The sequence below is a fragment of the Camellia sinensis genome, chromosome 14 (genome assembly GCF_055761805.1).
Source record: "Camellia sinensis isolate YWXY chromosome 14, ASM5576180v1, whole genome shotgun sequence".
NCBI classification, from domain to species: Eukaryota; Viridiplantae; Streptophyta; class Magnoliopsida; order Ericales; family Theaceae; genus Camellia; species Camellia sinensis.
The window spans coordinates 96660450-96732538 of NC_138974.1; the positions used below are offsets into that span (position 1 = coordinate 96660450).

Here is a 72089-nt window from a genome sequence, read left to right on the forward strand (position 1 = left end):
GAACATGAACATGAATAACATGAAGAACATGAACATGAAGAACATGAATGCAAAAATCATAACTTCTTATTTAAAATCTGAGATTTCATGATATAAGTTTGAAATCATGGACCTGGGTACCCATACTTGAAGATTTCAAGGAAACAAACACAAAAACATGGGACTTGATGCAAACTTTTGGATCAAAACATGGTTTTCTTTCAAGAACACAAGAACATTACTTTCTCTTTCTAAAACAAAACTTCAAATCAATGCATGGCTCATGAATCATGCTAGATCATGCAATGTGATCAAATAAACATAAAGAATAACAAGGGTAGATCAAGAATCTAACCTCCAAACACGGATCTAACAGTTCAAGGTATGAAGATCAAACTTGGAATTTAGCTCTCTCACTCTAAGAACTTCTTTTCCTCTTCCTAGAGCTTCTCTCTCTTCAATAGGAAAAGATATGGTAATGATATGGTTTCTCTACTGCCAGCTGACTTAACCCTCTGCTGGGACACGTGGCAACGCCGGATTGGATAACCTCAAAAAGGTACCAGAGTGAAAAGACAAGAGTATGACAAAGTGTGTATAATAAGTAAGGTGGCATGGGCATTAACAAGGCAATGATCTCAGATTAAGACATAGGCTTCGGCAAGTAAGGTCTCTCTAATCTCGGTTAGGAAGGATAACACTTGACCTAGCTGTGCCACACCTTGGCCTAGATGTGCCACACCTCGGTCTAGGCCATACTAGTCCCGGAACAAGATCGTTAGGTGCAGGGATCAAAGATGTTGGATGCCTAGATGATAACATCTCGGCCTAGGTGATGCACACCTCGGCCTAGATGATGCACATCTCGGTCAATATGCCTAGGTGACGGGGGAGGTCAACCAAGGTGATTCCAAGATGGTCCTAGGTGTTGGCGCTCAATGGCCTAGGTGTAAGAGGTTCAAAGGTGTGACCTAGGCATGAGGTAACAAAGGTAGGCAGCCTATGTTCAATACACAACGCAAGGAACAAAGCATGCATGTAACACTTAGGCAAAACACATAAGCACGAAACAAGACAGGGACCGTCACTTAGGCAAAACAAGTCAAAGTCTACAATGCAAGCTTAACAAGACAAAATCATGCAAATGCACATGAACGTGACTAAGACAAGAATGAGGGTTATTACAAAATAGTTATAAAATTCAAAGTAAATTACTTAGCAAATTACACAGTAAATTCTCAGTAAATTTTCTTTAAATTCTCAGTAAATTCCCAGTAAATTCTAAGTTAATTCCTAGTAAATTCCCAAAAAATTACTCAGTAAATTACTCGGTAAATTACACGGAAAATTACTCACTAAACTATCAGTCAATTACCCAGTAAATTCCGAGTAAATTCTTAGTAAATAACTTAGTCAATTCTCAATAAATTCCTAGTAAATTATCAGTAAATTCTCATTAAATCATTAAGTAAATTCTTAGTAAATTATCCTGTAAATTCTAAGTAAATTTTCAGTAAATTACGTAGTAAATTCCACGTAAATTCTCAGTAAATTTTTAACAAATTCTCAGTAAATTACTCAATAAATTTCCAGTAAATTACACAGTAAATTCTCATTAAATTCCTAGTAAATTCACAATAAATTACTTAGTAAATTCTCAGTAAATTACTCAGTAAATTTGCAAAAAATTCACTGTAAATTACATAGTAAATCACTCAGTAAATTCGCAGTAAATTCTCACAAAATTATTGACTAACTTACTCAGTACATTCCCAGTAAATTACTCGGTAAATTCTCTGGAAATTCTCAGTAAATTCCCTTTAAATACTTTGTAAATTACTCAGTAAATTCCAAAAAAATTCTCAGTAAATTAATTAGTAAATTCTGAGTAAATTCCTAGCAATTTTTCAGAAAATTTCCATTAAATTCTCAGTAAATTACTCAAGAAATTCCCAGTAAATTCTCAGTAAATTACTCAGTAAATTTCCTGTAAACTACTGAGTAAATTCTAAGTAAATTATGCAGTAAATTCTCAATAAATTTTTTGTAAAGTCCCAGTAAATTACATAGTAAATTCTCAATAAATTCTCAGTAAATTAGTCAGTAAATTCCCAGTAAATTACTGAGTAAATTACTCAGTTCATTGCTAGTAAATTACCAGTAAATTCTAAGTAAATTAAACAGTAAATTCCAAGCAAATTCTCAGTAAATTTCTAGTAAATTACTTTCTAAATTCCCAGTAAATTCTCATTAAATTAGTTAGTAAATAACCTGTAAATTCCCAGTATGTTCTCAGTAAATTCTCGGTAAATTTTCACTAAATTACACAGTAAATTCTTAATAAATTACTCTGTAAATTCGCAGTAAATTACTAAGTAAATTAAGTAGTAAATTCCCCACAAATTCTCATTAAATTCTCAATAAATTATTTGTAAAGTCCTAGTAAATTACATAGTAAATTCCCAGCAAATTCTCAATAAATTCTCAGTAAATTAGTCAGTAAATTTCCAGTAAATTACTGAGTAAATTACTCAATACATTCCACGTAAATTACCAGCAAATTCTAAGTAAATTAAACAGTAAATTCTAAGCAAATTCTCAGCAAATTACTTAGTAAATTCTCAATAAATTCCCAGTCAATTACTCAATAAATTACTCAGTAAATTCTCAATAAGTCACTCAGTAAATTCTCATTAAATTTCCAGTAAATTCCCAATAAATTACTTAGCAAATTCTTAGTAAATTCTCAATAAATTACTAAGTATATTACTCAGCAAGTTACTGAGTAAATTCCAAGTAAATTACTAGTAAATTCTTAGAAAATTACTCAGTAAATTACCCTAATAAATTCCCATTAAATTACTCAGTAAATTACTCAGGAAATTTTCTATAACTTACTCAAAAAATTATTCAGTAAATTCCTAGTAAATTCTCAGAAAATTACTCAATAAATTCTTAGTAAATTGCTCAGTAAATTCTCTGTAAATTACTCTGTAAATTCCCAATAAATTACTTAGTAAATTCCCATTAATTTCACAATAAATTCTCGGTAAATTACTCTGTAAATTCCCATTAAATCACTTTGTAAATTCTCAATAAATTACTTAATAAATTCCTAGTAAATTCCAAGTAAATTACTCAGAAAATGTTCAGTAAATTCCTAGTAATTCTCAGTAAATTACAAATATATTACTCATTAAATTCTCAGTAAATTACCCAATTAGTTCCTAGTAAATTCTAAATAAATTACTCAGTAAATTCTCGGTAACTCACCAAGTAAATACCTCGTAAATTCTCAGTAAATTACTAAGTAAATTCTCTATAAATTAGTTAGTAAATTCCCAATAAATTCTCAATAAATTCCCGGTAAATTCTCAGTAAATTACTCAATAAATTCTCAGTAAATTCTCAGTAAATTTGCAATAAATTCTCTGTAAATTACTCCGTAAATTCCCAGTAAATTTTTCATAAATTACTCAGTAAATTTCCAATAAATTCTCAATAGATTACTAGTAAATTCTCCGTAAATTACTCTGTAAATTCTCTGTAAATTACTCAGTAAATTCTCATTAAATTTTCAGTAAATCACACAGTAAATTTTTAGTAAACTACTTAATAAATTCTCAGTAAATTACTCAGAAAATTAGTTTGAAATTCCCATTAAATTCCCAGTTAATTACTCAGAAAATTACTTAGTAAATTCCTAATAAATTCTCAGTAAATTACTTAGTAAATTCTCATTAAATTACACAGTAAATTCCCAATAAATTCTCAATAATTACTCAGTAAATTAGTTAGCAAATTCTCATTAAATTCTCAACAAGTTCTCAGTAAATTACTCAGTAAATTCCCAGTAAATTCTAAAAAAATTCTCAGTAAATTACTCAATAAATTCCTGAAAAATTACTCAGTAAAATCCCAATAAATTCTCTATAAATTACTTAGAAAATTCTCAATAAATTCCAAATAAATTCTTAGTAAATTACTCAGTAAATTCCCAGTAAATTATCAATATATTATTCAGTAAATTCTCAGTAAATTACTTAGTAAATTTCCAGTAAATTCTCACAAATTACTTAGTAAATTCTCAGTAAATTCCCTGTAAATTACTCAGTAAATTCTCAGTAAATTACTAAGTAAATTCCTAGTAAATTCTCCATAAATTACTCAGCAATATCTTACAAAAATTATTCAATAGATTCCCAGTAAATTACTCTTAAAATTCTCGGTAGATTCTTTGTAAATTGCTTAGTAAATTCCCTGAAAATTCTCAGTAAGTTATCCAGTAAATTCTTAGTAAATTAAACAGTAAATTCCCAGTAAAGTCTCAGCAAATTACCTAATAAATTCTCAATAAGGTACTCACCAAATACTCAGTAAATTACTCAGTAAATTTCCAGTAAATTACTCAGTTAAATCCCCCTAAATTCCCTGTAAATTACTCAGTAAATTCTCAGTAATTACTCAGCAAACTCTCAGAAAATTTACTCCGTCGATTCTTTGTAAATTCCCAGTAAATTACACAATAAATTATCCGTAAATTACTCAGTAAATTCCTAGTAAATTTCAAATAAATTACCTAATCAATTTTTAGTAAATTCCCAGTAAATTGTCAGTAAATTACTCAGTATATTTCGCATTAAATTCTCAGTAAATTACTCAGTCAATTCCAAGTGACTTCTCATTAGATTACTAAGTAACTTCCTAGTAAATTAATCAGTAAATTACTCAGTAAATTCTCATTTAATTACTCAGTAATTACGCAATAAATTAGTCAATAAACTTTCAGTAAATTACTCAATAAATTCTTAGTAAATTTTCAGTAAATTCTCTGTAAATTAATTTTTAAATTCGCAATAAATTCTCAGTAAAGTATCCTGTAAATTCCCAGTCAATTCTCATTAAATTCCAAATAAATTACCCAGTAAATTCTTAGTAAATTCGCAGTAAGTTGTCAGCAAATTACTCAGTGAATTCTTAGTAAATTTTCAGTAAATTACTGAGTAAAGTCCCAATAAATTCTCAGTAAATTACTCTTTAAATTTTCAGTAACTTAGTCCATAAATTACCCGTAAATTTTTAGAAAATTAATCTGTAAATTACACAGTAAATTACTCAGTGAATTCCCATTAAATTCTCAGAAAATCACTCAAAAAATTCTTAGTAAAGTTTTTTTGTAAATTCCCAGTAAATTACTCAGTAAATTCTTAGTAAATTCCATATAGGATCCTAGTAAATTTTCAGTAAATTACCCTTTGAGTTCTCAGAAAATTCTCTGTAAATTTCTTAAAAAATTACACAGTAAATTACACAATAAATTCTCAATAAATTACTCAGCAAATTCCCAGTAAATTCTCGGTAAATTACTAAGTACATTAGTCAGTAAGTTATTCCGTAAATTCTCAGTAAATTACTCAGTAAATTCCCAGTAAATTCTCAATAAATTACTCAGTAAATTCTCTATAAATTATTTAGTAAATTACCAGTAAATTCTTAGAAAATTACTCAATAAATTCTTAGTAAATTCTCAGTAAATTACTCAGTAAATTCCAGAAAAATTACTTAGTAAATTCCCATTAAATTACTCAAAAAATTCAAGTAAATTCTCAGTAAATTACTTAGTAAATTCTCAGTAAAATACTCATTGAATTCTAAGTAAATTTCTGAGTAAATTCTCAGTGAATTACTAGGTACATTACTCAGTAAATTCTCAATAAATTTTTTAGTAAATTCTCAGTAAATTCCCAGTAAAATACTCAATATTTTACTCAGTAAATTCTCAATAAATACTAAGTAATATAGTCAGTAAATTCTAAGTACATTCTCAATAAATTACGCAACAAATTCCGAGTAAATTCTCAAAAAATAATTCCGTAAATTCCCAGTAAATTACTCAACAAATTCCCTTAAATTCAAAATAAATTCTCAGTAAATTACTCAGCAAATTCTCAGTAAATTCTAAGTAAAGTACTCAGTAAATTCCCATTAAATTTTCAGAAAATTACTCAGTAAATTCCCAGCAAATTCTCAGTAAATCACTCAGTAAATTCCCAATAAAGTCTTTATAAATTAGTTTGTAAATTCTTAGTAAATTCTCTGTAAATTAGTCAGGAAATTACTTGGTAAATTCCAAGTAAATTATCAGTAAATTCTCTATAAATTACTCAGAAAATTAGTTAGTAAATTCCCAGTAAATTTTCAGTAAATTGCTCTGTAAATTCTAAGTAAATTCCTAGTAAATTAGTCAATAAATTAGTCAATAAATTCTCAGTAAATTCTCAAAAAATTAATCAGTAAATTCCTAGTAAATTATTCATTAAATTCCCAGTAACTTCTCAATAAATTACTTAGCAAATTCTCAGTAAATTTCCAATAAATCCTCAGTAAGTTACTCATTAAATTGTCAGTAAATTACTCAGAACATTACTCAGTAAATTCTCAGTAAATTAATCAGTAAATTCCTAATAAATTCTCAATAAATTAGTCTTTAAATTCCAAGTAAATTATTAGTAATTACTCAGTAAATTTCTTATAAATTCTCAGTAAATTACACAGTAAATTCTCAATAAATACTCAAAAAATTATTTAGAAAATTTCAATAAATTCTTTGTAAATTATTCCGTAAATTCTTAGTGAATTACTCAGTAAATTATACAGTGAATTTCTAGTAAATTCTCAATAAATTCTTAGTAAATTACTCAGTAAATTTTCAATAAATTCTCAGCAAATTGCCAGCAAATTCTTAGTAAATTACATAGCAAATTCCCAGTAAATTCTTGGCAAATTAATCAGCAAAATACTTAGTAAATTTCTAGTAAATTCGCAATAAATTCAAAGTAAATTACTCATTAAATTGCAAGTAAATTACTCAGTAAATTTTCAGTAAATTACTTAGTAAATTCTCGGTAAACTACTCCAAAAATTCTCAGTAAATTACTCAATAAATTCTTAGTAAATTTCTTAGTAAATTACATAGTAAATTCTCTGTAAATTACTAGGTAAATTCTCAGTAAATTTCCTATAAAATTACTCAAAAAATTACTCTGTAAGTTCTTTGTAAATTACATAGCAAATTCTCAGTAAATTCTCAAAAAATTACTCAGTAAATTACACAACAAATTACTCGCTAAACTGTTAGTAAATTACCCAGCAAATTATCAGTAAATTCTCATTAAATTATTCAGTAAATTACTCAGTAAATTCCACGTAAATTCTCAATAAATATTCAGTAAATTATTTTGTAAATTCCAAGTAAATTCTCAGTAAATTATTGGGTAAATTCTCAGAAAATTACGCAGTAAATTTTTAACAAATTCTTAGTAAATTCTCAATAAATTTTCAGTAAATTAGTTAGTAAATTCCTAGTAAATTACTCTGTAAATTCCCACAAAATTTTCAGTAAATTCTCACACAATTACATAGTAAATTCTCATTAAATTCCCAGTAAATTCACAATAAATTACTCAGTAAATTCTCCGTAAATTACTCAGTAAATTGGTAGAAAATTCTCTGCAAATTTCATAGTAAATTCGTAGTAAATTCTCACAAAATTACTGACTAACTTACTCAGTATATTCCGAGTAAATTACTCAGTAAATTCTCTGGAAATTCCCAGTAAATTCCCTCTAAATACTTTGTAGATTACTTAGTAAATTACTCAGTAAATTCCTAGAAAATTCTCAGTAAATTAATTAGTAAATTCTGAGTAAATTCCCAATAATTTTTCAGAAAATTTTCATTAAATTCTTAGTAAATTACTCAAGAAATTCCCAATAAATTCTCAATAAATTACTCTGTAAATTCCTATTAAATTCTCAATAGATTACTCAGGAAATTACTCATGAAATTCTCAATAAATTTCTATAAAATTCTCAGTAAATTATCTAGTAAATTGTCTGATGGGTCGTTGAACACACCAAAATTAAATACTAAACTATACCAAATTCAATCAGAATAATGGCAAGTCCAGGTATCAATCCACAGGGACTATTGTGAAATTAAACTAATTTAATTGTCAAATTCCTAAATTAATTTTGATAAAAAGATTGGTTGTTTATAACCTAATTTAATAACGAATAAATTAAACTAAGGAATTAAATTATCAATAATAAATGAAATTGGGTTTACTGAATTGGGAAAAAATCCTAGGGTAGAGAATTCACCACTAACCACATAATTAGGGTTTCCAATTGAAATCAATTATGATATGGTTTGAACGGATTAATGCTTCGCAACTACAAGCTCAAAGCATTTAACAAGAAGATCATCACATTCAATGTACAAGCACGAACCATCTCAAGTAATACGAACCGTTCACTCTAAACTAAGGTAGTGATACGACTCGTTCCTCGCAGTATGGTTCGTCTCATACCTTGAATGTGAAAGAACAAAAAACAATTGTATGGATAACATTTAACAATCACAGAAAGTCAAATATTCGAAAGAATAATGAAAATTATATAAAACAAACTTCCAAATCACCATACAAATGTTCAAACCTTTACATAATTAAAAATCAAAAAGAAAACTACATAATTACATGGCTAGGGTTTCATCAAAACCCAAAAAAAGAAGACTAGCCACTCATGGAGGAGTGGAAGGAGGTAGAAAGAGAAGGAACCACCATGGGAGACATCTTGGAGCTTTTGTTTCTCTTCTTTTCCAAACCCTAGCCTCTCCCTTTAGGTCAAAACAACTTCCGAACCCTAATCCAGCCTTTTACTTGCCTTTTTATACTTCAAATCTCGTCCAAACAGGTTTAAAACGTCGGTTTGACTTTCCTAGAAAAAGTCAACACACGTGCGGAAAAGTCAACGCACGTGCGAAAAAGTCAACGCACATGCGGGAAAGTCAACTCTGTCCAAATTCTGTCTTTTTGCCCATTTTATGCTCCGACGATGTACAACCTGATTGACACTCAACACACATAAAGTATACAGTTTGACCAACAAGTGAAATTAAGAGATTCTAATTAACGGTCTCAATGATGTACATTTCGGCCTTAATCACATCCCCCAACTTACCACTTGCTAGTCCTCAAGCAAGTAAAATAAAATAAAATTAAACAAAATCTATCTATCTTCTCTTTCGTAGGAAAACGGTTGCATTTAGCATGTAACGCCCTCAAAATAACTACATTAAACCCATCAAATAAATATGCATTGATATATAAAAGTCCCACAACCTTACATTCATCAGAGTTTCATTACAAAAGTATTACATGTTAACAACAAAAGCAAAATGCCCTACGGGCTTACAGCTTTCCAAGTTAACACTTGGTTACAACAAAAGAGTACTAACTCATTTACATATTTAGCCCTTGGCTTGAATTTACATGTAATACATCAAAAATAAAACGACAAAAGTATGTCCGCCTCTAGCCTCCCAAGCTATGTCCTTGGAGGTGGCATGCTACCTGTACCTGAAAATGATATTCCCATATAGGGTGAGCCACAGCCCAGTAGAAATACACTAAACCAACCATGAACAATGACTAAAAGATTAGCAATTGATAGATGACCAACACTGATACATTCACATAAATCACATATTTATGTCATACGACTCATGAGTCCAAGTTACCTTTCATCTTCCCTTTTTCAACAGATAAGCATGTTAGCTCTATCATCATCTCAACAGATATGTATAACAACAATATCCCACATTCACAGATAAGCATATAAGCTATATCCACATTCTCAACAGATATGTATAACAACAATATCCCACATTCACAGATAAGCATATTAGCTATATCTATACTTCACAAAGATAAGCATATGAGCTTTATCTTCACTTCTCTAGACAAGCATATGAGCTGTATCTACGGAGTTCATCCCATATCTTCTCCCAACACTATCCGGTTTAGAGGTACATCCCCTATCTTCCCCTAAACCGCGGAGTACATCCCCCATCTCCTCCTCTACGCATAACGTATACAAACAAATTGGTTCTATATGCAATCACTCAATACATACAGTTAATGTATTCTATCAACCGTCAAATTCCATGACACATTCCATTGATTAGTTTCCGTTTGCCTAATCATCATGCATTGTCTACAACAATCACGACTATCCTCCACCGATAGCCCAAAGCAGTTATCTCTATACAGAAAATAAATGCACAATGGATATTCAATCAACATTTCAATTTGGTGAGTGATAAATAGTTCAACTACACCCCTTTTTCCCATACATTCCCAATCTCGACAATTCTATTTCATTTCCTCAATTCTCACAATTAATTACCCCAATTAATCAATCAATGTAATTAGGTCATTTTTCATAATTAACATCACAACCCTTGGGCCCCATTTTCATCAATGATTCAACATTTATTCCATTCCTCTATACCAAACATGCATCTAGGTTTATTATAAATAAAACCCCAACCTTTGTAAAATAACACAAAAGCCCCAAACTTTCACCAAATTTACCAAACCAACCCCAACATCTCAAAATACCAAAATTTAAAGACAAAATCCATAGAGAGGAGTAGGATATCCCTACCTCAAATTCGGAGCTCCAAGGGAGAAGAAGACAAAACCCAACGTGCTCCAAATCTCGAAATTTTCAGATTAAAATGTAGCCCTCGACGATCAACAACTTTTTTATAAAGGCCAAAGGTGAGCAAATCACTCCTACTAGATCAAAACCTAGAGAGAAGGTAGAGTTCTAGAGTGAGAGGCTCAACAATGGTGTTTTTGGAAAAGTAGGAGAGAGAAGAGAAAGTGAAAAAGTGATTTGAAAAGTCAAAACACGGAACTTAAACCCAGTCGACCCGCTCGAGCGTCAAACACCCCGCTCGAGCGTCACTCACAGACTCCCGCTCGAGCGCCAACAAACCCGCTCGAGCGACGAATACACACTCCCAGAACTTTTACAGAACCAGGCCATCGCTCGAGCTTCCAACTCCCCGCTCGAGCGGCACTCACACAACCCTGCTCGAGCGGCCAATACCACGCTCGAGCGTCCAACACTGCACAGAAAATACTGGATGGGTGCAATTCCCGCTCGAGCGCCAAAACCCCCGCTCGAGCGGACAGGTCAAAATCTAGGCAACTAGTTTTGGTTTCTAAACTCAACCAACCTGTAACAAACCTGCCCAACACATCCTATAACTCAAATACGAAGTAAAAGGATGTAAACAAGATAATAATCAACTATCAACATCCACAGACACATGTCCGGATCACTGTACAACAAGGGTAAATCTGGGATCGCTATATAGCATATGCAACAAGCCTTTAAACCACAAGGTTACCCCAAGTGGACGAGTAAAGTTTCGTGAGGGTTTCCAGAAATGATACCCACAAACATTAATATATTCATATATACTCAATAACAAATGACCACACTACTCCACCTAACAATCAACTTATGTGCCACTACAGTGTGATATTGCGACATCATGAGTCATTAAAGGCACAGTGGACAAGCATGAAGGAACCTATTGAGTCAAAACCACAATTCAGTTAATACAAAAGTAAAGTTCTCTGTACTTGTGCATGCTAGTAGACAAGTCATGAATACCCTCGGTGTAAAGTGCAATCTCCATATTAGTTAACTGTCCACTATAATAGCCCAGTGTAACTCATAATAACACCCAACATATACAGAAAAACTAACTTGTTGCAGCCAAGATTCTCAAAAATTTTTTTTTTTTTTTTTTTTGACTGTGCAATGTCCTGATCCATTAAGCTTTCTAATCAACCCATGTAGCAAGTTTTGGGCCAATGACTCCCAAACCAGACGGTTTTAGGGCATTAGGTGTAAAGACACCCCTACGGGCTTAATAACTCGAGTTGAAAAGGCTACGAATCCAAACTAGTCATTCTTCTTATTTTTCCTTAACTGTGCAATGTCCAAGTCCCTTAAGCTTTCTAATTAACCCATGTAGCAAGTTTTGGGCCAATGACTCCCAAACCAGACGGTTTTAGGGCATTAGGTGTAGAGACACCCCCACGGGCTTAATAACTCGAGTTAAAAAGGCTATGAACCCAAACTAGTCAAGTGGTTTTTTTTTTAAATAAGAATCTTGGCTCCTCATTTATTCTTTTCTGCAAGTCTAGCTATTATCAATGATGTACACCAGGGATTATAATAAAAAGATCACCGCTATGATAGTGTGTTCATGTGAATTAAGGCATACTCATGACAAGTGTACTAAAACCACAAACATAGACAACTCTCCTCGTGCAAACATGGCATGCAAGTATCTACCCAATAAACCCTTTTCATACAAGTCTACTATGCTCTCTAATTAACATATGCAAATATCATCACTCTACTAGCAAGAAGTCACATCAAGTAAAGTAATGCAATCAAGTGAAACATGTATAAGCATGAATTATGAGGCAAATAGAAATGCACAAAAGAAAATATAACCCTCATCCCCCAACTTGAATATGACATTGTCCTCAATGGAAAAGGAAAGAGAAATTAGAGAATATTACCAAAATTGTAGGTGCACATCCAGGTAGGCAGAGAGTAACATATACATACTTCACACTTGGTTGGTGTTTTTTTTTTTCGAAAGAAAGAACTAAAAAGAAAAAGAAAAATAAAAATAAAAATAAAAGAGACAAAGCAATATACAGGCGGGTACTACGGAGAAGCCGGTGGTGGTGGTGGCGAGAAATGCTAGGCAAACAAGGCTTGCATCAAAGCGCGTGTCTCGAAGGCGTCATCCTGACCCTGTTGCCGGATGGCGAGGTTGTCGGCATGTAGCTGATCGAAGCGCGCCTGAAAATAGTCGCGATGTGCCTGAAAATCCGTGCGCAACTCCATGAGACTCTGGTGGTGATCACGAAGAGTACGGTGGACCTGATCCACAGAGTGCTGAAGCTGTAAGTACTCCTCGCGAGTCATGTAGAGTGGGTCCCCTTGGGGAGGCACGGAGGGAACAGGATGAGCTGGGTGGTCAGGTACGGGGTCCTGGGCCTCATCAACAGGGGCACCAATCGGCTGAGGGATGCGAGATATGATGTGTTGCCCTTCCCGCTGGCCAAAAGTCGGATACCCTCTATTAATCTCCTCATCCTCAGCAATGGAGAGGTGGTTCAGCTCAAACACAAGTGTCAACAAATTAGCGAATGGTAGTGGCCAAGTCAGGTTCTGCATAGGAGTAGACCGAACTGCCTCACGTAGAAATTTCTGCAAATGCATCAAAATGAAATGCTCAAGCGGGACCTGATAGCCAAGCTAATACCCGTGTAAAACCCGCACAAACTCCAAATGGCACTCAGCTCGATGCCCAAGTGGAAGGACATTCTTATGGACCACGGAATCAAGGAAAAGCAAGCGGCTAGGTAGCTTGCTCCGCCGCAAACATGTGAAACTGTTGTCACCGTGGGCTCCCGGGAAGTATTGATGGATGAGGCGATGTATGGGTTGTTGATCCTCAACTTCCGGGAAAGGCTGATATTCTGGTTTGGCAAAAAACTCTAACACTGTGGCAATCATGGCTGAGGTGATGTGGACAACATGACCATCAATGTTAGAGAGCAGTCCAACCGTGGTGGGTGTCTCATGCAGGTTCTGGTAGAATAATCGTACCAGACGAGGATAAGTGGGTGCTGTCACAGCGCAAATGCCCAACTGTTGCCGGAGTCGGAGTTACTCAACGGCCCAAGTAGTGTCCTCGTCACGCTGGAAAAATTGCAGGTTGAACTGCGTGAGCTTGTGAGGAGGGCGTGAAGCCCACTCCGGCCGTGGCAAGTCACCTGGTGGTGGTGGCGAGGATGGTGGTGACGGTGGTGGTGGTGGCGCCGAAGAGGAGGCACCCCTGGCCTTTTTGGAGGCCCGAGCAGAGACACGGCGATTCATATCCTGCACACACCAACAATAAATACAGATACCCGTGAAACCAGCATGAGAATCAAATAAAATATGAAAGCACAAATTTGCCCACTAATGTACCACATGCAATTCCCACTGTTGTTTTTTTTTTTAATATATAAAAATGAAATTAATTAAATAAATGAAGTAAAATGTCATTAAATTAAATTAACTAAACTATAAACTAAACTAAACTAAACTATAAAATAACTAAACTACAAAATAGACTAAAGTATAGAATAAAACAACCAAAACTAAACATTTTTTTTTAGTTATTTATTTATTTATTTTTATATTTTTATATTTTTATTTATTTTTGTTTTTTCTTGCTAATTGAAGAGAAGAAAATTAAAGAAAATAAAATAAAATAAAAACTAAACTACTTAGAAAGTATATGAACAATGACATCATAGAATAAGATAAAAATAAAATCACTAACTACACAAGTATAAGAAAAATAAAAATAAAACCAAATTTCACTAACTAATTAAATTAACCAGAATCACTACGAAGCAATTTAAACTAAACAAATATAACAAATAAAAAAAAACTAAATTAGGATTAGTGTTAGTACCATTACTTATGACGTTTTTTTTTTTTTTTTTTTTTTGCCCGCACGTGCGGTGCTCATCTTCCTCCTATGCCGAGTTTGGTTCTGGTTCTTTTTTTTTTTTTTTCAACAAACTAACAAACATGCATTCTACAACTAAAAGAACACAAATAAAATTAAAAAAAAATCATAATGACCACTAAAAATACTAAAAAGAAATAAATCAGTCATGGCTAAGCATTTATTTATTTATTTATTTATTTTTAGGATGAACACTAGATCAAAATAAAAAAAATAAAAAATAAAAAATAAAAAACAAAACAAAATCAAAAACTCCACAAATTGATTCCTACATTCACAAATCTACGCAAAAGAAAAAAAATTACCTTGAAAAAGTAGAGAAAGAGAGAAAAAGAATGGAGGTTCGCCGGAAAAAATGGTGGTCACCGGAGTTTCGTCGGACGGCGAGAGAAGTGGTGCCGGTGGTGAGATGATGGTGGTGAGGAAGAAGGAAGAAGAAGAAAAGGGAAGAAGAAGAAGAAGAAGAAGAAGAAGAAGAAAGTGGGTTTGTGGGGTTGAGAGAGAGAGAGAGAGAGAAATCTGAGAGTGAAAGTGATTGGGAGAGAGTGAGTTGTGTTAGATAAGGTTTGTGTTTTTTTTTCTTTTTTGGTACGAAAATAGAAAAAAATTAATAAATGAAAATAAAAATAAATAATAACAATAATAATAATAAGAAAACAAAACAATTTTTTTTTTGGTACGAAAATAGAAAAAAATTAATAAATGAAAATAAAAATAAATAATAATAATAATAATAATAATAATAAGAAAACAAAACAAAATTTTTTTTTCCGCACCACCCACGCACCTGCTTATTAAGCAGTGTGCAAACTCACAAATTCACAATTTCCCGCATGTGCAGGGCCCAGGCCGCACGTGCAGCGAATCTCTCAACACAGATTTTTTATTTTTATTTTTAAAATTTTTGTCATCCCGCACGTGCGGGAGTCAAGCCGCACGTGCGGGAGTCAAGTCGCACATGCGGCTTTTGGTCAACGCACTAGCCCCGCACCTGCTTATTAAGCAGTGTGCTCCATCTTTTTATTTCCATAATTGCCGCACGTGCGTGAACAGTGTCGCACGTGCGGGATTTTTTTTTTTTTTTTAAATTTTTAACTCAGAAAATAAACATGAAAGCATGCTTTTAAACACAAAAAATAAATATTTCTACCTTCAATTGATATCCGGAATAAATATAGCACAAAAGAACATATGGAATGCCCACTAAAGGTATAATCTTCACGCGAAGACCACGGGTACTACTTTTCTCCCTAACTGTGTTTGTAACTTTCCCTATTCTCCAACAGGGTGATAGACTAGGTTGATTCGGTATCCAGAATCGAGGCGCATAAAGCTACCTCAACCTACGAGGCTGCCATACAGAGTTCAAGCTGAGGTAGTTTTGAAGCAATCTCCACACCCCTGGGTATTTAAACCAGACTCTAGTCTCGAAAATCCCAAACCTTTGTGTTCTAGGCTTTGCCATTCGAACTCTAGTTTCCACCGTCTCAGTTGGTCTCCTAGGAACTCACTACAAACACGGTTAGGTGGCTATACCAGACCTTCAGATGCCGTTCGGACACGGCAAACACCAAAGGAATTACACCTTTAGAGGATTTAAAGTCTCGTAGACGCAAGTAAAGCATAACGAGAACAAAGAAAAACATAATAGCATAGAAGGGAAATAAAAGAGAACATGAAATCAATCTATCAATCATAGTAAAATGGGTCCATCAAAGAAATGGACTCAATCATATCCCCATTCCCAATCCCCTCTATATATGGTTTCAATCTTTGGCCATTCACTTTGAAAGTGTGGTCAGTTTTTGGATCTCGCACCTCAATGGCACCATGACTAAATGCCTCAACAACCTCAAAGGGGCCATCCCATCTTGATCTTAGCTTACCCGGAAAGAGTCTCAATTTTGAATTAAAAAGCCACACTTTTTGGTCGGGTTCAAAAGATTTTCTATTTATGTGCTTGTCATGGAATTCTTTAGTCCGAGCTTTAAAAACTCTCGAACTCTCATATGCATCATTCTGGATTTCCTCCAACTCATTGAGTTGCAATTTCCGGTTGAACCCAGCTGCAGCCATATCGAAGTTAAACTTCTTTATGGCCCACAATGCTCGGTGCTCAAGTTCAACCGGGAGATGGCAAGCTTTGCCGAACACCGCTCTATATGGTGACCCAATGGGTGTCTTATAAGCAGTGCGGTAAGCCCATAATGCATCAATTATCCGGTCTCACTGTTTTCTCAATTATGTGCTTTACCTCCTTATTTGAGACTTCCACTTGGCCACTAGTTTGAGGGTGATATGGAGTGCCAACTTTATGAGTGATAGAGTATTTCTTAACTACCGACTCAAAGAACCGGTTACAAAAATGTGTACCATGATCACTTATTATGGTTCTAGGAAACCCAAAACGACTAAAGATGTTTTCATGCAAAAACTTGATTACCACTCTATGATCGTTTGTTCGGGTAGCTATTGCCTCCACCCACTTAGACACGTAATCTACTGCCAAAAGAATGCACTCAAACCCGAATGACGACGGGAAAGGGCCCATAATATCAATCCCCCACACATCAAATATTTCTACCACAAGAATAGGGGACATTGGCATCTTGTCACGTCGAGACATCGAACCCATTTGCTGACAGCGCAAACAAGTTCTACAAAATTGATGGGCATCTTTGAAAATTGTGGGCCAATAAAACCCGCTTTGTAAAATCTTGGCGGCCGTTTTATGCCCACTAAAGTGACCGCCACATGCAGAAGAATGACAAAATGTAAGAATGCTATGCACCTCACTCTCCAGCACACACCGTCGGATCACTTGGTCAGAGCAATATTTAAACAACTCCGGATCCTACCAAAAGTAATACCTGACCTGTGAAAAGAATCGGTCTTTGTCTTGCTTAGACCAATTTTGCGGAATTTGCCCAATAGCCAAGTAATTCACAATATGTGCAAACCACGGGGGGCTCGCTTGTGACAGCTCAAAAAGTTGTTCGTCCAGAAACGAATCATGCAAAATAAGAGGGTCGCTATTATACTCAACGAGGATTCGGGAGAGATGATCCGCCACCACATTCTCAGATCCTTTCTTATCATGGATCTCTAAATCAAATTCCTGAAGTAATAAAATCCATCTAATCAACCTAGGTTTGGTCTCTTTCTTAGATAGTAAATACCGCAAGGCGGCATGATCAGTGAAGACTATGACCTTGGAACCTAGGAGATAAGATCGGAATTTGTCTAAGGCAAAGACCACAGCTAGCAACTCTTTCTCAGTAGTAGTGTAGTTTAATTGAGCATCCGAGAGAGTGCGACTAGCATAATATATAGCAAATGGTACCTTATTGACCCTTTGGCCCAACACAGCCCCGACAGCATAATCGGAGGCATCACACATGATTTCAAAGGGAAGAGACCAATCTGGTGATTTCATGATTGGGGCGGTGGTCAAGGCCATTCTTAGTGTTTCAAATGCCTTTAAGCATGCCTCATCAAAGACAAAAGGCGCGTCCTTAACCAGTAAACTACACAAAGGACGTGATATCTTACTAAAGTCTTTGATGAACCTACGGTAAAAACCTGCATGCCCTAAGAAAGACCTAATTTGACGCACGAAATTGGATGGAGGAAGGCCTGCAATGAGGTCAACCTTAGCCTTGTCAACCTCTATACCTCGAGGGGACACAATGTGTCCCAACACTATACCCTCACGAACCATAAAATGGCTCTTTTCCCAACTCAAGATTAGGTTTGCCTCAGTACATCGTTCTAACACTCTAGTCAAGTTCATAAGGCATTCCTCAAAAGACGGTCCAAACACCGAAAAGTCATCCATAAAAACCTCTAAGAATTTCTCCACCATGTCGGAGAAAATGGCCATCATACACCGTTGAAAGGTCGCCGGTGCATTACATAGCCCGAAGGGCATGTGCCTGTAAGCAAAAGTGCCAAAAGGGCATGTGAATGTGGTCTTTTCCTGGTCAGCGGGGTACACCGGGACTTGATTATACCCCGAATAGCCATCAAGAAAACAATAGAAACCCTGCCCCGCTAACCGCTCTAGGATTTGGTCAATGAAAGGTAAGGGAAAATGGTCGTTCCTGGTCGATGAATTTAGTCTCCTATAATCAATGCACACTCGCCACCCAGTAGTGGTTCATATGGGGACTAACTCTCCTTCCTCATTCTCAACAACAGTGATGCCCGATTTCTTGGGCACCACTTGCGTGGGACTCACCCACTTGCTATCCGAGATGGGGTATATAATACCCGCATCCAATAATTTCAAAACCTCCTTCTTCACCACCTCTTTCATATTAGGATTCAGTCTCCGTTGCATTTCGCGAGAAGGTTTGGAGTCCTCCTCTAGGTGTATATAATGCATGCACACGGAGGGATCTATCCCTTTCAAATCAGCCACTGATCACCCTATAGCACTCCGATGTGCCACGAGAACACTCATTAACTGACTCTCCTACGCTGCAGTCAAGTCAGATGTAATGATGACAGGTAAAGTATCTTGGGGCCCTAAAAATACATACTTGAGTGTGGCCGGGAGTGGCTTCAACTCAAGTGTAGGTGGTGTGACCAAAGATGGTATGGTAGGCTCTCTTGACAGAGGAGGAAGTGACTCAAACCGGGCTTTCCATGGAGGAAAATCCGGTGTAGAAGAAGAATTAAGCAAGACATTCACCTCCTCAACCGACCCATCAATATCAAAATTTTCAAACCCAAAATGAGCTAGACAAGCCTCTAAAGGGTCCTCTACAAGAATGGAGGGCAAAGCCTCCTCAACAATCTCATCCACAACATCCACTAATAAGCACTCCTCTCTCTCATGAGGTTGTTGTGATGCTTGGAAAACATTAAGTTTCACTTGCATGTTACCAAATGAAACTTTCATAACCCCAGTCCGACAATTAATGCATGCATTGGCTGTAGCCAAGAAAGGTCGACCCAAGATCACCGGGATTTGTTTCCTCGAACTGGCTACTGATTCCATATCTAAAACCAAAAAGTCAATAGGGAAGTAGAACCTATCAACCTTAACTAACACATCCTCAATCATGCCTCGTGGCACTTTGAGGGACCGGTCAGCCAACTGAAGAGTAACAGTAGTGGGCTTCAACTCGCCAAGCCCAAATTCCTCGTACATAGAGTACGGCAACAAATTAACACTAGCCCCTAAATCCAATAAGGCCCTGTCAATGAAGTGGTCCCCTATAATGCATGCAATGGTTGGGGCACCTGGGTCCTTAAGCTTAGGAGGTGTGTCATTCAACAAGATGGAGCTTACTTGCTCCGTGAGTAGGACCTTTTGGGACACATGTGTCCTAGATTTACGCTTTTGCGTACAAAGGTCCTTCAGAAATTTGGCATATGATGGTACTTGCTTAATCGCCTCCAATAGGGGGAGGTTGATTTTTACCTATTTAAAGACCTCCATCATTGCCTCCATAGATGCCGCCTTCTTATTAAAAGGGGACGGTGTATCAAGGCACTGGGAAAAGGGTGCCTTAGGCTCATATGGTGCCTTGGGCTCAAATGAAGTGCTAGGGACTAAATCATCCCTCTTAAGTGTTTCCCCCTCACCCTTCCTAACTCTAGTTGCATCAGATGCAACTGACTGATGCTCTAACTCCCTACCACTTCTCAAAGCAACCACCGCTTGCACTTGCTCATGTTGCTTACCATTCCCACCCGAACTCTCTGCCCCGTATTGTCCCTTAGGGTTGGCCACAGTTTGACTTAGTAATTTTCCCTCCTCTCTCCGATTCATGTTGTTAGCTATTTGACCTAATTGGGTCTCTATCTTGGCAATAGAGTAAGTGTGGGAGTGAACTATCGGTGCTAACTCCTTAAGTTCTAAGAGAACTTCCAACACCTGAGTCTCAAAGGCAGAGTTGCCCTGAGGAACAGGCGGGGGTTGTGGTTGAGGTTGCCGGTATGGTTGTGGGGGTCTATAAGGTTGCGGTGGTCGGTAAGATGATTGGTTGGCAAAATTATTGAAATTCTGCCTTGGTGGTGGAGGATTGTAAGAAGTGCCTTGTGAAGGGGGTCTCCATGAGAAGTTAGGGTGATTCCTCCATCCCGGATTGTATGTGTTGGAGTATGGATCATTACCCGGGTTGGAGAATCCTTGAGCTGCATTTACATGCTCTTGGACTAACTCCGGAAATTGTGATGCCGAAGGGCACTCACTCAAGTCATGAGCAGGGCTCGCACAAATAACACATGCCTCGTGAAATTGAGGCTGATCTTGTTGGGTAGGGGCATGTCCCGTAGCTAATAATTGGTCCATCTTGCGGGACAGTGCCTCTACTTGTTGGGCTAACTATAGGTTTTGCCCGACCTCATAAATGCCCCCTCTTTTCAGGGCTCCAACTACGGGTTGCCAGACTTGCCGGGCTACGAAGGCATGGTGAAGGGAATTATCACTTAAGTTCTCAAACAATTGTCATGCCTCGACATCATTTTTAGACATAAATGTCCCACCACAGGACGAATCCACCATTTGGCGGTGTGGCTCAGTTAAGCCATAATAAAATGTTTGAACAAGTTGCCAATCAGGCCCTTGGTGGTGGGGACACTGTTGGAGAATGTCTCTAAGTCTTTCCCATGTCTCATGGAATTGCTCGCCATCCATTTGAGCAAAGTTTGTGATGGCTCGCCTAAGTTGGTTGGTTTTACCTATGGGAAAGTACTTCTCCAAAAACCGTTGCTGTAATTGGTCCCAAGTTGTGATTGAGTTAGCAGGTAAAGAATTTAACCAGTGTTTGGCTTTATCCTTTAATGAGAATAGAAACAATCGCAACATTAAGGCTTCATTTGTGAAATTCTGGATCCTTACTGTCGAGCAAATTTCCAGAAATTCATTCAAATGCTTATAAGGGTCATCATGATTTAGTCCATGGAATGATGGGAGCATTTGTATGGTGCTGGACTTAATCTCATAATGAGCAGCAGTGGTGTTGGGTAATTGGATGCATGATGGTGATGTATATGCAGTGGGTGTAAAATACTCCTTAAGTGTCCGGTTGGGCACATTCGGGACATTAGGATCTGCCATCTCTAATGGCTCAATGTATGAATATGAATACTCAAGCCTAGGAACACGGGCAGAAGCCCTAAGTCTCCTAAGAGTCCTTTCTAGTTCAAGGTCCAAACTCCACAATTCAGGGCGACAAGAACGACGCCCGTGCATACACTACCTAAACACACACAACAAGTTCCGACTCTGTGCACTAAGTATGAAAGCAAAATACCAAAGGAAGAAATACTCAAAGCGGTTTAACGAAAACGCTTTACTCGTCTTGCAGATGCTTGACGTGTAGACGTTGTCTCCAACCTCTGTTTGAGCTTTGACTTCCGTTTTAGCACTTTGGTGCTTTGCTTGTGAGTGTTTGCTTCTGTTTACTCACTTTAGTGCTGCGGTTTTTTTTTTTTAATTTTTGAAGCTCGGCTGCGCTCCGCTTGCACTTCAGTGATAGCTCCAATTTCAAACGCTTTGCACACTTAGCAACACCAAAAGCATAAAATCCTAAACTAAAAATTAAAATAAGAATGTAACTTTAAATTAACTAATTTCGCCAGAAGTCCCCGGCAACGGCGCCAAAATTTGATGGGTCGTTGAACACACCAAAATTAAATACTAAACTATACCAAATTCAATCGGAATAATGGCAAGTCCAGGTATCGATCCACAGGGACTATTGTGAAATTAAACTAATTTAATTGTCAAATTTCTAAATTAATTTTGATAAAAAGATTGGTTGTTTATAACCTAATTTAATAACGAATAAATTAAACTAAGGAATTAAATTATCAATAATAAATGAAATTGAGTTTACTGAATTGGGAAAAAATCCTAGGGTAGAGAATTCACCACTAACCACATAATTAGGGTTTCCAATTGAAATCAATTATGCTATGGTTTGAACGGATTAATGCTTCGCAACTACAAGCTCAAAGCATTTAACAAGAAGATCATCACATTCAATGTACGAGCACGAACCATCTCAAGTAATACGAACCGTTCACTCTAAACTAAGGTAGTGATACGACTCGTTCCTCGTAGTATGGTTCGTCTCATACCTTGAATGTGAAGGAAAAGAAAACAATTATATGGATAACATTTAACAATCACAGAAAGTCAAATATTCGAAAGAATAATGAAAATTATATAAAACAAACTTCTAAATCACCATACAAATGTTCAAACCTTTACATAATTAAAAATCAAAAAGAAAAATGCATAATTACATGGCTAGGGCTTCATCAAAACCCTAGAAAAGAAGACTAGCCACTCATAGAGGAGTGGAAGGAGGTAGAAGGAGAAGGAACCACTATGGGAGACATCTTGGAGCTTTTGTTTCTCTTCTTTTCCAAACCATAACCTCTCCCTTTAGGTCAAAACAACTTCCGAACCCTAATCCAGCCTTTTACTTTCCTTTTTATACTTCAAATCTCGTCCAAACAAGTTTAAAACGTCGGTTTGACTTTCCCAGAAAAAGTCAACGCACGTGCGGGAAAGTCAACGCACGTGCGGAAAAAGTTAACGCACGTGCGGGAAAGTCAACTCTGTCCAAATTCTGTCTTTTTGCCCATTTTATGCTCCGACGACATACAACCTGATTGACACTCAACACACATAAAGTATACAGTTTGACCAACAAGTGAAATTAAGAGATTCTAATTAATGGCCTCAATGATGTACATTTCGGCCTTAATCATTGTCTGTAAATTAACCAGTAGATTCCCAATAAATTCCCACTAAATTTTCAATAAATTACTCAGTAAATTCTCTGTAAATTACTCAGTAAATCTTAGTAAATTACATAGCAAATTCTCAGTAAATTACTAAGTAAATTCTCAGTAAATTAATTAGTAAATTACTTAGTAAATTCTCAGTACATTCTAAGTAAATTGTTAAGTAAATTCCCAGTAAATTCTCAATAAATTACTCAGTAACTTTCAAGTAAATTACTCAATAAATTCTCAGTAGATTCTCAATAAATTCCTAGTAAATTTTCAGTAAATTATCAATAAATTACTAACTAAATTCCCAGTAAATTACTTAGTAAAATCTCACTAAATTCCTAGTAAATTCTCAGTAAATTACTTTGTATATTTTCAGTAATTACTTAGTAAACTCTCAGTAAATTACTCAGTAAATTCCTTTTAAATTCACAGAAAAATTCTTAGTAAATTTTCAGTAAATTACTTAGTAAATTCCCAGTAAATTATCAGTAAATTCCAAGTAAATTCTCAGCAAATTCCCAGTCAATTACTCAGTATGTTTCTCATTAAATTCTCAGTAAATTTCTAGTAAATTCTCAATAAATACTTAGTAACTTACTCCATAAATTCCATGTAATGTCTCAGTAAATTTTCTGTAAATTACTTAGTAAATTCCCTGTAAATTCTCGGTAAATTCTCAATAAATTATCCGTAAATTACTCAGTAAATTCCTAATAAATTTTCAGTAAATTCTCAGTAAACTCTTTGTAAATTACTCAGCAAATTCTCTGTAAATTCCTAATAAATTCTCAGTAAATTACACTATAAGTTTTCAGTAAATTCTCTATAAATTACTCATAAAATTACTCAGTAAATTACTAAGTAAATTCTAAGTAAACTACTCAGTAAATTACTCAATAAATACTCAGTAAATTCCCTATGAATTCTCAGCAAATTCCTTGTAAATTCTTAGTATATTAATCAATAAATTCTCAGTGAATTCCCAGTAAATTCTTAGTAAATTCCTTGTAAATTACTCTGTAAATTTCCAAAAAATTCTCAATAAATTAATCAGTAAATTCCTAATAAATTATTCAGTAAATTACCCAATAAGTTCTTAGTAACTTACTCAGTAAATTTTCTGTAAATTTTCGGTAAATTACTCAGTAAATTCCCCGTAAATTCTCAATAAATTCTCATTAAATTCTCCCTAAATTATCTGTAAAGTCCCAGTAAATTACATAATAAATTCCCAATAAAGTCTCAGTCAATTACTCAATAAATTCTGAGTAATTGCTCAGTAAATTACTCCCTAAATTCTCAGTAAATTATGAATAAATTCTCAATAAACTACTCAATAAATTCTCAGTAAGTCACATAGTAAATTCTCAAAAAATTCCCAGTAACTTCCTAATAAATTACTTAGTAAATTCTCAGTAAATTACCAGTAAATTCTCATTAAATTACTCAGTAAATTATAAGTAATTACTCTGTAAATTCTCGGTAAATTAATCAGCAAATTCTCTGTAACTTACTTAGAAAATTACTCAAAAAATTACTAAATAAATTGTTAGTAAATTACTCAGTAAATTACCAACAAATTCTTAGAAAATTACTCAGTAAATTCCTGGTAAATTCTCTGTGAATTACTCTGTAAGTTCTCAATAAATTACTTAGTAAATTCCCAGTAAATTTACAATAAATTCTCAGTAAATTCCCAGTAAATCACTCTATAAATTCTCAATAAATTAGTTAATAAATTTCAAGTAAATTCTCTGTAAATTACAAATATATTTCTTATTAAATTCTCAGTAAATTACTCAATTAGTTCCTAGTAAATTCTAAATAAATTACTCAGTAAATTCTCTGTAACTCACCCAGTAAATACCCCTTAAATTCTCAGTAAATTCTCTATAAATTAGTTAGTAAATTCCTAGTAAATTCTCAACAAATTACTCGGCAAATTCTTAGTTTATTACACAGTAAATTCTCATTAAATTACTCAATAAATTTCAGTAAATTCTCAGTAAATTACTTAGTGAATTCTCAGCAAATTCTCAATAAATTACTTGGTACATTACTCAGTAAATTTCTAGTAAATTCTCAGTAAATTACTTAATAAATTCTCAGTAAATTTCAAATAAATTACTTAGTATTTTACACAGTAAATTGCCAGTAAATTACAGGTAAATTATCAGTAATTACTCAGTAAATTCCCAGTAAATCATCAATAAATATTCAGTAAATTACTCAATAAATTCCAAGCAAATTCTCAGTAAATTATGCAATAAAATTTGAATAAATTCTCAGTAAATTCACAATAAATTCTCAGTAAATTACTTCATAAATTCCCAGTAAAGTACTCAGTAAATTCCTAATAAATTCTCAGTAGATTACCAGTAAATTCTCCGTATATTACTCTGTAAATTACTCAGTAATTTCTCATTAAATTTTTAGTAAATTACTCAATAAATTTCTAGAAAATTACTTAGTAAATTCTCAGTAAATTACTCAAAAAATTATTTTGTAAATTCCCAGTTAATTACTCAAAAAATTACTCACTAAATTCCCAATAAATTCTCAGTAAATTACATAGTAAATTCCTAATAAATTCTCAGTAATTAGTCAGTAAATTCTCATTAAATTCTCAGCAAGTTTTCAGTAAAATACTTGTAAATTCCTAGTAAATTCTCAATAAATTACTTAGAAAACTCTCAATAAATTCCTAATAAATTCTCAACAAATTACTCTGTAAATTCCTTGTAAATTACTCAGTAAATTATCAGTAAATTCCCATTAAATTATCGGTAAATTCTCAGTATATTATTCAGCAAATTCCCAGTAAATTCTCAGTAAATAACACAGTAAATTCTCAGTAAATTCTTAACAATTAGTGTAGTGTGTATATTTCTAATAAATTCTTTGTAAATAACTCAATAAATTTCCAGAAAATTCTGAATATATACTAAGTAAATTACTCAGTAAATTAAACAATAAATTCCCAGTTAATTCTCAGGGAATTCTCAATAAATTCTCAATAAATTACTCAGACATTTACTCTGTAAATTCCCAATAAATTAGTTAGTAAATTTCCAGTACATTGTAAATAAATTCTTAGTAAACTCTCAGTAAATTACTCAGTATATTCCCAGTAAATTCTGAGTAAATTAGTCAGCCAATTCCTAGTAAATTCTCAAGAAATTATCAGTAAATTACTTAGTAAATTCCCAGTAAAATTGCCTATAAATTCTCAATAAACTCCCTGTAAATTCCTAGTAAATTACTCAGCAAATTCCTAGTAAATTCTCAGTAAATTAATTAGTAAATTACTCTGTAAATTTACATTAAATTCCCCATAAATTCACAATTAATTCTGAGTAAATTACTCATTAAATTCTCAATAAATTACTCTGAAAATTCTCAGTAAATTGCCATTAAATTCTCAGTAAAATACGTAGTAAATTCTAAGTAAATTTCTCAGTAAATTACATAGTAAATTACTCAATAGATTCACAATAAATTCCTTGTAAAATCTTAGTAAATTACTCTGTAAGTTCTCAGTAAATTCTCTGTAAATTACTTAAAGAATTACTTAGAAAATTGCCAATAAATTCTCAGTAAATTAATCTGTAAGTTCTCAGTAAATTCTTTGTGAATCACTAAGAAAATTACTCTGTAAATTGCCAGTAAATTCTCAGTAAATTACTGGATAAATTCTCAGTAAATTATGTAGTAAATTCAGCATAATTTCTCAGTAAATTCTTAATGAATTCTCAGTAAATTACTTAGTAAATTTCAAGAAAATTCTCAATAAATTACACAGTAAACTGGCAGTAAATTGCTCAGTAAATTCCCAATAAATTACTCAGTATGTTCTCAGTAAATTACACAGAATTCTCATTAAATTCCCAGAAAATTCTCAATAAATTACTCAATAAATTCTCAATAAATTCTCAGTCAATTACTCAGTAAATTCTTAGTAAATTATTAAATAAATTTTCAGTAAATTCTCAGCAAATTCTCTTTAAATTCCCAGTAAATACTCTGTAAATTACTCTTTAAATTCCCACAAAATTCTCAGTAAATTAATCAGTAAATTGTGAGTAAATTCCAAGCAATTTCTCAGTAAAGTCGCAGTAAATTAATCAAGAAATTACTCAGTAAATTCTCAGTAAATTACTCTGTAAATTCCTATTAAATTCTCAATAAATTACTCATGAAATTCTCAGTAAATTCTCTGTAAATTACCTAATAAATTCTCAGTAAATTATTCAATAGATTCCTAGTAAATTGTTAGTAAATTACTTTGTAAATTCTCTGTAAATTACTCTATAAATTGATAGTAAATTCCCAGTAAATTCTTAATAAATTCTCAGTAAATTACTCTATAAATTCCGAGTAAATTCTTAGTAAATTACTTAGTGAATTCCTAGTAAATTCCCGGTAAACTCTCAGTAAATTTCTTGTAAATTGTCATTAAATTCCTTGTAAATTCTCAGTAAATTACTTAGTAAATTTTCAGTAAATTATTCAGTAAATTCTTAATAAATTCTCAGTAAATTCCCAGTAAATTACTCAGTAAATTCGCAATAAATTATCTATAAATTACTCAGTAAATTCCTAGTAAATTCTTAGTAAACTCTTAGTAAATTACTGTCATGACCTGAACCCGCCCTTATGGATTAAGGTCATAGTCGACCAGTAATCAATGGATTATCTACGACCTTAAACCTGATCAAACATATTTTCAATAGAATAAGGGGCAAAACGGAAGCAGACTTAAAAATTTTACTCAGTAAATTCAAAGTAAATTACTCAGTAAATTCTCAATAAATTACTTAGTAAATTACATAATAAATTCTCAGTAAATTCTTGGTGAATTCTCAATAAATTACTCAGAAATTTACTTCGTAAATTCTCAGTAAATTAGTCAGTAAATTCTCAATAAATTCTCAGTAAATTCCTAATAAATTCTTAGTAAATTCTCAGTAAATTAGTCAGCCAATTCCTAGTAAATTCTAAGGAAATTCTCAGTAAATTACTTTGTAAATTCCCAGTAAATTGCCTATAAATTCTCCGTAAATTCTCAATAAATTCCCTGTAAATTCCTAGTAAATTACTCAGCAAATTCCCAGTAAATTTGCAATAAATTCTTAGTAAATTACGCAGTAAATTTCAAGTAAATTACTTAGTAAATTCCTCGTAAATTCTCAATAAATTACTCAGCAAATTACTTAGTAAATTCTATGTAAATTACTTAGTAAATTGCCATTAAATTTTCAGTAAATTCTCAGTAAATTACGTAGTAAATTCCTAGAAAATTCTAAGGAAATTTCTCAGTAAATTACATAGTAAATTCTTAGTAAATTACTCAGTAAATTCTCAATAAATTTTTCTGTAAAATCTCAGTAAATTACTCTGTAAGTTCTCAGTAAATTCTCTGTAAATTACTCAGAAAATTACCAATAAATTAGTCAGTAAATTCTTAGTGAATTACTCATTAAATTCTCAGTAAATTACTCTGTAAGTTCTTAGTAAATTCTTTGGGAATTACTAAGAAAATTACTCAGTAAATTCTCAGTAAATTGCTAGAAAATTCTAAGTAAATTACTTAGCAAATTACATAGTAAATTCTTAGTAGATTACTCAGTAAATTCACAATAAATTCTTAGTAAATTACTCAGTAAATTCCCAGTAAATTCTCAATAAATTATTCAGTAAATTCTCTGTAAATTACTCTGAAAATTCTCAGTAAATTACTCGGTAAATTACTCAGTAAATTGCCAATAAGTTCTCACTAAATTACTCAGTAAATTTTCAGTAAATTACCAAGCAAATTCACAGTAAATTCTCACTAAATAACTCAGTAAATTCTTAGTAAATTACTGTGTAAATTCTCAGTAAATTACGTAGTAAATTCCACGAAATTTCTTAATAAATTCTTAGTAAATTCACAGTAAATTACTTAGTAAATTCTTAAAAATTCTCAATAAATTCTCAGTAAATTGGCAGTAAATTCTCAGTAAATTACAAAGTAAATTCCCAGTAAATTCTTAATAAATTCCTAGTGAATTCTCAATAAATTCTCAGTGAATTCTCAATAAATTCTCAGTAAATTACTAAATGAATTTTTAGTAAATTCTCAACAAATTTCCATTAAATTTCCTATAAATGCTCTGTAAATTACTCAGTAAATTATTCTTTAAATTCCCACGAAATTCTCAGTAAATTCTGAGTAAATTCCTCATAAATTCTAAGTAAATTTCTCAGTAAATTACTCAAAAAAGTCATAGTAAATTCTCAATAAATTACTCAGTAAATTACTTTGTAAATTTCCATTAAATTCTCAATAAATTACTGATGAAATTCTCAGTAAATTAGTCAGTAAATTCTTAGAAAATTCTCAATAAATTCTCTATAAATTACCTAATAAATTCTCAGTAAATTACTCAGTATATTCCCAGTAAATTCCTAATAAATTACTCAGTAAATTCTTAGTAAATTCTCAGTAAATTCCCTCTAAATTACTCTGTAAATTACTTAGTAAATTACTCAGTAAATTCCCAGTAAATTAATTGTTGAATTCCCAGCATAGTTCTAAATATCGGCCGGTACGATACGTAGCGGCCGATTCGTACCGAAAAAATGAACTACAGATTCGGATATGGACCAGTATACCGGTGAGAATGAAATTCACAGCCGTAGCGTCCGATTCTCGGTAACAGACAAATAAAGAGTGTCGCAAAAAAAAAAAAAAAAAAAGGAATTTTTTTTTGCCTTAGTTAAATAACCGTCGCATACCCATGTATACGCGTGATTTTCAGGACTTTCACCCTAAATACGCAGGCCAATTTGTTTGACATAACAATGATCTCTTCTTAGATTCACCCATTTTCTCAAAACGATAATATTTCCAATGTATAGATAATACTCAATGCAAATGAATAAGGAAATAAAACTCTATTTTTACACATGCAAACAAAATAATAATATTGGATTACAAGGGTATAAAAATAAATAAAAAATAAAGTTGAGGGTTGAGGCTAGTGGCAAATTGAGAAATTTTGCAAAATTCTATAAATTTTGGAGAGTAAAACTCTATTTTATTTTTGTTAATATTGAAAATAGTATGGGACCAATGGAAGTGTCTGTTTGGTTTGATTTTTTAAAAACTATTTTTAGATAAGTTCTCATTTATTGTTATTGATTTTTTGTGATATTTTAATCAATTTTTTTATTTTTACTTTTTAGATGCACCTAATCAAGATGTATCTAAAAAGTAAAAGATAAATTGACTAAAAATATTTTCAAGAAATCACTAAAAAAAATTGAAAATTTGAATAAAAATCTGTGTGCATTTTTGTTTGGATTTTCGTTTGTTTTTGGTGAATTGTTTTCATATTATAATTAATTTTTTTTACTTTTTAGATATATCTAATCTTGATGTGCCTAAAAAGTAAAATATAAAATGACTAAAATATAAAATAAAATAAAAAATTCATTGAAGACAAACAAAAAATCATCTAAATTTTTTTTTTGAAAACTGTAACTAAATTAATTTTCTAATGATCAGATAATTTTTGAAAACTGTAACTAAATTAATTTTCTAATGATCACTTTAGGCTTCACTACAACATATAAGACTTTTGGCAACCTATTATTTTGGTCCCTAAAACCATTGTTTTGGCCTCTAAATGGTCTTTGTGACAAAATTAAATTCGTCACTAAAAAAGTCACTAAAAGTGCGTCTAGAAAAGTCTTTAGCGACGAATTTTTGAAAAGGTCGCTGAAAATGACAATTAGCAACCAATTTTATATTGTCACAAAATGCTTGATTTTGCAAAACTAAAATATTTTGTCGCTAATACTTTGTCACAAAATGTTTCCATTTGGTCGCAAAAAGCAAAATAGTGACTTTTTTAACAACAAATATATCTGGTCGCTAAAGGTTTGAAATAACATTTTGAAAACATTCAATTTCATAGCTACAAATTGACATCCACAGCCCAAATCTATCTTCGTATATAGAAAAAACAAGATCAAAAAAACAAGAATCAATTGGGGAAATATCAGAATTGAGCATTTTAGTGAGCATATAATATGCCTGTAAAACTGCATACAAGCACTTTCTATGTGCACAAAGGAACATACACCAAATCCAAGTACACCTAAAATTCATGTGGTCCATGTCCATTAGTACTACACAACACACTAGTCCAATATGACGGTTTTAGTAAGTGGAACTGCTTCTTTGATGTTTGATATGGAAATTAAATAAATATAAGATAAAATCATTTTCCTTGCATCACACCTTTTCAATTAGTTATATTAAGTGAGTGCTTCAGGCTAATATGTAACAACAAAAACAAATAGGTACACTATCCTCTGACTGATTTTCCATAAGAAATACATACACATGCATACATGCATATACTAGATAAAATTACATAGGAAAAAATAAAAAATAAAAAACCCACTAGCATAACACATTGTTGAAATCAGTCAAGTCCTTATAAAGGAAAACCTCAAATAAAAATGAATATCAGAAAAAATATGCACGCTTGTTTGAGAAGAGAAGACTAGCAAAGCTGAAATAATATTTTCAGCAAGAGTATAAATCTCTTTTCTCAATATCAAGAATAAATATGTGATTCATCAAATGGTATAAAAGTAAGCCAAGCATTTCAAAATCATGTGTCCACAAAGAGATTGATGTACCTAGTAGCAACTTCAAGAAGCTTTAGGTGACCTTCATGTAAAGGATTAAACGAACTAGATAAAATTATCCTCCTTTCTGTATCAGAAGATGAAGAGTCACTGGAAGGTAAATCCAACCCAAGGGTTAAACCATACCACTTGAAAAGGGATAAACCTTAAAACATATTTCCCCACTTATAAGCTGCTCTAATATGAGTTAATGTCACATGTCAAAATAAAAGGTCAAATACAATTTTCCCCAAACTTACATAATCTAAGCTCACCAATCATGCCCCAACCCAATCTAAGTAAACTCACCACTGCAAATATAAGATAGACACTAAAAGACATTCTCTACATGCAATAAAAATAAGATAACAAGGGTGGAAGAAAGATCAAACACATAAAAAATGGATAATAAACACCTTTAGTAAAATATTGAAAATATCAATAGCAGAGAAACATGGTATGGGGAAACAGGGAAGAAAAAGCTGTAGAAGCATGGAAGTTTATTGAATATTGAAAATCCCAATGTACTTAAATTTTCAATAAGATTTCTACCTAGCAAAATATGGATTTTTTTTTTACTTAAAATTAATAGTAAATTAATATCTTGACAAGTTAGCAATATTTTGACAAGTTATCAACAGGTTCTCTCTTTTTTTTCTTTTTTTTTCTTTTTTGGAAAAAAGAAAAAAATAGTAAAAATAAAAAATAAAAAATAAAATTGGTTACCCCCATCTTGCCTTCACCATTCCAGATGTCTTCCTCTTCCCCATAGTCATTAAGTCTTGACATTGCCTTTTCATTTCAGTTTGCTATTCATAAAATACGATCACATTTTATATGGTGTCACATGACATATGGTGTCATGTATGAAATATGCTTGACTGAGCAAATACTAAAATAGAATTGGCAGCTGACTCAAATGACTAGGTTTGAGAAGTGCAAAACTTTCCAAAATCCATATATAACACCCATGCATTACAATTCAAGACAGCTTGCCCATCTTATCCATGTGCTGACCCTAAAAATCACCTTCTTCAATTAGAAAGAACAGTAGAACATTTCCATCTCAAGTTTATCAGTAACCAAATATATGAAAGAGACATTACATGTCATATACATTAAAATTTGGATATTACAACTTCATTACATCTTAATCTTTTACAGCATATGCAAATCCATGCACATTAATTGCACATAATAAAATATATATAATGGGATGAATAAATTCAATACATACAAAATCCTAAACAAAATTTGAGTATATATACCTAATATAAAAAAAAAAAATGCTTAATTACATCATATAATTCAATTAAATTCATCATCAAACGAGCAAAGAATCAACAAAAACGTCATCGATTTTCTCAGCCACTTTCGCTGCGATCTCTTCAAGCCCTTTCTTCAAGATTTCCAAATCTTCAATGCTATCACTCGCATCGAATTGCAGAGCATCCAACCACGAATTCAACCGGTGGTGGTTCGCGGCGGCAGCCTCACAACCCTCTTCTGCCTTCTCTCCGGCTGCGGCGGTGTTGAGGTAACGGTCGACAAGGGCGTCGAAGGAGGGTTCGCCGTGAGTGTAGGGACGGCCAGCGGGGGAGAAGGTGAGGATTGCGATGTCGGCGCCGGTGAGGGATCGGAGTTGTCGGGCTTTGTTGAAGAGACCACGACGTCTCTTAGAGAAGGTAACCATTCTCTGTCCTTCCTTCTCTACTCTTCTAATCTCAATTTTTTTTTTTCCACTTCCCATCTTCTCTTCTGTTTTACGCCGTCTCTAACAAAACTCTCCCTTAAATAAGCCGCCAACCCACCGACCAAAACCCTAGCTACTACTTCTGGCGGTAAAGTTTGGACAACTGTTTAGTGGGGATGTGTTTGGGCTGGGCTTCCACCTAATTCTTCCTTATTAGGCCCAAGATTATTTCTCAATTGGGTCGACACTTAAATGAAGGCCCAACCAGCCCAATTAGTTATTCCCACATCTAACTTCATTGCTCTATATTTAGGGCCCAAGTGAACTGAACTGTTTGCCAGTTCAACTCAACTCTGTTCATTAAATAAATAAACGATATCAAATCAAATAAGCTTATTGCATTTATTATTTATTTAAATGATAAGATAAATATATTTTATATATATATATATTTAAATAATGTAAATAATAATGAAAAAAAATTATCGAGTTTCAAGCTTTTAACTTGAACTTGGTTAGTATTTAGTATTAATGAGTTGAGCTAAGTTTGAACAGAATTTTCAAGCTCGTTAAACAAATGAGCTAAGTTCAAGCCTACAAAACTCAACTCAACTCATTTTTTGGCAAAAAAAATTAGGGTAAATAACATTGACACCCATTGAAATTTATGTTTATTACAATTTTTCTCTTACTTTTTGAAAATTTTAAACCTCGAGGGGGGGGAGGGGGATGTATTTCTATTTGGGAGTATTTCTTCTTGTGATTCTTAGGTTTATTCTAATATAAAGTTTCATGATATATTTTTAAGTTTATTGTATTTTTTCATATGTAGTAAATGTAAATTTTATGATATCTCCAATCACATAAATAAATAAATAAAATGGCCATTTACTAATAAATCTTATATCTATGACTTATAGACCATTTAGTCCCATACATATTTTTTATAAACCCAAAAGTCCTATCTCATATTAAAATCTCCCAAATGAAATATACCTCGCATTTAGAACCGTAATAACACAATAGTACACACATTAGAATGATATCTCATTTTCACATTTTGATAATGACACATTTGATAAAAGTTTAATAAGATAATAGTGTATAAATGTCTCATTGTCACATGTTAAGAAGAATGAAATATTTGACAAAAGTTTAATAAGATAATAGTATACAAATTAGAATGATATCCCATTATCACATTTTAAGAATGACACATTTGATAAAAATGTAATAAGTCAGTAGTGCACAAATATTCCATTGTCACATTTTAAGAAGAATGACACATTTGACAAAAATTTAATAAGACAATAGTATGTACATTAGAATGATAAGTGTACTTTTTAACTTTTATGAAAGATGTGCAGAAAAGTAGAGAGGTGATGTAATCCAAAAAAGATAAAAAAAAAATAAAAAGTGTGTGTACTCCAAACCAAGCAAATTTGACAAAAATTTAATAAAACAATAGTGCATAAATAAAGTATACCCACATTTGGAATATTCAAGAAATATAGTGAAAGAACCTCATAGTATATCTTTTCAAATTCAAAAATTAATGAGACTTTCCGATACATATTTTTTAAAGATAGGACTTATGTGTAAATTTCCCTAAATAGAAAGGACAAACAATTATAAGTTGTTACAAACATGCATGCTGACTACACTGGCCTTGGATTTGATCAGTTGTCAGATGTTATTGATAAGTTGTTGGCCATCCCCACAGATCTACAAGTCCACTTCCAGTTGTTGACACCAAAATAATACTAACAAAATATAACCTTGATGTTAAAATGAACGCACAAGTCTAATGGGCTGCCATATCTGGGGTTTGATTTGCTTTCAAGCCTTGGATATACTTTCCAAGCGTACCATAATATCAAATGAAAACCAGCCAACTTTCATCATTAAGACGATTTTCTCATCAAGATAACCCAACTATCGGAAAGTATTCATATAAGCATTTACACCAAAATATTAATTTCAAGACCTCCCAAAACCCAAGTATTGTTGTCTCACTTTGTTAATCTCTTACAAGTAGTAGATATATATATGATTATCTACTTCAATAAGTGGGCAAGGTCAGGATCATCCAGGTCCAAATCCAACCATCCATTTAAGCGCATGTACTCGATGTAATGATCTGGTGGCTTCACAGCACGTGGATTTCTTGGAGTAAAGCGATGAATCCTCTCAAGATCTCGAGCAAGCCACCGCACATATGCACGGTCCAAAGGAGGTACAATCTTTAGGAATATCTCTTCCTTCTCTTCCTTTGCAGGCTTGTTTCCCATGTTTAATCAAACCTAGCCAACATATATAAAAAAAAAAAAAAAAAAAAAAAAAAGGAAAAAAGTAGCAGTCAGAAAGAAAACTCACCTCCTATCAATCATTGAATAATAGAAAATCTTTAAAGGCATGTAAGATGATACTAAAAACTTGCTAAAGAAGGCCAAACTCCATTTACTTCAATAAGCATCCCATAACGTTTTTATTGTGCAACCTATCATATATTTCTTTCTTCCTTCATTTTTCTGATTCTACAGCGCTTAAAATAATACCACTTTGAAAATTTATAACACACTGAAATTGTATTGCTGTTTGTCCCCTTTGTAGACCTCAGAGAGATCGTGTCTAACCATGACCGTCTTATCCCATAGAAAGTTTCATCCCAGCCCCCAATTCTGTGGTCTCAATTAATAATCAAGGCTTTGGAGCAGCACTTATCTCAACTGCTAAAGAACAAGAATTAACTCAACTAGGTCTTGCAAATTTAGAACTGTTAGAATAAGCTATGCAACTTAAATTTATACATTTGTACTAGTTGATAAATTTAACCTCCTATCAATAATCTATCCTATTATATTAAGTGAAGGCTGGACTTGGTGTCCAAGCCTTTGCTTGCTTCTCCTTATGTCATGTGTCTCTCATTTTTCTACTTACAAAGAAAAAAAAATAATAAAAATATTAGATAGATGACAAGAATGGAACTCGAACCTTGGACCTTGGGTCTACTAAAGAAGACTCTTACTACTTGAGTGACACACAATATATAGAAAATATTTTGTTTTATTTTTACTTATTTGAATTGCACATGCATAGCCAACTGCTAGTTGTAGATTAAGTACAAGTCTCATCAGAGTGTATGTCTCCAAGTTGTTTTGCTCATCCCATAATTGGAGGACATAGTGGCATGGGTGAAACATTCAAAGTGTATACAGTTAATCCTCCTTTTGTACATGATGAAAACTGCCATATATATGTAGTACAGTATACTGGTACAAATTGTCCACACAACCAAATAATAAATTATTGAGAAGTATTTACAGAAGTGAATAAAAAACATTGAACTCCTTTTGGGTATTTAATGCTAAATGGCATCAAACATAAACTACAGCATACCCATATCATATCTAGTCAAACAGGTATTTCATTCATGTTGGAGCAAAAATGTGATAAATGTACAAAGACTAATGTGGGCAGTTCTTGAAATGTAAAAAAAAAAAATGGAGAGACAAGGTTAAGGTCATAATTGGATAGACTGGAGAAGGCCTGAACCCCTTGATTTATCCATTATGTCACAAATATATAAAAAATAAAAAGTTTTAATGAAAAAAAAAAAAAAAGAAGCTGAGTCAAGTTTAGGAATTCAACCATGAAGGATATTTATTTTCGCTTATTTAGGAATTCAACACCCATTAACATCCCAATTTCAATTAGGATCCTATGCTGTTCCATTCATACTACCCCATTACGTACTACTAATTCCATAAGCTATAAATTCTAAATCTCCAAGTGAACAGTCTGTTGCAACTGATAAGTTTTCTATGATGCAGCCCATTCTACAAAGGAAAGCTTGTCACCATGATAATGTAGGATCAAAATCAATAACTATTCCTTTAACACATGGTACAGGAATCATGCTGAAAATACAGGAATGTCACAACCATACGGCAATGCAGTGCATGATGGGAGCTCCCCCTAATGTAACTAATTACAACTAACCTCCTAGAAGTATCAGGTTTTGAGAAATGTAATTGAGTTACATTGAATTTTCTCTTTACTCAAATTAGAGCCTACTGTAATTGATTGGTTTATTTTCATGTTGTTGAGCTTCATTTGGTCTTTCTGAGTAACTAATTGGACTCAAAGAACATAATTTCACTACTTTATTTGTGGGATGTGCATGATTTTAAATACATTATAAACATTACCAAATATTTATAAATAGATATAGACACACATAAACGTGCAAAACTATAGATATAGAGGGAGAAGTGGTAGAGAATTGTTGTGATCAATACAAATCACTGTTATTCTTCAATACCTTGTAGACACTTGAATCTTGATAACATTTGAGAAACTTAATCCTAGAACTCTACCTTGATTTATAATTTGGTCAGGAGAAGCAACCTTAGAGCATTTCCAATCTTTCATCTTTTTTCCTTTCTTTTTTTTTTTTTCCCATCAAATTTGGGTAAAAAAAAATGGTTAAAAGCTTGATTTGATATGGGATGCTCCAATAGATTTTTGTCAAATTTAACTAAAAACTAGATTTGGTGAAAAATTGAATGCTTCAATCCTCACTAACTTCAAAATTTTCATCAAATATTTTTGAAAATTTCAAATTTACCCCCCGAAAGCTTCTTTCATCAAATTTGGTTTAAAAAGAAAAAAAAAAAAAAAAAAAAACTTGTTTTGCCATGATTTGATGAAAATTTTGGTGAAAACTTGATTTGATACAAGTTCGATGAAATGATTGGAGGTCATTTTCAATACAAAATGTTTATGGTTTTCCTTATGTATATCCTAATCAATCTCAAATTTTGAGCCCATTTTTTTCTTTCTTTATTTATTTTTTCTGTCCACCCTTGAATAACTTTGCAGACCTGAGGGTTCTACAAAGTCCATAGAGCACAAGACTATGAAAAGATCAAATCAATCGGAGCTCTACAACATGACCATGGAATTTTCTTCTGGAATTGAGTAATTCATGTGAAATCACTCAATCGGATTCAAGAGTACCAACATCTACTCTAAATAGTGAATTCAATGAGTCAATTCATAGGTTCGCCCACATGTAATGATAAGGGGGATCGAGAGCAAAACCAAAAAAGACAAGTAATTTACAACAGACGTGTGTTCAGAGTTGAATGCACAATTCATAGAGAAATGAAGAGTGATAAATCATGACTTACCAGGGTTTGCTTGTTGGCCTCTCAATCTCACACACAGTCAAGGCAAGGCAACAGACAGAGAGAAAGCTTAGCCAGAAGAACAGTGCAAATGTTTATAAACAACTGAAACTGGTGCCAAAATACCCGACCCAATGGGACCCGGCCCTCTCCGACTCTTTAAAGTAAAATGAGTTTGGGGATTTTTGATAATTAAGGCCACGTTTGGAACCAATCTTTAGGTTATATCATCTTTTTATTTTTTACACGTTTTTTTAAAAACAAATTAAAAGAATTTAAAGGATTAGTTTTTAACCTACATTCCAAAACAATCCTAGCCCAGGGTAGGGTAGGGTTGGGTTGGATTGGGTTTGTTGGAGAAATTTTACTTACACTGCAATTTTGGAGTGTTTTAAAAGTTTGTTAAAAGTTGATTTTTTAATGTTTTTTGACTTTTAAAAAAAAAACATGTAAAAAAGTAAAAAGTTATGTTATCAAAAAAAATCAAAAAACTAAAACTAGCTTTTAACCAGCTTGCCAAAATGGCACTTTATCTCTTTATATATATTTTCTCATTACACTATTAAAAAATAGTTAAAATTCTCATTACACCCTTTATAATACCAAAACTAACCTTAAATTAAACCATTTTTAAAATCCATATAGATTTTTTTCATTACACCTATTTCTTTTGAATTACTCCGGTGTAATCTTACTAAAAAAATTATATTTATCTAGCCATCTTTTGTCACACATTTAAAGATTCACTTGTCTTAAAATATCATTTTTTCCCCTAAATTTATGATGGGCCAGTTCGATTATACATTGCCAAACAATTTAGATTATTTCAGTGTCATGTTGCTGAATAAATTAATTTTGTTCAGCTATTTGTTACCGCATGTTTACAGATTCACTGTCTTTAAAATTTCAAGTATCTATAAAAACATGAAGTGTATAAACATCTATGAAAACATTCATAAAAATAGTCTATACAAATATCTTTAAATTTGTCAATACAAACATATATAAAAAACACACTGAGATTGTTATCACAATCCATCTATGTTGATAATTTTGGTAGTTACTACATTAGGGCTGACAAGTGTACGAAATTGATCAATACAGATAATATATGCTTTTTCCATCCACTAGCACACGGGTGATGAAAACTAATCCAATTACTTACTCTCGGAGGTATTGGATGACCAGGAAGCAGATAAATCTAATAAACCATTAACAATGTATTACTAGCCTTACTGCAATGAATAGAAATATAATCCTTCAAAACAAAAACAAAAAAATAAAAATGAAAGAAGAAATGTTTAGTAGTGAGTTACTGGAAATGTACTTTTTGTTCAGTAGTAGGTTATTGGATATGTATTTTTTGTTCAACAGTGTGATTTCAGGCATTTGATTTTATTCGGTTCTGGTACACCGAACAAAAGTCAAACAATCATCTTGAAAAACGAAATGAAAACATAAAAAGTAAAGAAAAAAAACTTACCATTTCACTTTTTTGCAGGTCCTTCATCACAAGTTCTTCGTCTATTGATTTTTTTATGATCAAAACACTATGATTTTCACTTTTTTAAAAATATATAGTATAAAAGAAGAAATGAGAAAGCAATAAAAAAAAATAGGGATTGAAGTGTAATGAGTGTAAAGAAATAATCAAATCTATTTAATTTTTATCTTTTGTCCTTAAAAATAATTTCACACACAAATAAAATTAGAGAAAAAAAATATTTCTCAAATGAAGAGTGTAAAGAAATAAATATATTGTGTAAGTAGAATTTTTTGTTGAACAGGGTTGGGTTGGTGAGTGAATTTTTTTTAAAAACATATTTTTCATTATTGTTTATTGATATATAACGATTTTTAAGTTTTTCTTTTTTTTTTTTTTGGGTCCTTTTCTAGATATCATAATTCCCTCTCCCTATATTATGTAATTTTATTAACATTGCCTTCGTCTGGCATGAGGCTAAAATGAAGTTGGGAGCTAAAATAGTCACAAAAGACAAAATAGGCTAAAAAATCAATAAGACAAAATGTCACATTCAAATCATAATTATTTCACTTTTTCTCTTACAAAAGTCAAAAAAATCCAGCCCAAACAAAGTTTTTAGCCCTAGACTAAAATATCTAAAAAGCCAAAAAGTCAACTCACTTCCCAAATGAAGCCATTGATGTTAAACAATATCAATTGCTACAAGTCATTTATCTCACATTATTAAAATTCAATAGTAAAGATATAAATAATAAAGGCAAAATGGACAAGTAGGGTCGGAGATAGAATTACATTAAGCGGGGCGGGACAAGGGTGAGGTAAATGTCTAAATTGGGGTGGAGTGGAGGTCATCAACATAACATGGTCCGTTACAATTCTTGCTTATATGGTTGTTTAATAGGGTAAATTACAAATAAATAAATAAATAAATTCATGAGATTTGCTTAAAATATAGATTATTGTGGTGATGGGGTTTGGAAATACCCTTTGGCCCAAGCAGACTTTCTTAATCCTCGGATTGGTACCTAAAATGGGGATGCATACTCCGGTTGGGGGTGCCGAAACTAACACTCCGACGGACAAGTTAATATTCTCTTGGGACTTTCTTCTATCACAAGTTATCACTCTTTTTTCACATGCTCGTTCTTTGGTTGATGGCCCTTCTTTTTATATTACTCTTCAAGGGCCCACTTTCTATTATGGACACCTTGCCCTCACAGCTGGACCCCTAGTCGTTTCTACAAGATCTGTGGCCTATTCGGCCCTATGGATAGGTTCTAGTCGACCACGGCCCTGTTCATCACTGTGTATTCGACAATCTTGAGGATAAGGCCCAGTCTGGGCCGACTTAAATTCGGCTCCCACAATTGCCCCCCAAACATCCAAGTAAGTTCATTCCGGTCGGCATGTTTGGTTAATACATTCCTCTCAGATACTATGTCAAAAACTCTTGAAAGTCAGAAATACGACAGTTGCACCCTTTTTGGAACTGACTTGTCAGAACAGGTGTGATATTTTAATCATTACAGCTTCCCGCCCCTTCGTATTTGACAATTATTTAATGTTCGATTTGAAAACCAGCCCTTCGTATATTCTTGAATCAAAAGGCTCTCAATTTCCTTTGGCATCCTTCACACCAACCTCCTTCAAGACTTCTGCAATTCCGCTCCCCATTGTTCATCTTCTTCTTTGACCTGTAAGTTCCACTCTTTCTTGTCGTTCTGCTCTCATTCCAGTCCCCTATGTGTTTTGTTTTTTGGTATACATTTTGTTTGTATTCCGTTTTAAATGGCGAGACACTTGAAAGCCCTCCTCTCAGAGGAGCGAACCACAACCTTCCGTCGTCATTTTTCTATCCCAGACGACGTCCACCTATCCCTTGTTGCAGACAGTGTGGTGGACATGGAGAGGGCTCACACAAACACCATTAACTTCCATCTTTTGGCAATTGCTGAGGGTGGAGTTTGATTCCCCCTCTATCCTCTTCTTAGGACAGTCCTGCGCTATTGGGGATTAATTCCCTCCCAGCCTAACGTGAACTTCCACCGAATAATCATGTGTATAGTAGAGTTGAATCGCCGACTAGGTTTTAACCTAGGAATCCCAACTATTCGGCACTGCTATGTTATGGCGAAATCAACCGGTCGGCAAGGCCGTTACTTTCTGAGAGCCAAAGATGGTGACCATCACTTGGTAACCATGCTCGCCAGCTCTGGAAAAAGGGTTGACGATGTCATGGTCACCATCCGAGGCAATTGAGAATTCAGCGTGGGACAAGATCACCAAGACCCAGTGCTGAGGCAAAAAGGAGAACCAAGTGGTCGACTAGAATTGTTAACGTGTCTAAAAATGAACAGTTTATTCGGCTCAAATACTGGGTGCTAATCATTTTTTTTTTTGCAGGCAACGACTTGAAAAGGGCATTGACATCGGCGGACGAAGCCGTTCTGGATCAAGTCAAGAAGGATCTTAATTACAAAGGTTGTTCAAACCTTCAAGGACAAGGGCGTGCAGCCCATGTTTTGCTGAGATACGAACCAACCTGCTCTACTTTCTCGGCGATAGATAATATCCTTGTGCCGACACATGAACAACAGCTTACTGCACTTATATTCCCTAGCTACAAAAGTCTAAGGGATATTGGTGCTGAGGGTTCCGACGCCGTCGAAGAGGTGACGAAGATGCTCAATCTGAGGGCCGTGTAGAGGGCCAGGAACTTAACAGAGAAATTGAATTGGCATTTTAGCACATCACCCTGACTATTGCACCAATCACCCATCCATCTTTGGCTTAGTAGACTTATTTGCTTCAAAGGACGACCTTTTCACCAGATTAGAAAATCTTCATGGGGCCGAATGTGAAGCAGAAGGGATGAACGGAGAATCACTTGCCCAGTTTGCCAGACGACAAAATGCAGAGAAGATGGTGGCCAAGAGGCAAGTCGGCGGGGCTTGGGGGAGCCAAGTAACACCGACACGCGAGGTTCCTATAGAAGAAATGGCCTGCGAAATAATTGTGGCCAAGTTTGTTCCTGAAGATAGCCAGACAGAAGTCTTGGGAGCCAATCTTATAGGGCAGAAGAGACGTGCCGAGATCACGACCGAATTGTTGGAAGAGCCAATTGATTAACGGCCAAGGGTGGAGATGTCACCCATCGCAGATGATTTATCTGAGGCATTCGTCATCCAACCACGGATGAAGAGTGCGCCGATACCAAACAGTGGGTTGGCCATCAAAGATCTCGCCGTGGCCCTAAGCGTTGCTTCGGCGTTCTCTTTGCCAGCAGACAGAGCAATTTCCATGCCGAACTGGATGTTATCTCGATTACTTTGGCGGCACAATCGGCCATATTGGTAAGTTGTAAAAACACCTAAAATTTTCTGATAGCTAAAATTTCCATTCTTACTCAGACTAACATGTCTTGGCTTCATTGCTTTGCCAAGCTACAGGAAGGATCGCCGAGATCGGCCATCGTCATTATGACGTCATAGAGCGATTCAGTATCCTTGAAAGCCAGTTAAAAGAAGAAAAGCAAGGCCATTGCTGTAATTGCAGATTTTTCTGCGGTGACAGCGAAAGCCGAAGAAAAGCAAGCAAATGCAATTGCTGCTCAGGAAAAAGCTCAGCATGCCGATTTGCTCCGAAAGGCCACCGAAGAGAGAGCAAACTTGATAGATGGCTCTCTAAAGTCGGTTAAAAAAGAAATCTCAAGACTAAAGGTCAATCTCGAAGCGGCGAAGAAGGCGAGGGAGCTTGCTGAGGCAGACGCGGCCAAAGCCTTTAATGCCGACGAGCTGACGGCTAAGGAGTTCTACGCTGAAGAAGCCCTGAAGTTCGAGAATCGAGGCTTCAAGCACGGATGGCTCAAAGCTTTGGCGGCCACCAAGGTGACTCTCGATTAACCGATTCCCTATGAGCAATTAGAAGTTGAACCGCTGGAATCGAATCCAGAAGATTTAGACTTTTGATCAGCCGTTTTTTGTAATAGGTATTTTCCTCTTCTTTTGTTTGTTTTGTTAGCTTTTGGCCATTTTTTGTAATAAATATTTTCCTCTGCTTTTGTTTGTTTTTTTAGCTTTTGTTAACACTTTATTTTGGACTTAGGCCATTTTCATGTATAAAGTGAATGTACTCATGCAGTTTATTAATGAAAATGTCCGTTTTGCTAATGAATGTGAATGATTAAGCATTGAGAAACTGAAGCACGCCATATAGATTAAAAACATGAAAAGAAATGGTTGCAAAGCCAAATAGATTAACAAATTTGTCATTTGCCCTAGTTGACCATTGAGCATAACCGCCAAATACCTGGACGAAGCATGTTCGTGGGATCAGGTGGGACATTGTCCTAATTTGGCAAAATGTCTTCAGATAAGCTGAATAGATTAATAAATCTGCCCTTGCCCCAGTTAATCACTGAGCAGAACCGCCGAATACATGAGAAAACGGCGGCGACCGCGAGCGCTTCGTAATTGTTGCAACTGCAATTAAGAAGCGGGGTGGCCAAGCGTGTATGGGGCTTGTGGCCTCTTTAAATGGAAGCTACTCAGACCTAACTGAATGTAAAAAGGAAAAAAACACTGCGTTGACTTGAGTAAAATTCGTATGTCCAGGAGAGTATTCTTCAACAATAGAGGGGAATGAAAGATGTTAGCTGAACTAGATGCAGAAATAAACCGCGGAATTGGTGGTGAATCCTTCCAAACGGGTAAGATGGTGTCGAAGAAGCAAGAGAGGCGTCGATCTCCCCGTTGTTGAAGCAGGTCCCCAAGAGGGGGCGAGGTAGAAAAATCACCAAGAAAGGGGGTGCAGCAACAAGAGAACTTAAGAACTGGGAGTGCACCTGCTTTGACGCGGAACGAACCGAGCAGGCCACCACACCCGTTAAGTTTTTCGGTGTTTATTGAGAACAAACCAATGACTGAAACGGAGCCAATTATTCGTGATCCGAACGTGGCAGTCGAGTTTACTCGGCAAATGTTTCCACCCGAGTGCAACAATCAATGATCGGACGGGGTGGTGACAAAGAATATTGAGGATCAAGAGCCAATCACATTTTGTAAGGCCATCACAAGTACAAATCAGCATAGTGAAATATGGTCATGAGTGAGGAATCTCTTCACAAGAATTATACTGGAGCTATTGAAGTTCGCTAAAGGACTAAAAGATTGTTGGATATAAATAAGCCTTCAAAAAGAAGGAAAGAATCTCATAAATGAAACATATTAGATTCAAAACATGATTGAAAACCAACATAGACGAAATTAGGGGTTGTCACGCCCACTTTTTATTACTCGAAGTATTACCAATTTCATTTACTTAATTCCATTTTAGAGATAACATGCGGAAATAAACTCATATATTCAATTCGTAGAAATGAATAACATTGCTCTCATTCATATGTAAGTAAATACAACATGAGCATATTAAATAAATTGCCCTTGGGCTTACATCATTAACAACAAATCAAGAACAAGGAATAATAAATTGCCCTAGGTTCCTTCTCATGATTTCAAACAAATCCAACATGGATATGATTTTTATGCAATACAAAATTACCACATGTCTATCTATAGACGAAGTATTGAAAAAGAACAAGGAAATCCCTACCTCAAATGTAGAACCCAAGGAGAAGAAGAGCTAAACTCGGAAGTGCTCCAAACACCAAATTTCTCGGATCAAAATGTAGCCCACAATGATCAACACACTTTTTGTAAAGGCCAAAGGTGAGGAAAACACTCCTACTAGATCAAACCCTAGAGAGAAGTTAGGTTTTAGAGTGAGGAGCTCTCAAAATCGGTTTTGGGGAAAGTAAGAGAGAGAAAGGAAATGTAAAAAGTGATTTAAAATAGCCTAGCTGCCAACTGATATACGACTCTCCCGCTCGAGCGGAGAACATAACGCTCGAGCGTCAAGGACAAAAAGCTAGGTACGCTCGAGCGCAAGAAGGCCCGCTCGAGCGCCAAGACACAAGAATAAAGTACATCCGCTCGAGCGCGAAAACCAGTCCGCTCGAGCGTAGATTTCTCCCTCCCAGAACTTACACCAAAAAGTACTACCCGCTCGAGCGCTAACAAGCCCGCTCGAGCGTAGAAAACACATCTGCAGAAGTTTTGCAGAGGGACGAAATACTGGAAGTGTATAAACCCCGCTCGAGCGCAATAAGACCCGCTCGAGCGGACCATTAAAAAAACTTAGGCAACAACAATGGGAGCTAAAGCTTTACCAACCTGTAACAACCAAGCCCAACACATTCTAAAACTCAAACAAAAGAGTTTAAAGGTTGAAAACACGATAGGTACAACTACCAACTCCACGGAACCACGTCCGGAAAACAACAGAACAGTAAAGGGATAATCGGGATCGCTATAGGTTGGCTAGGGGTGGTCATGGCCTCCTAAAACTTCTCACAATTAACTAGTTAGTCCTATATTTTATAAATTATTTTATATCGTATATAAGACTTTCTAAAATTTTAAAAAAATATTCTATTAGTCCTTATATTACTTAAGCATTCTTAGAATGCATATAACATGATTACAAACTATTCGCTACTATGACCCTCCTTAAAATAAATTTTTTAGCTTCGTCATGGTGTTGGTTTCAATAAAGAAAAATATTTGAGAACTCTAAAATAAGAGTTCTAAAAGAGCTTTAAGAGTAGGTCTCACTTATTGATGTGATGTTTTGATCTTCCTTCTCCTTCTTCTTCTTCTTCTTCTTCTTCTTCTTTTTTTTTTTTTTTTTTTTTTTTTTTTTTTTTTTGGGTCATATTATTAGAGTTTCAAAACTAAGAAATGCATCATTGCTAGTCTCTCTTAGTTGTAGGATTGGAGAAGTACTTTCTCCATGAGGCAGGAAACTTCTCCAACGTAATAAACACATGCAAACAAAATACTAATAATGGAGTGAATTTTTTTCATATTTTAATAAAAAATTTTAACTTCTCTAAATACATCTAATCTTGATGTGTTTAAAAAGTAAAATAAAAAATGACTAAAATATAAAATAATAATAAAAAATTCATTAAAGACGAACAAAAAGCCATCTAAAAATAATTTTTGAAATCTGTAGCTAAATTAATTTTCTAATGATCAGAAAGGTGGTGTTCCCGCCTGTCCCTTTTGTCCGCAACTAGTTGAGCCAAGTAAACTACTTAAAATTTGGAGATTAATATTTGGCTTGATAGATGAGACATTTTCTTGTCAAGTGTTAGATACTTGAGATTTACTTTTGCACAATTCAATTTTCATGTAAATGCCTTCTTAAAATATGTATTGAAGAAAGGTTTGTAAGTCAAAATTCAAATCGATTGAATTGAATAGTATCGTAACTTATAAGCCTAATATAGAGCTATACACTCTAAATTGAATACGTTAATTAATTTTGAATTGAATTTCAACTTAAATATCACCACCCTAAAACTAGTCGTAATTATCTTTTTTATTAATAGATATTAGATACAGTGAAGAACTGAATATTTGTTCCAAAATATAAATGCTATAAGAGTGAGTTTTATTTTTTACATACACAATTATTAATCTCAGGTCTTAAATTAAACAACAAATAAAACGTGCTTAATTGATCCATCAATCCACTGTAGCAAAAAACTTCAAGATATGGCTAATCGGCTCTCTCTCTTGAGAGCCCCGGGTTCGAGTCCTGGCGGTGGAATTCATTTTGTCCACTTTTTTATTTTTGTTGTGTTTGGTTTTGACAAAAGTTTCGAGAAGGATGAGATTTTTTTTTGAGATATTCGAAAAAATAACAAAATTTCAAATATTATGGACCTAATTACAATGGACTTAATTACTCCTAATAATTTTTCCTATACAATAATTATTAAGCAAAACAAAGAAGTACTAGAATCTTGAGTCAAATTTTGCACTTAATTTAATTTATAATGGTTGTATTAATGAATTTAATTTATTTGGATTATATTTAAGTTTTTTAATTTAATTTATATTGGTTTGCATTAAATAATATTTTGCTCTTTGTTTTTGTTATGTTTAAATTTTAAAGACTTGTATATTTTAATTATTTATTATTTATTGATTTGTTTATTTTTAATATAGTGGAACCGTGATTCTAACCCGAACCAACCCCAGCTACATTGAGTTGGGTTGGGTTGGGTTGGTTCTAGTGTATGATTGGTTTGGTTCTGGATCTAAAACCTTGGAACCGATCATGATTGGGTTGGTTCCAAATTTAGTGTCAAGCCATGCCAAACTAAACCAAACTGACCCATGAACATCTCTATTGTAAGTTATATATATAAAATATTTTTATGTCACGTGGCTGTTAATGTATTATTTTTTGTCTAATTTTGAGCATAAGTTAGCTTTTGAAATAAATTGGAAAAATTTTGAAATATAAAGGGTCAAAGTAAAAAAAAAAAAAAAACAAGAAAAATGAAGTGCCAAATTGATAAAATAGCCAAATATAAAGAAGGCAAAATATAATTTACTCAATTAAAAATTTATATATAATTTTAAATTAAAAACATGTAGCAAATGACAACTTTGAAAATATACAAAATTTTAAAAGCTAGGACTCAAATTGCCGCAAGTACTACTTGAGATTTATTAGCGGGAAAAAAAAAAACGGTCCAATAAAATAACTTTTTCAAAATTATTGTAAAATTATGATTAAAAAGTTAAATTAATCATTTTATCATGAAAGAAAAGATTATAATATATCATTATTGAGAGAACGTGAGAGATTCGTGGGTCCATCACGAGGTTAGTTTTGACAATTAGAATAGTTCATACCCATAAAAAAAATAGATCGATTAATAATTATAATATTTTTATTTTGTTACCTTTGTCTCATAAAAAAGACAATAAATATATTTTTTAAAATAAATCATTTATATTTAAAAGCAAACACAATAAAATAAAATGATTAAATCGACTTAAATTTATTTATTTATTTTTTTTTTTTATGAATGACATACAAGAATACTCTTAAAGTGGATAATTTAATTTATCAAAACAAAATCCTAGTATACCACACAAGCTCCCCAGGGATGTAATAATGGCCCAGCCCATCCGGGCCCCATGGGCTCCTGTTTTTTAGCGGGCCGGACCAAGCCACAGGCCAAAAAGTGAGACCCAGGCCCAAGCCCACTCATAATAGGACCTAGGGCTTGGGTCACGGGTTGTGGGCTGTGGCTACTCGGGCCTTTTTTTTTTTTTTTTTGAAAAATAAACGATAAATATATTATCTATGTAGATTGTTTATTAGGAATAAAAAATAAAAAAAAATTATATTAGAGTATTTTAATTAAGATTAATGAGATGTTTTATTTGGTTATGTTTCATGGTGGTATTTAAATTTAATTATGTACAACTTATGTTTTTTAATTATGAACTTATAACTAAAAAAGTATGCAATTATGTAATTTTTTTATTTCGAAATGAATAATTTTATTATAACGCCCTGAAATAATTACAATAATCCATTCACAAGATCAATAAACGACAACAACAATAAAGTAATTATCTTCCATTAAATCCAATTGAATTTACAAAAGAGAGACATATGCGGTATACATTCATAATGCTTGGCCTTGAATCTATAGCACATGTTGCGAACAAAAGAAAAAGAATGAAAGTTAAACAGATAAGAAATGCCCCAAGGGCTTACAGCTTTCCAAGACGATACTTGGTTACAATAAAAGTGAACTTAAGTCCAATACAGTTTAAGTCATTGGCTTATACAAAAATAAATATAGCAGATAGACAAAAGAAGCTCTCACCCTAACTATTGCATTGACGGAGACATATCATTAGCACTAGAAATGTTTTTCCCACATAGGATGAGCCAAAATCCAGTATAAATAATCCAACACAGTATATGAATTTTAACAAAGTTATAAGATGAATGCATATGCCATATTCTTACTAAAACATTTTTATATCTCTTTCCAAAACTGTGTAATGCCAAGTTAATATCTTGATTCATAAATCATTTCCTTCACATTAGAGAATAGGGCAGTGAATCACACTCTGAGAATTTCAAAACAATACAACCTTTTTCGAAAATTTCATCCGGAGGAAACTGTAAACCGAGACCTATGTAAACGTAGGCTATATAACACTACTAAAAACCAGGAGCTTTTGCAACGGTCTTAAACGTCGCAAAAGGTTCGCATGTCGTCACATAAGACTTTTTGCGACAGAGTAACGACGGGAAATGGGGGTGATGGAAGGTGGCGTGACAAAAAGTATTTGTGACAGTTATAAACTGTTGCTTTCTTGTAGCGACGGTAAATCAATGGTTTTTGCAGCGATTTAAACTGACAAAAAAAAAAAGGAAAAAACTTCACTTTTAGCGACGCGTTTGGTTGCCATCGCCAACAACTTTTGTAGCGACGGTATTTAATGTCACAAAAAGTATTATTAGCGGCGATTTAAAACATCGCCAAAAAATTAGTATTACATTAGTACCTTATATGCGACAGTTTAAAACATCACTAAAGATTTGAACTAATATGTATATGCGACAGGTTAACCCGTCGCTAATAAAATGTAAAGAAATGATGATTGCATTAGTGACGGTTTATTATTGTCGCAATAAAATTATTGTCATAAAATAAATATATATTTTATTAATTCATTCCCTAGACTAATTATTAATATTTTTTAAAATAAAATACATCCACATCCAAATTCACAAAATCATACAAATAATAATATATATGTACCATGTAACAATTGTCAAGCAAATATTCTTTACAAAAATATATAAAACATCCTCCATCATTACTGATATTTTTTAATAATTCAAGAACTCAAATTTTTGTATCTACAACAAAACAAAAGTATCGACAATACAAATAAAAAAACATATATATTATAGCTTGTTTTAATATCAACAGTAAGCTCCAATATCGATATATGAAGATATCATCACATACTCAAAGGGTTGCATCAGCAAAAAAGAGCCAAAAAAAAATAATTTACAATATAATTAATTTCAAGCTTATAGAAAATGTAGAACATTTTATATTTATTTCAAAAATAAAGAAATAAATAAATAAGATTGTAATTTTGTGAATCGTAAATTGAATCGAATCGGGAATCATTAAAATCATTACAAACCAAAATAAAAAATAAAAAATAAAAAAACTAATAAATCAATAAAGAAAATAAGACGTTAAGCAATCATATATATGAAACGGAATGAAATAAATTGATTTCGATATATGCTATAAAATAGTTCTTATGTAAGGACATAATTACATAGTTTAGTTGGGAAGACGTTACGTTCATAGCAAGAACTTTCAGTGTTCAGTATCTAACTCACCGTATGTAAGTTTGGGGTTGATAGACCGAAGCTTGCTGATGACTTCTAATGCAGTGTTCAAAAAGGGGACCGAACCAATATAACCTATAGATACACTAGTCAGACTTGATAACGCATATAATGGATATGATAGAATCAAAACAGGAAAAAAAAATGGACATACAACAAAAATGCCAATTTGCAAGAAAAAAATGCAGCAAACAATAATATAACAGGAGCAGATTCATCAAAGATTCAAAGTAAAACCAAAAGGATTCTAAACACAAGTACACTTAAGCTGAGTTTGATTGACAAAGAAAAAAAAAATCATTCACAAAATGCACAAGTGGTTGTTGACAAAAGAAAGTGGGTCCTGCCATAAGTACTATTTTGAAGGAAAGGTTTTCCCTCAAATTTGCCTTACATTTTATACATGATTATGCATTGCAGGAAAGGGTAGTTTTATTTTCTCAAACTTTCCAGTAAACCAAATGAATGGGAGAGCGGAAGAATTACAATAAGGCAAGGAGCAAATGCTTTGGATATGCAGCCACTCTAATCAAAAGGTTGAGGGAGTGGGAACAAATGAGTGAAGGTTCGACATCAACTCAGTTTCCCCGAACCACATAATTACAAAACACATTAGAAGACCCAAATCAAGCAAATAAAATATATAAAAGAAAATCAAACCATTCTTGCAAGTTGGGTATTTGTCTTGTTTAGCAGATGAACCTGTAGAATGCAAGTATGGAAAAGGGTTTAGAAGCAATGTGATCCTTATTTAACCCATATATAGTGTATCATTTATTTTTGAGTGGGGAACATTAAACTATTTAGAAGCAATGCAAGCAAAAAACAGTAAGCTGTCATTTTTTTTAGTCTTCCCCATTATCTAATCAATTAATAAACATCATAATAAATAATTAAAAAAATGATTGGTTGCTAAGAGAACATCATATCATAAAAAAGGAGAAATGCCACAGCACCCAAAAAGGGGAAGAAAAAAAAGAAGAATCATGGTCGCATTCAGGCTTTCAAATTCAAACAAATGGGAAAATTCGAACATCCGAAAGTCTGGTGCTGAAAAATCTAATTTAGACTATGTGATCTCATTCAGACTATCTAGGGAAAAAAGACACTACTATTTAGATAAAGATAAAAAAAAGGTTTGGGAGGCATCCATTGCCACTTGTGGCAATAGCAATAGCAAGTAAGGAACGGGTTGCAGCGGTAGTTACAGAAGAAGATATTAATACATCCACATATATGTAAATAAAATTGCAATGAAGAAAGAAGATGAAATTTTACACCAGCATCAGAGAAACACAGTTGCCTATCTCATCAGGAATTTGACCAGTTAATTTGTTCCCTTGAAAATCCCTGAAAATATTTCAACTACAACATCTAAAGTTAGTATTATGTTAACTTGGTTACAATGAGCAAGAACACCAAATCAACAGGATTAGCAAAGAAAGCATACATGGATTGTAGATTCTTCAGGTCTCCAATTGGCAAAGAAATCATCGTTGTGAACATCATCCCAGTCCAGCAACACATTTGCTATGTTGCTAAACGACGCCTTAATCGACATCAACACTTTGCCTGAGTGAAGATAACACCATTCTCTCATCATCACAATAGCTTTCTATTATGGTATGATTTGCTTCACAAATGAGGGGCAAGTAAATTCTCTCCCTAGTAGCAAAAAAAAAATTTGCTTTTAAAAATCCAAGCAAATGGGGGAGAGAAAGACAAGAAAAACAACAATGTGAGCAGTGCTGCCAAATAAACTTGGAGCTTGAATCATGTTTGCCATTAAAATTTTTTGAATGAAAAATGAAAAAACCTACACACTATAAAATACCATTAAACTAATGGAACACATATTTGAGTCTCAGTGGCATAAATCAGTCTTATAAACCATCATCAGGAGTGGCTGAACCTTTTTAGGCTTTGTTCTAATTCCCAGCAGTCTCAACACAAATCTAGCAAGCTCTCCATATAGTAATCCCGATCAATCCAACAGCTGCACATGATAACTCCACGAGTTATTTAATTAAACATACCTATCAGATTATAACGACCAGACTCAACAATTTCATCTTGCAAATAATCAAATGGGGACACAAGGAAATTAAAGCACCTGAAGAAGAGCAGTAATGAACATGTGGAATGCCTGTGTATTCTGGTCTATCAGTATTGCAACCCGGCCAAAGAAGGTTACCACACCTTCCAACGGCAATCATTGTAGAAAAATATATATATATATATATATATACATTATGGCTAAGAGAAATGGCATCAGTTCCACAAGTTTGTTAGCTGATGGTTGTAGTACACCTTCAGGGAAGAATCTGTGTTAAAGAGGTATTTTGACAATAATTCTCAAACAATCAATCATATTCCTTCTACCCAAATAATAAATATGACTAAATAAAATAGAATAAAGATTGCCCAAAGGTATATTGGTTGATAATAGCCCAAATTAGGGTGGATAAATTAATGCAAATGATGAGTATTCCTTGGAATTATCTATCACATGCCCAACAAATTGCCTGGGTATTATATTCATATTAGAAGCAAATTCAATACCATAACAGTAGCTGTCAGGAGCTGAAACTATGAGGACCACACTTCACAATGAAAAGAATGTATTAGACTATTAGTATGTCGAGTGTGATAACAAGTCATTATTACATGTCAATATTAAGAAAGCACCTTTATGCAGCAGCAACTGTTCTTGGGACCAATTGACCAAATTCTAAGCTCAATTCCCCTCAATGCTTTCTGGAGGTGGTACCAGCGTGCCACAGGTAATTCCATTAACTCATCAAAGAAAGTTTGTAAATAAGTCATGGATTGCTAATTTGTTCTCATAGTAGAAAATCTAATCCACATCATGAGGAATGTGTATTTTTATTCCAACTATGACCTGTTTAGTAGTACTGAATGAACTTTCCTTTATCTTTCATATTAAATTAAAACATAATTCTGCAAAAGAAGATCCCTACAGGCTCAGTTTCTCCCTGTATTCCAGTCAGCCAATTTCCTATCAGTGCTATAATTTTGATTTCAAATTGAATTCTTCATTTAATTGAATTTAATTAATTGATTCCTTAACCTAGTGAGTTTAACAAGTGCTAAGTACATATAAATCCCATGGGATTTCATTATATTTTCTTAAAATTTTCTGGTTGAGCAGAAATTGAAGAACATAAAAGATACATTACTAGAAAACAAAGAGATTTTTTTTTTAATTTTTTTATAACTAGCGCATATGCTAAACATCAACTACACAATACATTAATTAAATATATTCTTAATCAAAATAATTCAATCAATTGAACCAGTGAGGAGAGCAGAGGAGAAGACAGTTGAGGAAACCAGAGGAAAGCAGAGGAAAACTATACATGGATGCCGGAGGGAGAACTGGTGACGAAGTTGAAGCCGTTCCTGCTACAGACAATCTGTGAGGGTAATGCGAGAGTGAGAGAGAGATTGTGAGGGCCTGCGCCAGCAAGAGGAGGATTACCTGGACGAGCCCACGCTGGTGTTGTTGCTGCTGCTGCTGCGAGAGAGAGAGAGTGACGATCGACTGGCCGCGAGAAAGAGAGAGTGATATTAGGGCAGAAGATTGAAGGTTTTTTTTTATAAAAAATTTATTTATTTTTATCGTAGAGAATACAGAAAGTTTGGGAAAAGTGGGAAAGAGGGAGCGACGGGGCGTGAGGGATGGGAGGTGGGTGTGAATTTAGAGATTAGGATTTGCAACGATGTTAACTACCGTCGCGAATGAATGAGCAAAAATAAATTTATTACATAATTTTTTGAGAATTTTTTGCAAATTTATTAAGTAAATTTACTGAGAATTTATGGGAAATTTATTAGGAATTTACTAAGTAATTTACGGAGAATTTAATGATAATTTTTTGGGAATTTACTGAGTAATTTTTTGAGAATTTACTGAGTAATGTATTGAGTAATTTACTGAGAATTAACCAAGTAATTTACTGGGAATTAACTGAGTAAGTTACTAAGAATTTACTGAGTAATTTATTGAGAATTTACTGCAAATTTACTAAGAATTTACTGTAAATTTTTTGAGTGATTTATTGAGAATTTACTGAATAATTTACTGGCAATTTACTAAGTAATCACAAGGAATTGACTGAGTAATTTACTGAGAATTTTCTGGAAATTTACTTTGTAATTTACTGAGTAATTGACTGAGAATTTACTAGGAATTTGCTGAGAATTTACTGTGTAATTTTGTTGAGAATTTACTGAAAATTTACTGGGAATTTATTTAGTAATTTACTGAGTATTTATTGAGAATTCAGTGGAAATTTACTGATTAATTGACTGAGAATTTACTAAGTAATTTACTGATAATTTATAGGAAATTTTCTGTGTAATTTACTAAGAATTTACTTAATTTTTTTTGAATAATTTAGTTAGAAGTTACTGAGAATTTAATAGGAATTTGCTGAGGATTTACTGGGAATTTTCTGTGTAATTTACTGAGAATTTACTTGCAATTTTCTGAGTAATTTACAGGGAATTTACTAAGTAATTTACTGAGAATTTATTGAGAATTTACTGAGGAATTTATGAAAAATTTGTTAATAATTTAGTGAGAATTTACGTGAAATTTACTACGTAATTTACTGTGAATTTACCTAGCTATTTACTGAGAATTTTGTAGGAATTTACTGAATAATTTACTAGGTATTTATTGAGAATTTACTGAATAATTTATTGAGTAATTTTGTGAGTAATTTATTTAGTAATTTTCTAAGAATTTACTCAAAATTTAACGAGTAATTTAATAAGTAATTTACATAGAATTTACTGAATAATTTACTGAGAATTTATATTATTCAGTAATTTACAAAGTAATTTACTGGGAATTTAGTAAGTAATGTAGTAAGCATTTAATGAAATTTTTTTGGGAATTTACTAAGTATTTTTCTGAGAATTTACTAACTAATTTTCTAGGAATTTACTGAGTAATGTACTAAGTAAGTTACTAAGAATTTACAGAGTAATTTTTTGAGAATTTTCTGAGAATTTACTAAGAACTTACTGAGAATTTACTAAGTGATTTATTGAGAATTTACTTAGTAATTTGCTGAGAATTTACAAGGAATTTACTGAGTAATTTACTGATAAATTAATGATTAATTGACTGAGAATTTACTGAGTAATTTAATGAGAATTTACTGGGAATTTACTAGGAAATTACTGGAAATTTAATCTGTAATTTACTGTGAATTTAGTGAGTAATTTATTGGAAATTTGTTGAGTAATTTTCTGAGAATTTACAACGAATTTACAGAGTAATTTAATAAGTAATTTACAAAGAATTTACTGGGAATTTACTAAGAATTTACAAAGTAATTTACTGAGAATTTACTGATAATTTTCTGGGAATTTAGTAAGTAGTTTACTGGGTAATTTACTAGGAATTTACTGAGAATTTACTGAAAATTTACAGGAAATTTACTGATTAATTTCTGGGAATTTAATGAGTAATTTACGGATTAATTGACTGAGTAATTTACTGAGAATTTATTGTGTAATTTACTGAGTATTGAATAATTGACTAAGAATTTTTTGGGAATTTACTGTGTCATTTACTGAGAATTTACTGGAAATTTACTGAGTAATTTACTAGGAATTTATTGAGTAATTTACTGAGAATTTATTGAGAATTTGCTTGAAATTTACTCTGTAATTTACTGATTAATTGGTTGAGAATTTTCTGAGTAATTTACTGGGAATTTACTGTGTAATTTACTGAGAATTTACTGAGTAATTGACTGAGAATTTTTTGAGTAATTTACTTAGAATTTACAAAGTAATTTATTTTAAATTTGCTGGGAATTTACTTGGAATTTTCAAAGTAATTTATAGAGAATTTACTGAGTAATTTACTTAGAATTTATTGAGAATTTACTGAGAATTCACTGTGTAATTTATTGGAAATTTACTGAGTAATTTATTTAGAATTTTTTAAGAATTTACAGAGAATTTACGTGGAATTTACTACGTAATTTACTGAGAAATCACCTAGCAATTTACTAAGAATTTAGTAGGAATTTACTGAGTATTTATTGAGAATTTACTGAGTGATTTACTTAGAATTTACTGATAATTTACTGGGAATTTATTGAGTAATTTACTAAGAATTTACTGAGTAATTTATTGGGAATTTACTGAGTAATTTACTTATAATTTTTTGAGAATTTATTCATTAATTTACAGAGTAATTTACTGGAAATTTACTGACAATTTATTAAGTAATTTACTAACAATTCATTGGGACTTTACTGAGTAATTTTCTAAGAATTTAACAAGAATTTTCTAGGAATTTATAGACAATTTACTGAGTGATTTTCTGACAATGTACTGAGTAACTTACTGAGTAATTTACTGGGAATTGATTGAGTAAGTCACTGAGAATTTACTAAGTAATTTATTGAGAATTTTCTGGGAATTAACTGAGAATTTACTGGGTGATTTATTAAGAATTTACGGAGTAATTTACTGAGAATTTGCTGAGAATTTACTGTGCAATTTACTGCGAATTTACTGAGTAATTTATTGAGAATTTACTGTGAAATTTATTGAGAATTTTTTAAGAATTTACTGAGAATTTACATATCAATTTACTGAGAATTTAGTAGGAATTTACCGAATAATTTACTGCGTATTTATTGAGAATTTGCTGAGTAATTTACTTTGAATTTACTGAGAGATTTACTTAGAATTTACAGATAATTTACTGAGAATTTAATGGGAATTTACTGAGTTATTTTATGAGAATTTACTGCGAATTTACTGTGTAACTTAATAAGTAATTTGCAGAGAATTTACTGCGAATTTACTAAGTAATTTAGTGATAATTTACTGGGTATTTACTGAGAATTTTTTGAAAATTTATTCAGTAATTTACTAGGAATTTACCGAGAATTTAATGATAATTTTCTTGGAATTTGCTGAGAATTTACTAAGTAATTTTCCGAGAATTTACTATATCATTTTCAAGGAATTTCTTAAGTAATGTACTGAGTGGTTTACTGAGAATTTACTAAGTAATTTATTGGGAATTGACTGAGTAAGTTACTGAGAATTTACTGAGTAATTTATTGAGAATTTACTGGGAATTTACTGAGTGATTTATTGAGAATTTACTGATTAATTTACTGAGAATTTTTTGAGTAATTTACTGAGAAATTTCTTGGAATTTACAGAGTAATTTACTGATTAATTAACTGAGAATTTACTGAGCAATTGACTGAAAATTTACTTGGAATTTAACTTGTAATTTACTGGGAATTTAGTAGGAATTTATTGAGTAATTTACTGAGCATTTATTGGGAATTTACTAATTAATTCACTGAGTAATTTACTGGGAATTTACAATGTAATTTACTGAGAATTTACTAAGTAATTAACTGAGAATTTACTGAGTACTTTACTTAGAATTTACTGAGAATTTACTTTGAATTTTTTGTGTAATTTATAGGGAATTTATAGAGTAATTTATTGAGAATTTATTAGGAATTTACTAGGAATTTACTTTGTAATTTATTGGAAATTTACTGAGAAGTTGTTAAGAATTTACTGAGAATTTACGTGGAATTTATGCGTAATTTACAGAGAATTTACCTAACAATTTACTGAGAATTTAGTAGGAATTTACTGAATAATTTACTGAGAGTTTACTTAGTAATTTACGGAGAATTTACTGAATGATTTACTTTGAATTTTCTGATAATTTACTGAGTAATTTACAGGGAATTCACAGAGTAATTTACTGGGAATTTACTGTGTGATTTATTGAGAATTTACTGGCAATTTATTGAGAATTTAAAGAGAATTTAAAGAGAATTGACTGTGTAATTGAAAGATAATTTACTGAGAATTTACTAAGTAATTTATTGAGAATTTTACTGTGAATTTGCTGAGAATTTACTGAGAATATACTGGGAATTGACTTAGTAATTGACTAAGAATTTACTACGAAGTTACTGAGAATTTAATGAGAATTTACTGATGATGTACTTTAAATTTACTGAGAATTTATTGAGAATTTACTAAGAATTGACAGAGTAATTGATTGAGAATTTAATGAGTAATTTACTGATAATTTTCTGGTAATTTAATTAGAATTTACTAGGAATTTGCTGAGTAATTTACTAACTAATTTACTGGGAATTTACTAACTAATTTACTAAGAATTATAAAGAATTATTTGGAATTTACTGAGTAATTTACTGTGAATTTATTTAGAATTTAATGAATATTTACTGAGTATTTATTGATAATTTACTGAGAATTTTCTTAGTGATTTACTAAGAATTTAATGGGAATTTACGGATAATTCACTGAGTATTTTACTGAGAATTTACTGAGTTATTTACTTACATTTACTGCATATTTTGCTAGCTAATATACTAAGAATTTATAGAGTAACTTAGTGAGAATTTAGTAGAAATTTGCTGAAAATTTACCTAGCAATTTACTCAGAATTTAGTAGAAATTTACTGAATAATTTACTGGCAATTTACTGAGTAATTTACTTAGAATTTTCGGAGTAATTTACTGAGTAATTTTTTGAGAATTTGCTTATAATTTACTTAGAATTTACTAGGAATTTGCTAAGTAATTTACTGAGAATTTATTGAGAATTTACTGAGTAATTTTTTGAGTTGTTTATAAAGAATTTACTAAGAACTTACAGAGTAATTTACTTGGAATTTACAAGGAATTTACTAAGTAATTTACTAAGAATTTAATAAGTAATTTACTGAGAATTTACATGCAATTTTCTGAGTAATTTACAGAAAATTTACTGAGAACTTAGAGAGTAATCTACTGAGAATTTATAATGAATTTACTGAGAATTTAATAAGTAATTTATTGAGAATTTACAGGGGATTTACTAAGTAATTTACTGAGAATTTACTAGTTATTTGTTGAGTAATTTACTGACTAATTTACTAAGAATTTACAGGGAATCTAGAGAGAATTTACGGAGAATTTAGTGGCAATTTACTGAGAATTTACAAGAAATTTACTGAGTAATTTACTGAGAATTTACTGAAAATTTACTGAGTATTTATTGAGAATTTGTTAGGAATTTACTGAGTAATTTACTAAAAATTAGCTGAGTAATTACTAAGAATTTATTGTGTAATTTATTGAGAATTTGCAGGGAATTTACTTTGAATTTACAGAGTAATTTACTGGAAATTTATTACGTAATTTACTGAGAATTTATTGAGAATTTAATCGGAATTTACTAAGTAATTTGTTTAGAATTTACCGGGAATTTACTGAGTGATTTACTGAGAATTTACTAAGTAATTTACTGAGAACTTGCTGGGAATTTACTAAGAATTTACGGAGAATTTACTAGGAATTTTCTGAGTAATTTCTTAGAATTTACTTTAATTTACTAAGTAATTTAGTGGGAACTTACTGAGTAATGTGCAGAGTAATTTACTACGTATTTACTGAATAATTTATTGAGAATTTACTGAGAATTTACTAAGTGATTTATTGATAATTTACTGAGTAATTTACTGGAAATTTACTGAGTAATTTATTGAGAATTCACTCTAAATTTCTTGAGTAATTTACTGAGAATTCACTGGACATGTACTTAGAAATTCCTGAGAATTTACTGAGAATTTACTAATTAATTTATTGAGAATTTTATGGGAATTTTCTGAGTAATTTACGGCGTATTTTTTGATAATTTAATCAGAATTTTCTGAGTAATTTACTCGGAATTTACTGAGTAATTAATTGAGTAATTTTATGAGAATTCACTGAGAACTTACTTAGTAATTTACTAAGTATTTTATAGAAAATTTACGGTGAATTTACTGAGAATTTATTGAATAATTTACTAAGAGTTTATTTCGTAATTTATTGAGAAATTATTGGGAATTTACTAAGAATTTACTAAGTAATTTATTGGCAATTTACTGTATAACATACTAAGTAATTTACTAAGAATTTACTAAGTAATTTGTTGAGAATTTACTCGGAATTTACTGAGAATTTACTTGGAATTTACTGAACGATTCATTACGAATTTACTGGGTAATTTACTGAGAATTTATAGGGAATTTATTGGGAATTTACTGGGTAATTTAATTAGAATTTACTGAGTAATGGACTGAGAATTTTATGAGAATTTACTGTGCAATTTAATGAGAATTTACTGAGTAATTTACTGGGAATTTGCTAAGAATTTGCTGGGAATTTACTAAAAATTTAACTGGCAGTTTACTCAGAATTTAGTACGAATTTACTAAATAATTTACTAAGTGATTTACCTAGTAATTTTCTTAGAATTTTCGGAGTAATTTATTGAGAATTTACTAAGTAATTTATTTACAATTTACTGGTAATTTACTGGGAATTTCCTAAGTAATTTATTGAGAATTAACAGGAAATTTACTGAGAATTTACTGTGTAATTTATTGAGAATTTACTTAAAATTTCCTGGCCATGTACTAAGTAATTTTTTTGTGTAATTTACAAAGAATTTATTGAAAACTTACAGAGTAATTTACTATGAATTTACTTGTAATTTACAGGTAATTTACTGAGTAATTTACTGAGTAATTTATTGAGTAATTTATTGAGAATTTGTTGTATAATTTACTGAGTACTTTACAGAAAATTTACTAGGAACTTACAGAGTAATCTACTGAGAATTTACGGAGTAATTTATTGAGAATTTAAGGATTAATTTATTGTGAATTTACTAAGTAATTTAATGAGAATTTACCGAGTAATTTACTGAGAATTTAGTGGGAATTTGCTGAGTAATTTACTAAGAATTTACAGGGAATTTAGTGAGAACTTATTAGGAATTTACTGTAAATTTACTAAGTAATTTATTGAGAATTTACTGAGTAATTTACTGAGAATTTACTGAGTAAATTATCGAGAATTTACTCAAAATTTACTAAGTAATTTGTTGACAAGTTACTGGAAATTTACTGAATAATTTACTGAGAATTGACTAGGAATTAGTAAGTAATTTGCTGAGAATTTACAGAGTAATTTACTGAGAACTTACTGGGAATTTACAAAGAATTTACTAGGTAATTATTGAGAATTTACGGAGAATTTACTAGGAATTTTCTTAGTAATTTCTGAGAATTTACTGTAATTTACGGAGTTTTTACTGAGTAATTTAGTGGGAATTTACTGAGTAACTTACTGAGTAATGTACTGAGTAATTTATTGATAATTTAATTAGAATTTACTGAGTAATTTACTGCTAATTTACTGAATAATTTACAAAGAATTTACTCAGTAATTTATTAAGAATTTATTGAGAATTTACTGATTGATTTATTGAAAATTTATAGAGTATTTTACTGAAAATTTACTGAGTAATTTATTGAGAATTTACTTGGAATTTCTTGAGTAATTTACTGATTAATTTACTGAGAATTTTCTGGGAATTTACTGAGTAATTTTGTGAGAATTCACTGGGAATTTGTTGAGTAATTTACTAAGTAATTTATAGAGAATTTACTGGGAATTTACTAGGTAATTTACGAATAATTTATTCCATAATTTATTGAGAATTTACAGGAAATTTGCTGAAAATTTAGAGAGTAATTTACTGAGAATTTAATTGAAATTTATTGAGTAATTTACTGTGAATTTACTGAGCATTTATTGTGTAATTTATTGGGAATTTATTAAGTAACTTACTGAGTTATTTATTGAGAATTTACTCAGAATTAATTGGGAATTTACTATGAATTTATTAAGTAATTTATTGAGAATTTACTGAGAATTTATAGGGAATTTACTGGGTAATTTTACTGAGAATTTATTGGGAATTTACTGATTAATTTTATTAGAATTTATTGAGTAATAGAATGAGAATTTAGTGGCAATTTACAGTGCAATTTACAGAGAATTTATTGAGATTTTACTAAGTAATTTACTGAGAATTTACTCAGAATTTGCTGAGAATTTACTAGGAATTTACTGGGAATTTAGTGAGTAATTTATAGAGAATTTATTTAGAACTTACTGAGTAATTTATTGGGAATTTGATGAGTAATTTACTGAGAATTTATTAAGAATTTACTGTGAATTTTCTGAGTAATTTACTGGGAATTTGCTTAATAATTTATTGAGAATTTAATAGGAACTTACTTCGATTTTACTAGTAATTTTCTAAGTGATTTATTGAGTAATTTACTGAGAATTTATTGGAAATTTGCTGAGTAATTTACTGAGAATTTACTCGAAGTTTACTGAGAATTTACAAGGAATTTGCTAGGAATTTACTAAGAATTTATTGAGAAACTGACTGAAAATTTACTTGGAATTTACTGAGAAATTACTGAGAATTTACAGAGTAATTTATTGAGAATTTATTGATAATTAACTGGGAATTAACTGAGTCACTTACTGGAAATTTACTAAATAATTTGCTAAGAATTTACTGAGAATTTACGTGTAATTTACTACGTAATTTACTGAAACTTTACATAGTAATTTATTGAGAATTTACTAAATAATTAATGAGTATTTATCGAGAATTTACTGGGAATTTACTGAGTAATTTACTGTGAATTTACTGATAATTTACTGGGAATTTACTGAAAATTTACTGAGAATTTACTGAGTTATTTAGCCAGAATTTACTGAAAATTTGCTGAGTAATTATAGAGAATTTACTGAGTAATTTAGTGAGAATTTACTTGCAATTTACTGAGTAATTTACCAAGTAATTTAATGAGAATTTTCTGAGTAATTTACTAAGAATTTACTAAGTAATTTATTGAAAATTTACTGAGAATTTACTGAGTAATTTATTGAAATTTACTGGGAATTTACAAAGAATTTACTGAGTAATTTACATATTAATTTACTTAGAATTTTTTAGGAATTTGCTGAGTAATTTACTGGGAATTTACTAAGTAATTTACTGAAAATTTACAGGGAATTTACATAGAATTTACTGTGAAATTACTGAGTAATTTAGTGAGTAATTTTCTATGTAATTTATTGAGTAATTTACTTAGAATTAATAGAAATTTACTAAGTAATTTACTTAAAATTTATTGGCAATTTTCTGTACAATTTACAGAGAATTTACTGAGAACTAATAGAGTAATTTATTGGGATTTTACAAGGAATTTACTGAGAAATTTACTTAGAATTTTCTAGTAATTTACTGAGAATTTACTGGCAACTTACTGAGAAATTTACTGAGAATTTACAGAGTAATTTATTGAGAATTTTCTAGGAATTTACTGATTAACTCACTAAAAATTTACTAATTAATTTACTTGGAATTTACTGAGTAATTTTTTGAGAATTTACTAGGGATTTACTGAGTAATTTATTGAGAATTTACAGGGAATTTATTGCGAATTTACTGGGATTTTACTTGCAATTTACTAGGAATTTAAAGAATAATTTACTAAGAATTTACTAAGTAATTGACTGAGACTTTACTAGGAATTTACTGTGTAATTTACTAAGTAATTGACTGAGAATTTACGCACAATTTACTGAGTAATCTACTGAGAATTTATTGAAAATTTACTGTTTAACTTACTGAGTAATTTACTGAGAATTTATTAAGAATTTTCTGAGTAATTTACTGAGAAATTACAAAAAAATTAATGAGAATTTACGTGTAATTTATTGCGTAATTTAATGAATCTTTACCCAGTAATTTATTGAGAATTTACTAGGAATTTATTGAATAATTTACTTAGTATTTATCGAGAATTTACTGAAAATTTACTGAGTTATTTACTGGGAATTTGGTGAGTAATTTAGTGAGAATTTACTTGTAATTTGCTGAGTAATTTACCAAGAAATTTACTAAGTAATTTATTAAAAATGTACTGAGTAATTTTCTAAGAATTTACTGGGAATTTACAGAGAATTTTTTGGCAATTTATTAAGTAATTTACAGATTAATTTACTTAGAATTTACTGAGAATTTGTTTAGTAAGTTATTGAGAATTTACTGAGTATTTACAGGTAAATTACAGAGAATTTACTGAGTAATTTACTGTGTAATTTGCTGAGTAATCTACTTAGAATTTGCTTGGAATTTATAGAGAATTTACTGAGTAATTTTATGAGAATTTAATAAGTAATTTACTATGTATTTTACTGAGTAATTTACTTAGAATTTACTAGGAATTTACTGAGTAATTTATTGAGAATTTATTTGCAATTTTCTGAGTAATTTATAGAGAATTTACTGAGAAATTTATGTAGAATTTTCTAGGAATTTACTGAGTAATTTACTCAGAATTTATGGAGTAATTTACTGAGTAATTTTCCTATAATTTACTGGGAATTTATTTAGTAATTTATTGAGAATTTACTGGGCAATTTACAGAGAATTCATTGGGAATTTACAAAGTAATTGAATGGGAATTTACTGAGTAATTTATAGAGAATTTATTGAGTAATTTACAGAGAATTTACTAAGTAATTTGCAGGCAATTTACTGAGAAATTTTCTGAGAATTTATTGAAAATTTGCTAAGAATTTATTGGGAATTTACTATGTAATTTACTGAGAATTTGCTATGTAATTGACTAAGAATTTACTGACAATTTACTGAGTAATCTACTGAGAATTACTTAGAATTTAATGAGAATTCACTAGGAATTTACTGAGAATTTATTGAGTAACTTACTGGCAATTTATTGATTAATTTACTAAGAATTTATTGAGAATTTACTTAGAATTAATTGAGTAATTTACTGGGAATATACTGAGTAATTTACTGAGAATTTACATGGAATTTACCGCGTAATTTACTGAGTATTTACTGAATAATTTACTGAGTATTTATCGAGAATTTTCAGAGAATTTACTAACAATTTACTGAGAATTTAATGAGTAATTTATAGAGAATAACCCACATTCATGTCTTAGTCATGTTCATATGCATTTGCATGATTTTGTCTTGTTAAGCTTGCATTTGTAGACTTTGACCTGTTTTGCCTAAGTAAAGGTCCCTGTCTTGTTTTGTGCTTATGTGATTTGCCTAAATGTTGTATGCATGCTTTGTTCCTTCCTTGCTGTCCCAAGCCTAGGTCATGTTATGCCTAGGTCATGTCAAGCCTAGCCTAGGTCACACCTTTGAACCTCTTACACCTAGGACCATCTTGGAACCACTTTGGTTAACCTCCACCTTCACCCTGGCATATTGGTCGAGATGTCATCATCTAGGCCGAGATGTGTATCATCTAGGCCGAGATGTTATCATCTAGGCGTCCTAGATCTTTGATCCTTACAACTAGTAATCTTGTTCCTAGACTGGTATGACCTAGACCAAGGTGTGGCACATCTAGGCTGAGGTGTGGCACAGCTAGGTCAAGTGTTATCCTTCCTAGCCGAGATCATTGAGACCTTACTTGCCGAAGCCTTGTCCTAACCCGAGGTCATTACCCGCCGAAGTGCCCATGTCACCTTACTTGTTTTATACACCTCGTCATGCTCTTGTCTTGTCAGTCAATCACCTTTTTTAGGAGAGCCAACCAGTCGTTGCCACGTGTCCCAATAGAGGGTTAAGTCTGCTGGCAATAGAAAAGCCTACATCATTTTGTTATATCTTTGTTCTAGGTAGAGAGAGAAGCTCTAGGAAGAGAAAGGAGGAGTTCTTGAGTGAGAATAGATTTCCAAGCTTGATCTTTAGAGTTTGAACCGTTGGATTCTTGTTTTGCTCTTGTTGTTCTTTATGTTCATCTAACTACATTGCATGATTTAGCATGATTCATGAGCCATGCATTGTTTTGAAATTTAGTTTTAGAAAGAGAAAATGATGTTTTTGTGTTCTTGAAAGAAAACCATGTTTTGATCCGAAAGTTTGCATCAAGACCCATGTTTTTGTATTTGTTTTCATAAGATCTTCAAGTATGGGTACCCAGGTCCATGTTTTCGAACTCATCTCATGAAATCTCAGATTTTGAATAAAAAAGTTATGATTTTAACATTCTTGTCCTTCATGTTCTTCATGTCCTTCAAAGGGAAACCCAGGTTTTTCCAACTTTATTTCCTCGAATGTGGTCGTTGGGACCATGCCTCGGCCAAGACCTGGTTGGTACCCGGCATGTTTTCCCGAGATGAAAAGGCAGTGTTTTAACCCCTAGCATGTTTTGCTCTGGCTTGACTTAGTTTTGAGGGAATGCCAAAATCATTTGCACTCATGCAAATGCTTGTTTTAAGGATGCATTTCATATCCATCTTTGAGCATCTCTTCTTGTCTTCTTGAAATGCATTCAATGGGACTTGTTATTTATTTGTAGGTCTTGAATCCTTGCCTTAATCCCTACACCCGAAGAGCTATGTGAGTGGTATTTTTAATAAAGCTATGTTCTAACGTTTGATAAAAGTTTTGCTTGTTTCGTTTTGGAAAAGTGTTTGTTCAAGCATGAATGATTATTCTTAATTTTTGTATCAAGTATTATGTTCGTTTTGATGACATTCTTGGAAAGTCCTTAGTGTTAGGGGACTATAATGCAACTAGCGCATTTGTTTGAGATATCTCCTTTGTTTTGCCACCGACGGTCTTGTATGGGTGGGTTTGCCACTGACGGTTTTCCGCGTGGGTTGTCTAACCGATTTCGGGTCGGCCACCAACGGTCGTGAACAGGTGTGCTTCGATTCCGGGACGGCTATTCCTTTGTTTTGTCCAGAATGTCATCCTTTGGTATTATGTAGATGTTATTAACATCCAAGAAGCTTTGAAAGACTTTGATTAATGAACTTGATTCATCTCATGTTTTGTACAAGTTATTATATGGACTGTTTTGATAAAGACCTCGAATATCATTCATTCAAACCTTTATTAATTATATCATTCACTGAGTATCCAAGCTCACCCTCTCCTTTATATATATGTAGGTGGCGAGCAAGAAGGCGGTGACGCCTAGATGTTATTTGCAAGTTGTTTTGGATTCATTTTGCTAACCTCTTGAAGATTATGTTTCTTAGTTTTAATTCACTTGTTTTGTATATGTCGGCTTGAGAAGCCTTTTGATCGAGATGTAATATGTACTTTATTTTATTTGTATCCAAGTTGTAAAACCGTGTTAAGATGTATGTCATTTCATTTGACCTATGCACGGCTCTTATGGACTACTTAGATTTAAATTTATTGCTTCCGCACATGTAAGCCCCATATGTAGACTTTGATTGTGTGTGAATCTTTGTAAGTTGGCCTTTGGTAATCTCGAATTACTAGCCATCACGGCACCATTCTACTAGGGGCGGAATGGGGTCGTAACAGATTGGTATCAGAGCACGAGTTCTTTATAGTACGTTATTCACACACACTTTTAGTCCTAAAGAGCATAAGATTTCCATTAGAATGATATTAGGATTGCATCATATTGCTTGCTACTTGACAAGATGTGCATAATCTCGGCATGATCATTTGTTATTTGCATACATGTCTATTTGTTCATTTTGTTTTAAAAAGTCACATTTTGCATACTCCTAGCATCATGAGAAGGGGTAGACCTCCAGTTGGCCGAGATCAATCTGAGGACAGGTTAGACAGATTAGAAAGGATGGTAGAAGGTTTAGCCCATGAGTTGCGGCAAGCAAGGTAATAGAACACTAGTACTACATCTACTCAGGCCGAGCAGACAGATGGCCGACATGCAGTTCCACCTCCACCTCCTCCAGTACCGCAATTGCCTGCACAACCAGCTTTGTATGGGGACGACACATTGACTTTGATTAAAGAATTCAAGAAAATGAATCCACCGAAGTTCCATGGGGGCATAAAGCCGATGAAAGCCGAAGCGTGGGTCTTGGAAATGGAGAAGTTGTTTGAGATTTTTCCCAGCACCGACACTCAAAAGGTGTCATTGGCAGCATTCATATTGGACGACGACGCTCGAAGATGGTGGATGATGATCCGAGAAGGTAATCCAGGTTTGACTTGGGCCAGATTTTTGGAGTTGTTTTATGACAAGCAATTTCCCCTCAGTGTCCGAGATCGCAAGACCACAGAATTTCAGACTTTGACACAGGGTAACAAAACAGTGGCTGAATATGATCGTGCTTTCACCGACTTGGCAAAGTATGCACCACATATGGTCAACAACGAATACAGGAAAGTTAGGAAGTTTGAGAGTGGACTTCGGGGGCCAATACAAGATCGGGTTAATATGCTCAACATGCCGACTTATGCCGGAGTGTTAGATAAAGCCATCTTGGCAGAAGCTAACTTGAACAGAAGTCAGAGTTTGGGAGAGAATCAGAGAAAGAGGCAGACCTATGACAATCGCCAAGACCCATGTGATGCCGAGAAAAAGGCAAATGTGGGCAGTTCCAACAACACGAATCAGGAAGGGGGCACTAGGCCGACATGTACAAGTTGTGGAAAGTAACATTTTGGGGTTTGTTATCGGGTATCTGGAGCATGTTTTGAATACGGTGATATGGGTCATCGTATTAAGGATTGTCCCAGGGTAAAGGCTAGAGATGGTAAGAAGAGATGAGAATCCGACATCCAGAGTTGTTTTTGGGGCAAGGTAACTTAAGTTTGGGGACCAAACTTCTTTAAGGAGGGTAGACTGTAATAACCCACATTCATGTCTTAGTCATGTTCATGTGCATTTGCATGATTTTGTCTTGTTAAGCTTGTATTTGTAGACTTTGACTTGTTTTGCCTAAGTAAAGATCCCTGTCTTGTTTTGTGCTTATGTGATTTGCCTAAGTGTTGTATGCATGCTTTGTTCCTTCCTTGCTGTCCCAAGCCTAGGTCATGTCAAGCCTAGCCTAGGTCACACCTTTGAACCTCTTACACCTAGGACCATCTTGGAACCACTTTGGTTGACCTCCACCTTCACCCTGGCATATTGGCCGAGATGTCATCAGCTAGGCCGAGATGTGTATCATCTAGGCCGAGATGTTATCATCTAGGCGTCCTAGATCTTTGATCCTTACACCTAGTGATCTTGTTCCTGGACTGGTATGACCCAGACCAAGGTGTGGCACATCTAGGCCGAGGTGTGGCACAGCTAGGTCAAGTGTTATCCTTCCTAGCCAAGATCATTGAGACCTTACTTGCCGAAACCTTGTCCTAATCCGAGGTCATTACCCGCTGGAGTGCCCATGTCACCTTACTTGTTTTATACACCTTGTCATGCTCTTGTCTTGTCAGTCAGTCACTTTTTTTAGGAGAGCCAACCACTCGTTGTCACGTGTCCTAATAAAGGGTTAAGTCTGCTGGCAGTAGAAAAACCTACATCATTTTGTTATATCTTTGTTCTAGGTAGAGAGAAAAGCTCTAGGAAGAGGAAGGAGGAGTTCTTGAATGGGAATAGATTTCCAAGCTTGATCCTTAGAGTTTGAACCGTTGGATTCTTGTTTTGAGGTTAGATTCTTATTTTGCTCTTGTTGTTCTTTATGTTCATCTAACTACATTGCATGATTTAGCACGATTCATGAGCCATGCATTGTTTTGAAATTCGGTTTTAGAAAGAGAAAATGATGTTCTTGTGTTCTTGAAAGAAAACCATGTTTTGATCCGAAAGTTTGCATCAAGACCCATGTTTTTGTGGTTGTTTTCATAAGATCTTCAAGTATGGGTACCCAAGTTGTCACGACCCCATTCCGCCCCTAGTAGAATGGTGCCATGATGGCCAGTAATCCGAGATTACCAGAGACCAACTTACAAGGATTCACACACAACCAGAGTATACATATGGGGCTAACATGTGCGGAAGCAATAAATTCAAATCTAGTAGTCCATAAGAGTTGTGTATAGATCGAATGAAATGTCATACATCTTATCAAGGTCTTACAACTTGGATACAATAAATGAAATACAAAATACATCTTGACCAAAAGGCTTCTCAAGCCATCATATACAAAACACAATGAAATACAAGCTAAGAAGCATGATCTTCAAGATGCTACAAAATGCGAATGCAAAACAAGTTGCAAAGCACATCTAGGCGTCATCGCCGTCCTGCTCATCACCTACATATGTATAGAAAGGGTGAGCTTGGATACTCAGTGAATGGTACAAGTAATAAAGGGTTTGCATGAATAATATCTGAGATCTTTATCAAGCGATACACATTATATCTTGCACAAGATCAAAGACAAAACGGGTTCATCTAACAAGTCTTGCAAGGCTTTCAAGTTTCAAGGGATGACATTAACAAAGGTTGTGCTACAAATGCTTATAGTCCCCTAGCACGTACGGACTTTCAAAGGTTGTGCTACAAATGCTTATAGTCCCCTAGCACGTACGGACTTTCAAAGATTGTGCTACAAATGCTTATAGTCCCCTAGCACGTACGAACTTTCAAAGGTTGTGCTACAAATGCTCATAGTCCCCTAGCACATACGGACTTTGTACTGAGATTTTACAGGGAATTTACTGAGAACTTACGGGGTAATTTACTGAGATTTCATGCAAACCCTTTATTACTAGTATCATTCACTGAGTATCCAAGCTCACCTTCTCTATATA

The 72089-nt window shown here is 32.7% G+C and overlaps 1 protein-coding gene and 2 long non-coding RNA genes across 17 annotated transcripts; all 3 read right to left on the reverse strand.

Annotated features, from left to right (window-relative positions):
• Nucleotides 1-13598: 13598 nt before the first annotated feature.
• On the reverse strand, nt 13599-33592 carry LOC114302136 (agamous-like MADS-box protein AGL29). The gene is made up of 2 exons (XM_082905145.1): nt 33230-33592; nt 13599-13811 (listed from the first exon to the last, which is right to left on the reverse strand). Exons 1-2 carry the CDS (start codon nt 33590-33592, stop codon nt 13599-13601), a joined length of 576 nt encoding a protein of 191 aa, XP_082761271.1.
• A 1876-nt stretch (nt 33593-35468) lies between these two features.
• Nucleotides 35469-38937, reverse strand: LOC114302149 (uncharacterized). Its single transcript, XR_003643323.2, has 2 exons — nt 38788-38937; nt 35469-35895 (listed from the first exon to the last, which is right to left on the reverse strand). It is a non-coding gene; the product is annotated as an uncharacterized LOC114302149 (long non-coding RNA).
• Nucleotides 38938-49768: 10831 nt separating this feature from the next.
• LOC114302145 (uncharacterized) lies at nt 49769-55485 on the reverse strand. Of its 15 annotated transcripts, none has more exons than XR_014351134.1 (6): nt 53703-55473; nt 53424-53585; nt 53040-53254; nt 52868-52954; nt 52250-52291; nt 49769-51664 (listed from the first exon to the last, which is right to left on the reverse strand). It is a non-coding gene; the product is annotated as an uncharacterized LOC114302145 (long non-coding RNA). The 15 variants fall into 15 exon arrangements; XR_014351128.1 differs by lacking the exons at nt 49769-51664; nt 52250-52291 and having other exon boundaries at nt 52564-52954; nt 53703-53913; nt 54970-55012; nt 55092-55479; XR_014351131.1 differs by lacking the exons at nt 49769-51664; nt 52250-52291 and having other exon boundaries at nt 52564-52954; nt 53703-53899; nt 54970-55015; nt 55092-55479.
• Between the last annotated feature and the right edge of the window lie 16604 nt (nt 55486-72089).

Bases quoted from the DNA above. Each gene is read 5' to 3' on its own strand.
- LOC114302136 (XM_082905145.1), bottom strand. From the start codon at position 33,592: ATGGTTACCTTCTCTAAGAGACGTCGTGGTCTCTTCAACAAAGCCCGA. The intron at 13,812-33,229 runs GTTTGATGATGA...TGGTGTGTGCAG, and splicing joins TTTTTGTTGATTCTTTGCTC to GATATGAATCGCCGTGTCTC.